This window comes from Schistocerca nitens, chromosome 9 (assembly GCF_023898315.1).
Source record: "Schistocerca nitens isolate TAMUIC-IGC-003100 chromosome 9, iqSchNite1.1, whole genome shotgun sequence".
NCBI classification, from domain to species: Eukaryota; Metazoa; Arthropoda; class Insecta; order Orthoptera; family Acrididae; genus Schistocerca; species Schistocerca nitens.
In genome coordinates, this window is record NC_064622.1 from 122,784,430 (window position 1) to 122,856,518 (window position 72,089).

The 72,089-nt window shown below is 43.6% G+C and overlaps 1 protein-coding gene across 1 annotated transcript; it reads right to left on the reverse strand.

The window, feature by feature from the left end:
- Nucleotides 1-3,972: 3,972 nt before the first annotated feature.
- LOC126204048 (odorant receptor 43a-like) lies at nucleotides 3,973-47,611 on the reverse strand. The gene is made up of 5 exons (XM_049938472.1): nucleotides 46,701-47,611; nucleotides 41,233-41,332; nucleotides 27,156-27,257; nucleotides 8,461-8,616; nucleotides 3,973-4,029 (listed from the first exon to the last, which is right to left on the reverse strand). Exons 1-5 carry the CDS (start codon nucleotides 47,609-47,611, stop codon nucleotides 3,973-3,975), a joined length of 1,326 nt encoding a protein of 441 aa, XP_049794429.1.
- Between the last annotated feature and the right edge of the window lie 24,478 nt (nucleotides 47,612-72,089).

Below are 72,089 nucleotides of genomic sequence, written 5' to 3' on the forward strand. Positions count from 1 at the left end.
ACAATTTTCTGAAGAATGTTTCACACTACGGCAAATTTCTTTATCTAGAGGCTGAATCAAAATATTAGTTCTGAGAAGCAAACAAATTGTTTTAACGGTCTTCTCATCGCCCTCCTAAGGAGAGAGGTGTCGCTATGTCCAGGTGGAGAGTCCAGCAAAAGCAATGAACTATTTTCTGAAAATTGTAAGACAACGCTTCAGAAGTCACGTTGAAAATTATTCTCTCTCATTTTGCCAGATTGTCTTACATCGATTACAAGGATTTTACAACCAAACAGTTTTTTTTTTTAATTTTCTGTCCTGTTTTGCTCTGAGGCTCCTGAAGAAAGATATAAAGCTCTGGAAGAACTAATCTAATGGTAGCTATTACTGACATTGTTGTATACCAATGTGTCGTAGCATTTATCGACTAAAGAGCTCTTACTCTGTCTTATTCGCTCGAAATGATAAAGTGTGGTATACACGCAATTCGTGCACGAAACATGATCGACTGGCTATTTACACAGTATTTTAGGGGGTAACAAGAAGCTTCGTCTCCACATCAGCTACGAATTTCTCTGTAGTATTGCCTGTTAATGACACCTCCTCTACACGTTTTCTTTTCCGTATAATTTCCTGAATCTGTTTAACCAGATCCACAAAGACGGCAGATCAGTAAGGTTCATCTCCCTTGCCACTGAGAGCACCCAGTCTCGTAGATATCCCTCGGTAATGCTGCACTGGCTCTCACGAACAGTTCTAAATTTTTCTTTCACAGTTTTGCGAGTTTCATGTTCGCACATATTTCGTAAAATGCGTTAATCTTTTTTTCCGTTTACATAATTCATCCTCAGATTTTACAAAACGTTAGCGGCTTTGCACTCTGCTTCTGTGGAACCTTTTTCTCCCTCCATCAATTAACTACAAATTTATAGCCTATTCTTTCCCACTGAAAGCTGTTACTGTACATGTTTTCTTTGGTCTTGCAGTGAACTCTACCTTTGTTCTGGACTTATATTAGCACAACGAACATCGTTCGAACCAAAGCTCACGTAATTGACTGCGTTATATTTCAGTTTCACTAACGTTTCCTTAATTTGTAACGAAATGTCGATATCATTCGGATAAACGTCCTAGAAGTTAACTAATAAATAACACATTTGTAGATCTTTAGCAGAAGTAGGTGATTTCGATTGCATAGCACGTTCTTCATATTTCGTCTTTGCAAGGTTCAAAAGATTAATTGGATTCCACATTAACGTGAAACTCTGGAACCTGTACAATGGCAGAAACTGTTACCAAAAATATACGAAGAATTCACAAAGAAAATTAATTTAGTTTTTTTATCTTTATTGTTAGCATCTGGCGATACATCAAAGGCAACTGTTAATTTTTAGGGATATTAAATGAGTCTCTAATTCCAAGGAATAGTAACTGTGAACAACTTTGTCAGAGAAACTGTCAAGGGGAAATGAAATTCGCTTTACAAATTTCGATCGATTGTGCGACGGTATCCGTTTATCGAAGTTTCGTCAACATAGGATGTGTGCACACCATCTTGTGCATGCGCTGGCTGCTGCAGCTATGGTTGGGATATACATTTCTCCAGCCACCTGGCGAGATACGAATCTGGCAAATTTCAACATGTTTTTAAGAAATACTGGCAAACCATCTTAGCACCTAAATTTTTGACTTAGTCTTTCTTTTGGTGTATTCTACCTGTGTAAAATAATTTCAGGGCATGATTGGACAGTTAGTTTAGTTTTGCTCGTATATGAGTTAACTGTAAACACTAGAGGAATGAATTTTTATTGGTGGTAAATATTAATCACTTATAATTTACGACATAGCACATTATAAGTATTCAGAAGTGAATAAGCAGAGACCATATGTTTATATGTCCGTCTGCCTCTCCCACAACTCTACCCAAACAAGACTCGAAAGCAGCTGTACATTTGTTAATACCCTCCCTTGCCCCTCTTTACACATTCCCCAGATAGCATTATTAGCGGATTGGTGAAGTGCCGCGATGTCACTTTGTGTACTATTCAATCATCTTCTGTAATAGCCCACACATATTTAATAATCTTTCCACGCGGTCAGTGCGGTTAGTAACAACAACGATGATCATCAGAAATCTCGTACGACCACGTGTCACCTAACCTTGAACGTTTCAATTCTCGCAATTAAAGGTTGTCAAGTAATTTTTTACCCATTGATGTGTTTCTTCTGAACAAATCTGTTACGTACATTCGAAAAAGACGTAGTCCTGGGTAGTCAGGGACATAACTTGTTAGGATGTTGCAAGGTAAGATGTGCTGAGAAATATCTGACAAGAAAAAAAAATTAGATCTGTCGTGTCGTTTCCGGTTTAATTAGCAGTGAAGTTAGCTGAACAGTGGCGCTCGAAAATTCAAGTGGCCTGTCAGAAACAGTGTCACCAATCGTGTTCTTTGTGTGTTTTCCTCGAACCGAGCCGAAGTAGCTTTTTCCCGCCCACCTTAAATTTGTTACGTCTGAGAAAAGCTTATTGCAACAGTTAAACATGATCTGTATGAGTGCTAACTCACGGATCCTTGATTGTCTCTGTATTACCACATTTAAGCGCGTACAAGTACTTCAATTTGCACGCATTAAGATCTGAATGGCTAAAGTTAGTTCTAATTAAATCGGAAACGGCGCAACGTACATTTTTTTTTAGCTGTTGTTTCTCAGTACAACCTTGCAACACACCTACAAGCTCTACGGTCTGTTTCTGAACAACGTGTATAAAATTTAGGTCTTTAACAAGGCAGTTCATTCATATACCAGTCTACTTTTATTCATACCATGGGAAAAGCACATCACACACACACACACACACACACACACACACATATATATATATATATATATATATATATATATATATATATATATATATATATATACACTCTGAATAAAATAACCAATTAATGTAGTATTTTAAGCAAAACAGTTGAACCGTTCTTTGGAAATTTTGCTTCTGCGTGCACGTATTTTGAATAATAATTTTACGGGCGGCAGGATAACACGACCATAAATTCATTGCAATTTAGCCGTTAGACGCGCCCGTGTGCTTTATTTCATGGCCGAAACTTTTTGAGCATTGTCAACCCAGCCATCGGCGTATTTTGTGTTATGGGCTATGTGGTAACGGCTGACATTTGTCAGTTTGTACAGCCTCTGCTCTCTGAACGTCACATCAAAAGAACAGGCGCTTTGGTAGATGTAAAAGCAGCTCAGTCATTCAATTTTGTATATGGCTGATATAATCAATTTATAGCTTTTGGTGCAATTATACGGACGCTTTTACGAAACTTTGTTTCCAGAGGGCTACGCTGCATTACGTTCATTACTTTTCAACATAGTACTCATTTAACGACGCGTTTCGTTCGGCATGCATTGTGATCATCAGGAGTAAATGCTGGATCCCTTAAAGGAAATGCGAATAAATATGTAACAATGGCTCGTCAACGTACATTTCGGTGTATAAAGAGGCCTACAGAGAATAACTAACTTGTGTATCAGATGACGTTACTAAAGATCGGATGTCCAAGAGATTGTTTTACAAAGATGCACATACGTTGTAGTTTTCCGTCAAAGACTGTTGGTACAAGGTAACCTGTGAATCTACGTATATTGTATTTATTTGTCTTTTGGCGTTACAACATCATTCAGAGTTGACGTTAAGTTTCACATATAAACCGGAACAATATTAAGAGGATAAAACAGTCATAGTTCTATAGCACTGCACGCCTCTACATAGGCCTGCACTTTCATTACTGTGTAAGTTAGAGTAATTAAGACTTCGAAGCTTTTCTTATGCAGTGAGTTTTTAAAAGAACTACCTGATCTGAGGGATATATTTGTTAAACACATACAAATAAATGATCTTCTCGCACTAAGATAATACATTTAATAGTTACTGTTCTTTTGAGAGCATGGATCGTGGCGATGAACATCTATTTAGAATTATCGATTGTTGATCCTGCCGAGTAGCGTGTAGTATGAGTAAGACGCCTTCAGTAACTGTAACAGAACAAACACTAGACATTAATGTTTCTTCCTCACTACCGAAAAACTAAATTTAACATTGCAGTTTCCATTTTGAAGCACGTGCACAAACTCTGTTCTGTTTTTCTATACCTATTCTTCTACATTTAAGCATATTTTACCATTCTTTTAAGTTTCGCATGATGTGTAAGTGAAAAAATTACAAAACTTAAAACGTAGGATGTAAATAAGTAAATTGAACTTTCTTCAAGTTTTGTACATATTACTTTAACTAATATAGCAGAAATTATTTAACTTTTTATAACGTTTTAGAATCTAAATTTCACTCCTGCAACACATCAGACGAAAATAATAAAGTAGTAGCTTGATGTATAATTTTACCTTTGGTAATCGAAACAGTTCGACATTGACGATATGTGACTCAGTGAAATAATTATTTTTATTGAAAACGTAATGATACAACAACCATTTACCAGCTGCCTCTGAGGTCCAACTGTGGTTCAATGGTTAATGGTACTGATTATTTTCTAGGATGTCGTGGGTTCACTTTCCGGTAACCGTCACTGAATTTTGAGGCTAATTCTGCCTGGAACCATGTTCACCTTTCCTCAAGAAAGACAACGAAAATCTGCTTCTGTACATAAGCAGTGCATTTAACACCCAAATCTCCGATATAGACTTAAATGGAATAGCTTCCACCTGATACATGTCACGTGTTTTAATTAACTGTTCGCCATCGCGTAATAATTTAGTAGTAATTAGTACTTCATACCGTGCTCTACCGCATGGTTAGATTCAAGAAACTTTTTACTGAGATTCTGACAAACTGAAAACGTAGTACACTCTATTAAAGGAATGACAAACGTTTGAATGTCAGTGTCAACAATTTAGTTATCAACCGACGTAATATCAGTGAGCGAATTGTGAGGCAGGGAATAGCCATTAAGCACGTACTTCATGTGTCAGACGAGGTACGTTCAAAAGTTATCCACGCTTTAAAAAAGAAGAGACTGAATAAGTGCATTTTTTCATTTCTTGTATTTAGTCCTTCAGTCCACAAGGTTGCGTATTCGCTCCTAAAATAACGTTATGTACCATTTAAAATCAGTCTCATACAATATCTCCAAGAGGTCAAAAGACGCAATAGCCGATGGTGAAGAGTTTATTGTGAATGTTGGACGGTAGTCGAGGATGTGGTCGCAGTTTCCAACTAATGAGCAGCCAGTCTAATGCTCGGACCAGCACTTCCGCGCACAGGGACTCTCTGGTGATGTCCATGACTGGACCTTCTTATATCTGTGCTTCTAAGCACAAACGGTGGTAGTGTACTTTTGGTTACTAAGACATGTGGTTGCTGACACCACGAATTCTTTAATAATCACACACCGTATGGCAAAAATTTGCTGTGACTGTCGTTTTCAGAACTCAGTGGATGGTACTATGCCTCCATTGTCCCGCCTGGACAGTGCCATTTGCAGACATTTCCGACGCTGCCGCCACTGCTTCACACCTTCACCAAGGAGATGCAGCCATGCACATCCTTGCTCGTGGTTGTGGCGTGGCACTTCGTGCTCTCCACCTGTCTGGGCGCTATGTGGCAATGTGCTGGCTTCCTCATTCCCTCTGGTGTCCCCATCTCTTATGATCCTATATTTTCTCATCTGTGATTTGGATAGTGCTACTCCTCATAAATATTATTACAGGCCCAACGCTTCCTGCCTCTGCCTTCACACCGCACTTCGCTAGATCTGCCCTTGCACCACTCCTTGCTGGCTCTACCCCAGCGTCTAATCTCGTGCTCCACGCAGATCAGTCCCATTCCTTCTACCAATCCTTTGTATTATCGTGCTCCAGCGTACGTCACACGCTCCTTAACGTGCTTATTCGCACATGACGGAATGTCACTCACAACACCGTGGTCTTCCGATCGGCCTTCTGAGCTTAGTGCGGAATCTGGTCATATAGTTTCGTGCCACGGCTTCTGACTGCAAGGCAGCAATCCGAAGACACTATTAGCTGAAGGTGAATATTTTTTTTCTGCCAGCAGGTAGATGCAATCCCTGCCACAGTAGCTCTGCATGCACTCGATGGCACATGGCAGTCGAGAAGCAGCTGTGGTTCGTAGCTTCCACACCATTGGCCAACGATGAGAACGATTCCAGGACACTACCCTCAATGGTCGCTGTAGATTCATTGAATTCCAAGCCGTTGAAATGGTGGCCCGTTTGTTCCTCACTAACAGACGGCGTTTTCATCACCAGTGGGAGGCGCGACATTCACAGCACTTCTCGCGTCCACCAGATACTATTGCCATTCCTCCGCCACAACAAATGAGTTCGGCCCCAGCCACTAAACAAATTTGGTCTTCACTACCAAACAAGTCGAGAAGCAGCTGTTCCTTTCCAGCCAAAGAGCATGTTCGGTCCCAGCAAATGAGCCTGATTCTACAGCAAGCCAGTTCGGTGCCAATCACCAAGTCTGTCAGACTGAGCAACCAAACCAAAACGCAGACCAGCTGCTGATCCAGGACGACTTTGTCTGCGTCGTCCTCAGGAACAGCCAGCTGGTTTGCAACGAGCCTTCACGTCGTCGACCAATGGTCCTTGAAGACTCCAGCCTTGAACTCGTTCTCCGTCTTCACCAGCCCCGTCCGTCTGAGATGCCATTTCGCCAACGACGTGCCTTTGCCTCACTCGCCATGGTCTCTGAGAACTCCGAACTTTACACTTGGTATCTAATTATGATAGGCTTGATTATTGTGAATTATTTACAGCAGCTAAGCTTGTAGCCTATCTGCACATAGATCACAGTTACTGTGCTTCATTACGGACACCTAATCAAAAAGTGTCTTCGAGTAACAAAACTGTCAGACAGCAGCACATACTACGTTCAGAAGATCTTTTTGTATGTTAAATGGCAAATTCTACGGCTTTTCCGTTGTCTTTATTGACGCTACTCGTACTAAAATGTATATTGTTACTTGTCATTTTGGGAACCTTTTCTTTCTATGTTCACCGTGCCTCGGCCACAACATTATCGGCAATTATTTATTTTGTATAAAATTCTGTCAGAGAATTAGTAACAAATATTACTATGAGAATGGAATAAAATACAGTAATGTTTTAGAGTTCTTAAGTATTGCGACTGATGAGTCAGCTTTAACCAGAATAAGGTTTCACGAGGGGTATTATCGTTTCGAAGAAAGCCGTAGAAACAGTAAGGATAACGAGCGTCACGGATGCCACAGTACTTGATCAATTGATGCAAAAAAATTGCTGAAAAAATAATTATGAACGACAGCAGGGTTACAATAGGAGGAATACCATCATACGGTGGCAAATGAAGTGATTCATGCTATTACTTCTTTCTTTTTATTTTTGGTATGAAACGTGTGAACACAAATTTCGTTCCACAGGTGATGAATTAAAAACAAAACAGTGAGGTGCGAGTTACTCAGGAGTTGATACATGAAAATTGGTTCAAATGGCTCTGAGCACTATGGGGCTTAACTGCTGTGGTCATCAGTCCCCTAGAACTTAGAACTACTTACACCTAACTAACCTAAGGACATCACAAACACCCATGCCCGAGACAGGATTCGAACCTGCGACCGCAGCGGTCGCGCGGTTCCAGACTGTAGCGCCTAGAACCGCTCGGCCACTCCGGCCGGCGTTGATAGATGAACTCAACAGCAATGCAGATCCACTGAAAGGCGTCTTAACAGGTGACTAGACATGAGGGTACGGATGTGACGGCGACACTATTGCTCTATCTTCCCACTGGAAGCAATCTAGACATCTATGACCGAATAGAGCTCGACAAGTGGGGTCGAATGCCTACTGTGCTCTTGTGGTCTTCATTTACTACGGGATACTGCACCAGGAGTTTCTGCGACAATGTGGAACGTTCTAAGGCCGACATTTTACAACTAAAGAACACATTAAAAACTCATCGTCAACGGAGCGAAAAACTATCCCTGAGATCGTGTTCCAGAGGAGGAGTTTCTGCGACAAGGTGGGACGTTCTGAGCCGACATTTTACAACTAAAGATGACATTAAAAACTCATCGTCAACGGAGCGAAAAACTATCCCTGAGATCGTGTTCCAGAGGAGGAGTTTCTGCGACAAGGTGGGACGTTCTGAGCCGACATTTTACAACTAAAGATGACATTAAAAACTCATCGTCAACGGAGCCAAAAACTATCCCTGAGATCGTGTTCCAGAGGTGTCTAGGACACAGGAAAGAGCGCTGGCTCAAATGGATAATATCTAATAGGAGTCTGTTGAAGAGGATAACATTAATGTAGAAGAATTAATCAAATTCTGTACAACAAACTAAAACTTTTCGCTATTTTTTGAACACATCTCACACATTTTTTTTACTGTTAATGTCTCTGATATTAATATAGAGAAACTTTAAATACATAGTGTTGTCGCAGTACTGACCGAGATGAAGGTGGGCCGGTTAATCTGGAGCAGGCCGCCTGCTGTAAGCACCAGCGACCTCTGCGCACGACACATGAGGAGGGAGAGCGCGCGTTTGAAACGCCCACTAGCGTCCACCCAGGCGCAGCTGTACGCCGCCTCCGCCACAGCCTCGCTCTGTCAGTCAGAATAACTGAGCTACACTCCGTACACAACATTCACGAAAAAGTACGCGAACTGGGCCATTTGAGTAGAACATACACTAATTTATTTACAAAACATGTAAACATTACTTTATTTTGTGCATTAACATGCATTCTAGCAGTGTTCTAGCAGTAGTGGACACCAGATGATCCTGAGGAAGATCCGGGCAGAGGGTTCGAAATGTCGGTCATATTAGTAGAAATATGACGCTGCCTAATAACCCAGGAGATTTTAACTTCAGTGACAACGGCAACGAAAGCCTGCAGTATTACATAACATGTATTCAGTTCGCTGATACATTCCTTGTAATCGACATTAAATTTTATGAATGATTGGTACGTGTTCTTTCGGACATGACCACGTGGGATCCTCGGCTGTGATACATAAACGTAAATTGAAGGTGGAGGGGGAGGGGGGGGGGGGGAGACCGGAAAGGGAACTGATTACTGATGTCGGCCGCAATTGGACATTACGCGGAATGGGCGGCGACGAGTGAACATGTGTACCGAACCGTGATTTGAACGCAGGATCTCCTGCTTTCTGGGCAGATGCCTGGACACAGTGTCATCGCAACTACACGGACTACCTCGGCACGCGTCACGTCCGGACCACACTCCCACCGAGCTCCACCTATCAGCAGTCCCCGTCCAGCTTTGTTACTTATATGTAAACTGCAGGTGGACAGGAAGAGAAAGGGAATGAAAGGAAGGGATTACTGAATTCGTGTAATGTCTCTATGCGGCTGACATCAGTAACCCCTTTCCTTTCCTTCTTCTCTCTCTTCCCCACTTCCCCACCCCCCACCCCCGCCCCAAACCATCAATATAGATGTATGTATGACAGCTGCGGATTGCACGTGATGTCTGTTCATTCAGACATGTCCAAAAGAGCAGATACCACGCATTCACATAACTGATTTGCCTGGACGCACAATAGGCCCACCTTCTTCAGTGCGGATGTACAAGTACGTCCGCCCCTTTGCGGGAATGTCAGAGTAGCTAGCATACAGGACATGAGCAGGGACTGCAGATAGGTGGTGTTCGGTGGGAATGTGGATTGGTCGTAAGGAGTCACGACATAGTGCGTGCAGCTACGATAACACTTCGTAATGGATTTCGCAGTAGTTAATGCACCTGACAAGTAAGCAGAATCTCGTTGGTTCGAATCCCGGTCCTGCACACATTTTCATGCGTCGCCGCTCATTTCGCGTGACGGCCCTATGCAGCTGATTTCAGTAACCCCTTCCTTTTCCTTTCATTTCTACCACCCCCCTCCCACTACCAACTTCAGTTTACAATATTAAATCGCCATGCATTTATATCCAACATTACTACCATGTTCAAATACTAGAAAATATCGAGAAAAACAGAAATTCACCACGAAACATGTATAATATTCCCAAAGCTTAAACAGACGAATACAAGATGCCTGTCTTCTGTAAAATAAACACTTTTAGCTTAAATCCAAAGTTGTTACAAAGAATTTGTCCATAGAACTACAGAAATGAAAGTATGTAAAGCATAAAAAATGCAGCAGATCCATCGTACGACTAAAACGAAACTAAACGCCTCCCGAACAGGCCATTAAGACCCAACGGTACCGACCGGCCGCCGTGTCATCCTCAGCCCATAGGCAGCACTCGATGCGAATATTGAGGGTCTTGTGGTCAGCACACCGCTCTCCAGGCCGTATTTCAGTTCCCGAGACATGTCAGTTCTCAATCAAGTAGCTTCTCAGTTTGCCTCACAAGGGCTAAGTGCACCCTGATTGCCAACAGCGCTCGGCAGACCGGATGGTCACCCACCCAAATGCTAGCCCAGCCGTACATCGTTTAACTTTGGTGATCTGACGGGGACCGGTGTTGGTGTTACCATTGCGTCAAGGCCGTTGGCCGCCATACGACTACCTCATTTTAAATATTCACCATTGTGTGCCACGATCGACATATAAGTTTCTAAAAGGCTTATGTGTTTCGATGAAATATCAATTTCGTGATCTGAGTAAATCTGCAATTCTTCTCATTACACAGCATATTAAATGTCGTCACCCCAGAACTTTGACTTTTAGGACTACTTGAAACATGGCCATATACACTCATATTAATTTCCCCATACATGAAATTTTATAACCTTTGTCCCACCATGAACCATGTGTGGCGTGAATTGTATGACTCTATCATACAGGTAGCTGTACCGCAGGTGCAACCACCAGAGAGGGATCTGTTCAGAAGCCAGTCACACGTGTGATTTCTATCAGCATTTTCAGTTGTTGCAGGGGCAACAGTCTGGATAATTTGACTGATCCGGCCTGATAACACCAACCAAAACAGCCTTGCTGTGCTGATACTGCGATGGGCAAAGGAAAACTACAGCCATAATTCTTCCGGGGGGCATGCAGATGTACTGTAAGACTAAAAATTGAGTAAAATTTATTGGGTGTAAAATAGTCCTCCTTTCGGATCTTCGGGCGGGGACTACTGGGGAAGATGTGCTCATCAGGAGAAACTCTGGCATTCTACGGACTAAAGCGTGGAATGTCAGATCCCTTAATCGGGCAGATTGGTTAGAAAAAGAAAAAAAAAAGAAAATGACGTACTGAAGTTACTCGTATATAATGGGAATTAGTGAAGCTTCGTGGCAGGAGAAACAACTTTTATGGTCAAGTGAACAAAGGGCTATAAATACAAAATCAAATAGCAGTAATGCTGGAGTATGTTTAATAATGAAGAAAAAAATAGGAATGCGGTTAAGGTGCTATGAACAGCACAGCGAACGCATTATCGCAGACAAGACACACAAAGCCCACAACCGCCGCGGCAGTACAAGGCTATATGCCAACTACCTATGCAGATGATGTAGAGATTGAAGAAACGTATGATGAGAGAAAAGAAATTACTCACATAGTCAAGGGGGATGAAAATTTAACTGCGATGGGCGGATGAAATTAGATAGTAGGAAAAAGAGAACAAGGAAAAATAGTACATGAATATGGACTGGAGTAAAGGAATGATAGAGGCAGCTGCCTGGCAGAATATTGCACAGAGCATAATTTAATCATCAGTATCACTTGCTTTCAAAATCATGAAAGAAGCTTCTACACATGGAAAAGACCTGCATACTCTGGTAAGTATCGCTGATTATACAACGGCAAGAGAGAGATTTCGGAACCAGACTCTAAATTGTAAGACATTTATAGGGGCAGATGAGAACTCTGACCACAATTTATTGATTATTAACTATAGATTAAATGTGAGTAAACTGCAAAAAGGGAAGAAACTAAGGAGGTGTGACTTGAATAAGTTGAAAGAACGAGAGGTCTTTAAGAATTTCAGAGAGAGCATTTGGCAACAACTCATTAGAACGTGCGAAAGAAATACAGAAGAAAATTGTTATATCCTAGCCAGTAATGCCAACCGAGCCCGCTGCCAAAAAGGTTGGCAGCACCAAAGTCCGGACGCCGTCCGCATAAGCAGCGCCAGCGATACAGGAAATCGCCGCAACTCTGCGCGCGCCACCGCTGGCTTCTGGCTTCTTAAGCGCTGGAGTCGCGAGCGCTAGGACAGTTCTGGATTCGCCGCTCAGTTGCATACTCGCCACCGAATTGTGTACCTCGCAGCAGAGTTGTTGTTTGTCGTCAGCCGACGCTGACCAAGCCGCTCCGACTCGAACTAGACAGATTTCTGTAGACCATGTTCACCACTGTGTTCTGTATCGTCGTTAATAAAGATAAGTACCGACTTTCATTTAATCCGAGTGTTTGGGTTTTCATCTTTCTATTCACTGTTCCAGCGGACCGGTCGGCCCGCTATTAAAAGTGTGGCGGTGACTTCGTAGGCCGTTTCTACAGCGAAGTGTTGTCGCTACGAAGGCCGTCACAAAAAAAATAAATAGGTATCTTTCAGGGATGAATTAGTAATGGCCCGCATCTCGTGGTCGTGCGGTAGCGTTCTCGCTTCCCACGCCCGGGTTCCCGGGTTCGATTCCCGGCGGGGTCAGGGATTTTCTCTGCCTCGTGATGGCTGGGTGTTGTGTGCTGTCCTTAGGTTAGTTAGGTTTAAGTAGTTCTAAGTTCTAGGGGACTTATGACCACAGTAGTTGAGTCCCATAGTGCTCAGAGCCATTTGAACCATTTGAATTAGTAATGGAAGCAGAGGAACAACTAGGTAAAAAAACAAAGCCTGTAAGAAACCCTTGAATAGGAAGGAGAAAATTTAAAAACACAGCAAATGAAGTGCCGCAAGGGAATAAAAACTTCTAAAAAATGAGACTGACGAGAAGGGCAAAATGGCTACGTAGGAACGGCTAGAGGAGAAATGTAAATATTTAAAACGTAATAACTTGAGGGGAAATAGATACTACCTACGAGAACATTAAAGAGCCATTGAAGAAATAGGAGTAGCTGTATAAATATCAAGAGTTTAGATGGAAAACCAGTACTAAACAAAGAAGGGAAAGATGAAAGATGGAATAAATATACAGAGATTTGTACAAGGGAGAGGGCTTAGACGAAGATGAGATGGGAGAATGATACTGCGAGAAAAATTTGACGGAGTACTGAAAGACCTAAGCTGAAACAAAGCTCATGGTATGGACGACATGCCGTCGCTACTGATAGCCTTTCGAGCACCAGTCATAATAGAATTCTTCCATCTGATGTGCCAGACAAATTTGACAGCCGAAATACCCTCAACATTAAAGAAATGTAATATTTCCAACCCCAAAGGATGCAGGTGCCGACAGTTGTGAATATTAGCTAACTAAAAGTTTAATAAGTCGTGCATGCAAAATACTAACCCAAATTCGTTGGAAGAGAATAAAAAAAGCTAGTAGAACCAAACCATAGGGAAGAACAGATTAGTTACCGGAGAGATGTTGAAATACGCGAGGAAATACTGACCGTAAGACTTCTCTTAGAAGATAGTTTAAGGAAAGGAAATCTATGTTTATACACTGAAGCGTCAAAAGAACTGTTATGGGCATGCGTATACAAATATAGAGCTACATAAACACGTAGCATACGGCGTTGCGGTCGGCAGTACCTATACAAGACAAAAAGTGTCAGGTGCAGTTGTTAGAACGGTTAGTGGTGATACAATGACAGCGTATCAAGATTTATGTGAGATTGGAAGTGGTGTTAAAGTAGGCGCACGAGCGATGGGACACAGCATCTCCGAGGCAGCGATGAAGTGGGGATTTCCCGTACGACCATTTCACGAGTGTATCATGAATATCAAGAATCCGCTAAAACATTAAATCTCCAACATAGCTGCGGCCGGAAAAAAATCCTGCAAGTACAGAACCAATGACGTCTAAACAGAATCGTTCAACGTGACAGAAGTACAATCCTTCCGAAAACTGTTGCAGATCTCAGTGCTGGGTCATCAACAAATGTCAGCTTGCAAACCATTAATCTAAACATCATAGAATGGGCTTTCGGAGCCGAAGGCGCACATCTGTACCCTTGATGACTACACGACACAAAGCCTTACGCCTCGCCTGGACCCGTCAACACCGACATTGGACTGTTGATGACTGGAAACATGTTGCCTGGTCGGGCGAGTCTCGTTTCAAATTATATCGTGCGGATGGATGTGTATGGATATGGAGACAACCTCATGAATCTATGGACCCTACTAGTCAGCAGCGGACTGTTCAAGCTGGTGGAGGCTCTATAATGGTGTAGGTCGCGTGCAGTTGGAGTGATATGGGACCCCTGCTACGTCTAGATACGTCTCTGACGTAAGCATCTTGCCTAATCAACTGCATCCATTCATGTCCATTGTGCATTCCGACGAACTTGGGAAATTACAGCAGAACAATGCGACACCCCACACAATGCTACAGAGTGGCTCCAGGAACTCTCTTCTGAGTTTAAACACTTCCGCTGGCCACCAAACTCGACATGAACATTATTGAGCACATCTGGGACGCCTTACAACGAGCTGTGTAGAAGAAATCTCCACCCTTCCTAACCTTATAGAATTATGAACAGGTCTGCAGGATTCATGGTGTCAGTTCCTTCCAGCACTACTTCAGACACTAGTCGAGTCAATGCCACGTCGTGTCGCAGCACTTTGCGTGCTCGCTGGGGCCCAACACGATATTAGGCAGTTGTAGTTGTTTTCATGGCCTCTCAGTGTAACATTTGTAGAGAACGAGACGGCAGTTATAAGGGCATGAAAAGGAAGCAGTGGTGGACAAGCGAGTAAGGCAGGGTTTTAGCTTATCCACGATAGTATTTTCTCCGAACATTAAAAAAGCAGTAAAGGAATCCAAAGAAGAATTTGGAGTAGTAAATAAAGATCAAGAAAAAGAAATAAAATCGTTAAGGTTTGCTGATGACATACTAATTCCATTTGGGGGGGGGGGGGGAAGTTGAACGGAATCGACAGTGTCTCGAAAGGAGGACGTAAGATGAACATGAAAAAGAGAAAGCAAGCGTGATTGAATGTAGTCGAATGAAACTAGGTGACGCTCACGGAATTATATTAGAAAACGAGACACTGAAATTGTTAGATAATTTTGGTATTTTGGCTGTGATGAGTCCCAGCCAGGGAGGGCATAAAATGTAGATTGGCAATAGCTAGAAAAAAGTTTCTGAAGAAGAGAACTTTGTTAGCATGGAATAGGGATTTAAGTATTGGAAAGTCTTTTCTGAAAGTATTTGTCTGAAGTATACCCATGTATGGAAGTGAAAGATGGATAGTAAAAAGTATAGGAAAGAAGATAACAGGAGCATTTGTTATTTGGTGTTACAGGAAAATGCAGAAGATTAAGTGCGTAGATTGTATAACTAATGAGGAGGCACTGTATGGAATTGGGGAGACGAAATTTGTAGCACATCTTCACTAAAAGAAGAGACTGGTTGACAAGACAGATTCTCAGACTTCAAGGAATAGCCAGTTTAATATTGCAGGGAATTGGGCGGGGAAAAAATCGTAAAGGGAGCCCAAGAGATGAATACAGTAAGCAGATTAAGAAGGATGCAGGTTGCAGTAGGTATTCTGAGACGTAGAGGCTTTCACAGAATAGAGTAGCATGGAGACGTGCAACAAACCGGTCTTCGGACTGAAGGCTATAACAACTGCTACGATATCAATTAATTTTTGTAATACTGCAGTTTTTATGTTTGACGAGGCACTTGGAACATGAAATATTAACTCTCAGAGCCCGCGTATAGGACAACATTGTGACATGAGAACTCTGACAGGGGAAGTATAGTTAAATTAATGTTTCAGAAATAAAGAGTGGCTTAGTGTTTCTTTATGTCACACACTTATGTGGTCTTACAGATTTTCCCAGTTTTATCAGTTTTGTTTTATCGATACACACAGAAGCTTTTTTCACAATGTTCGCTACTTTGATGTCATTTCTATTCTAATACTTAAAATTCAAGTAATGATAGATCAACCCTCATAGAAAAAAGAATTAAAAAACTAAACTGCATTGATAAGGGAGATAGAAAAACGTTTACGCTCTTGTTTACGCATCTGTTCTGTGGAACCGTATGAAAAAGGGAAGGTCACAATACTTACGTTGAACACATCACCGAAGCAAAATAGTTATTTAAGATTGTTATACGCTTATTTACAAATTCAGTGCTATGAGAGACAGTTTTTGCTACATTTAGAGACAAGGTTATATCGCAAAATACACTCCTGGAAATTGAAATAAGAACACCGTGAATTCATTGTCCCAGGAAGGGGAAACTTTATTGACACATTCCTGGGGTCAGATACATCACATGATCACACTGACAGAACCACAGGCACATAGACACAGGCAACAGAGCATGCACAATGTCGGCACTAGTACAGTGTATATCCACCTTTCGCAGCAATGCAGGCTGCTATTCTCCCATGGAGACGATCGTAGAGATGCTGGATGTAGTCCTGTGGAACGGCTTGCCATGCCATTTCCACCTGGCGCCTCAGTTGGACCAGCGTTCGTGCTGGACGTGCAGACCGCGTGAGACGACGCTTCATCCAGTCCCAAACATGCTCAATGGGGGACAGATCCGGAGATCTTGCTGGCCAGGGTAGTTGACTTACACCTTCTAGAGCACGTTGGTTGGCACGGGATACATGCGGACGTGCATTGTCCTGTTGGAACAGCAAGTTCCCTTGCCGGTCTAGGAATGGTAGAACGATGGGTTCGATGGCGGTTTGGATGTACCGTGCACTATTCAGTGTCCCCTCGACGATCACCAGTGGTGTACGGCCAGTGTAGGAGATCGCTCCCCACACCATGATGCCGGGTGTTGGCCCTGTGTGCCTCGGTCGTATGCAGTCCTGATTGTGGCGCTCACCTGCACGGCGCCAAACACGCATACGACCATCATTGGCACCAAGGCAGAAGCGACTCTCATCGCTGAAGACGACACGTCTCCATTCGTCCCTCCATTCACGCCCGTCGCGACACCACTGGAGGCGGGCTGCACGATGTTGGGGCGTGAGCGGAAGACGGCCTAACGGTGTGCGGGACCGTAGCCCAGCTTCATGGAGACGGTTGCGAATGGTGCTCGCCGATACCCCAGGAGCAACAGTGTCCCTAATTTGCTGGGAAGTGGCGGTGCGGTCCCCTACGGCACTGCGTAGGATCCTACGGTCTTGGCGTGCATCCGTGCGTCGCTGCGGTCCGGTCCCAGGTCGACGGGCACGTGCACCTTCCGCCGACCACTGGCGACAACATCGATGTACTGTGGAGACCTCACGCCCCACGTGTTGAGCAATTCGGCGGTACGTCCACCTGGCCTCCCGCATGCCCACTATACGCCCTCGCTCAAAGTCCGTCAACTGCACATACGGTTCACGTCCACGCTGTCGCGGCATGCTACCAGTGTTAAAGACTGCGATGGAGCTCCGTATGCCACGGCAAACTGGCTGACACTGACGGCGGTGGTGCACAAATGCTGCGCAGCTAGCGCCATTCGACGGCCAACACCGCGGTACCTGGTGTGTCCGCTGTGCCGTGCGTGTGATCATTGCTTGTACAGCCCTCTCGCAGTGTCCGGAGCAAGTATGGTGGGTCTGACACACCGGTGTCAATGTGTTCTTTTTTCCATTTCCAGGAGTGTATAACCTCGCCTTTTTTCCTACACCAGTCATTTCATTAACGTGACCTGTTTTCAACATTTTCAATAAGTACATTTGTATATTCAAGTATGTGTGCTGTCACGAGGTTACTCCCATAATAACATTTCCGCTTTCTAATGGCTAAAGAAATATTTTGTAAATTTTAACTCATATAGAATAATCTACACAAATAAGTTATTTCCATCCCGCTACCTTCAGATCGATCGTGAAAGATATTGGCAGCAATAGAAAATTTCCAAGAAATCTAGAAACATGTTATTCCCCCTGCATACAAAATACCTTTGTTATCATCTCAAGTGCAATTCATTTGCTTCCATCACTAATGGCAGCGCTATGAAAGAAGACACTGCAAACCGAGTTATATACACTGCCCGAAAAAATTAGTACAGTTGGAAAGACTACGCTGATTTTGATCCGATGACGGCATGTGTTACCTGGGAGACAGTAGATGTGCCGATAATTGTTTCAACGTCGTCCTTCAACAGATGGCGCAGTGGCGTAGCTACCAGAGCGCCATCTGTGTCTTCCTTTTAATAATGAATGCTCACAGCCAGAAGACTCAGTGTGCTACAAACGTGTGGAGCAGGCAGGTAACTAGGTGACAGAGGCACACTCGTACTTCATACAGCGAACTGGGGTAGTTTGAAAGGGGTCATATTATGGCCTTACGAGTGGCGCGATGGTCCTTACGGAGATCTGCCATACAAATGGGAACTGCTGCGTCAGTTCTGCAACGATGCTTGTGTAAGTGGTCACGTCACCATTCACACACGCGTAAACAAGGTTCTGCACGTCCACGCAGCAAGGAAGCCCGCCGGAGTCATCGTATATTCATGGGCAGCAGAGGCAGATCGTACAGATACCACACGACAGATAAGAGGGACTGAGAGCACATACGTTTCAACACGAACCGTTGCCAACCGGTTATAAACAATGGAACTACGGGCACGCACACCTGCAGCTCGTTTTCCAATCAGGCCACAGCTTCGACGTGCACTGTTCGACTGCTGCTGCCAGAGGATCGCTGGGAGGATAGAATCGCGTGCAGTGGTCTTCAGCGATTAAAACAGATTCTGCCTCCATGCGGCAGAAGTAAAGCTGTGAGGACAGGGCGTGATACGTGCTTGAGTAGCTTAGTTGGTAGAGCACTTGCCCGCGAAAAGCGAAGGTCCCAAGTTCGAGTCTCGGTCCGGCACACAGCTTTAATCTGCCAGGAAGTTTCATACCAGCGCACACTCCACCGCAGAGTGAAAAGCTGGAAACATCCCCCACGCTGTGGCTAAGCCATGTCTCCGCAATATCCTTTCTTTCGGATGTGCTAGTTCTGCAAGGTTCGCAGGAGAGCTTGTGTAAAGTGTGGAAGGAAGGAGACGAGATACTGGCAGATGTAAAGCTGTGAGAACGGGGCGTGAGCCGTGCTTGGGTAGCTCAGTTGGTAGAGCACTTGGCCGCTAAAGGCAAAGGTCCCGAGTTCGAGTCTCGGTCTGGCACACAGTTTTAATCTGCCAGGAAGTTACCTAACAGATATTTGCCCATCCACTCATTACTCGCGCACACTAAGGTGACGATTCCCGAAGGAGTTCGGGCAACCTGTGCGCATTCACACACACGAAGGTCATGGCTGGGTAGCCTTTAACTACATATATGAAGATAGTAACTGTTCTCGAAAGAACAGACACCATTGATGACCGTGGAGTATCACAATGCATGGGCCTGCTATAAACACCAAGTATTCATATGACCAGCTGGCATGCTGCTGACTTTGGAGTACACTTGCTGCACCTGGAAAACTACGATTAAAACACACTGCCCAATGTATGTGACACTCCGCCATTTACAATGGCCTCATAGACAGCTAAGGCTTGCCCTGGTTGAGGTGCAATGAGAATGCAGCCTAGGTAAAAAGCGTTGTTCAGATTTATTGAAAAGTGCGTAAACAGAAACACTCCTCCCTTGGAGGATAGTTAGCCACTACAGTCTTTTGGAACAGTTCTTGATTAGCACTGAATTTACACAAGTCCGAACACAGTGGTGAAACAGTCAAGTTTTAATATTCACTCAAAAGTAGTGCAAAATAACGATGTGGAAGTCGACGGTCCAAATCTCCAATTCAAAAGACCAGTCCGGGCGATGAGGTTGACGGACATCATTTTGAGCATTTACAGGTAATCACGCTGTAATAGCATGCGTTCTCAGAAATGAGAAGTTCGCAAAGGTACATGTATCACATTGGAACAATCGAAACAAAATGTTCAAACATACCTACGTTCTGTATTTTAATTTAAAAAACCTACCTGTTACCAACTGTTCGTCTCAAATTGTGAGCCGTATGTTTGTGACTATTACAGTGCCATCTATCACAAAGCGAAAAAGGTGGTCCAAATAAAACATTCATATTTCTTTACGTATTGCACGAATATGTAAAAAAAATGGGGGTTCCTATTTTTAAAAAACGCAGTAGATATCCGTTTGACCTGTGGCAGCGCCATCTAGTGGACTAACCATAGCGCTATCTGGTTTCCCACTTCAAGCTAGACGAGTTTCGTTCTTTGTAGTTTTTTCGTTTGATGCTTATTTCGTGAGATATTTGGCCCGGTCACTATCAATGGAGCACCCTGTATAAACGAAAATACTCCTCATTTGAAGAAAAGTTAGTCACTACAACCGTTTGCGAAAGATCGCAATTAGCACTGATTTTACACAAGTCCAATCTTAGGCTGAATGTCCTAGTGATCAAACAGTCAGAGTTTAATATTCTCTCCGAAGGAGAACAAAATAACGCAGCGAGGGTCAACCGCCAGTACCAAGTTCCTGGTCATCTCCGATGCAGCGACCAACCCCTGATAATGTGCTGTCACCTACTGCCAGGTACTCCATATCAGACCCTCAGTAGTCATTAGACATCGTGAGAGAGCGGAGTGGGTTGCTCGCGCAGCTCACGGAGTTCGAACGTGGTCAGGTGATTGTCATTTCTGTGATATGTCTGTACGCGAGATTTCCACACTCCTAAACATCCCTAGGTCCACTGTTTCCAATATGATAGTGAAGTGGAAACGTGAAGGGACACGCACAGCAGAAAAGCGTACAAGCCGACCTTGTCTGTTGACTGACAGAGACCTCCGAAAGCTGAAGATGAGTAATAGGCAGACATCTATCCAGACCATCACACAGGAATTCTAAACTGCATCAGGATCCACTGCAAGTACTATTACAGTTAGGCGGGAGGTGAGAAAACTTGGATTTCATGGTCAAATGGCTGCTCATGAGCAACACATCACGCCGGTAAATGCCAAACGACGCCTCGCTTGGTGTAAGGAGCGTAAAAATTGGACGATTGCACAATGGAAAAACGTTGTGTCTAGTGACGAATCACGGTGCGCTTTGCGGCGATCCAATGGCAAGGTGTGGGTAAGGCGAATGCCCGGTGTACGTCATCTGCCAGCGTGTGTAGTGCCAACAGTAAAATTCAGATGAGGTGGTGTTAAGGCATGGTCGTGTTTTTCATGGAGGGGGCTTGCTCCCCTTGTTGTTTTGCGTAGTACTAACATAGCACAAGCATTCACTGTTGTTCCAAGCAGCTTCTTGTTTCCCACTGTTGAAGAGCAATTCGGAGATGGCAACTGCATCTTTCAACACGATCGATCACCTGTTCATAATGCACGGCCTGTGGCGGAGTGGTTACACGACAATAACTTCCCCGCAATGGGCGGGCCTGCACAGAAACCTGACCTAAATCCTACAGAGCACCTTTCGGATGTTTTGGAAGGCCGGCTTCGTGCCAGGCCTCACCGACTGTCATCGATACCTCTCCTAAGTGCAGCACTCCGTGAAGAATGGGCTGCCATTCCCAGGAAACCTTCCATCACCTGATTGAACGTATGCCTACGTGAGAGGAAGCTGTCATCAAGGCTAAAGGTGGTCCAACACCATACTGAATTCCACTTTCCCGATGGAGAGCGCCACGAACTTGTAAGTCATTTTCAGCCAGGACTCCGGATTCTTTTAATGACAAAGTGTAGGTCAAACAGTGACTGCAGAATGAAAGGCATATGCTGCACGTTTGACTATAGCTACAGAAACTTCATCAATAACTGTCATGTGAATCGGCGGCCTCTCTCTGCCTGCTGCACCACCTAATTCACCTGTTTTTTCAGATTTCTTGACTTACTGTTTAGCACATTTATTGACATGGGGCTTCTTCGCAGCCGTTTCTGTTGGAAGTATTCCCGCCATACAGCGCTGCTGTTGCTGCCATTCTGATAAAATAACTTTACCAGTAGTACACTCTCTTTCTTCTCAATAGCCATTGAGTTTCGTATGGGTAACTTCAACCTTCTTAATTCTTGACATCCGCAGCTACTTCACAAAAGAAATCACCTTGCATTGCCTGGTGCCAAACAGCATACTGACATCAAATCAGGTAACGTATCACCTTCTGACTGCTTACGGAGTCATAATTTCACGTGATGGGAGAAAGAAGGATAATTTTTTTTTCGTCATACTCCGCGACCACAGCGATTAATGAACATACCTACGATGCTTTCAGTGTCCTTCGATATATATAGTCCACACTGAATCACCCGAATTACTCGGTATGTAGATGCAGATCTAAAAGGAAGTACGTGAGGCAGAGCTCCTAGAGCTGTAACTAACAGCACACGTAAAATTTTTGTAATCGTACAATGCCAGACGCTGTTTAACGGCTAGACCCGAGATAACAAGTAAGACTCCGTGCGAAACGTTACGTAAATATCAGCATTATTTTGATGGTAAAAGAATGAGAGGCGCTGACAAATATACGTTTCATAGGATCATCAAAATGAGCAGCAATGTTGAGTAATAGTCAACAGTTCTGCACGGAGTGGCATTTCGATGTTATGGCAGTCATGAATTAGGCAGTACCACTGACGGTATTCTAGAGGAATAGGCACCATGTTTTCTACTAGTCTTACTCTTCTCTCTCTCTCTCTCTCTCTCTCTCTCTCTCTCTCTCTATCTATCTATCTCTGTCTTTCTCTTTCTGTCTCTCTCCCCGCCGTCATCTTCATCGACAGGAGAAATACATCACCATATTCTGCGGACACACATCGTATCTTTCTACACCAAGGAAACTATAGTCATTGGGACTTCCCAAAAATCATGATCGACTGAAGAAATAAGCTGAAGTTGATCATCTCACCTGGTGCTGTCAATAGGAGAACGATGAGCACGGACAGAAGGCTACAACGAGAAGAAGAGGACAGAGGAAACGACACTATAAACAAACAAGTTCAGCAAGAAATCTAAGAAAAAAACCAATACCTAATGAAAGAAACGTAGCTGCTTTGCAGCCAGCGACAAGACTGCGAGACTAATACACTTCCAAATGCAGGACTGCGATGCGGCAAAACGAATAATACTGCCACGAACACTCATTGGTCAGCGAGACACTGGTGGAGCCGAAAGCAACGCTACCACATTGCGATGTGGACGCCCACGGAGGTAACTTCTCTGCCTAGCGGCCATGGTCGGGTTCCATGCTTGCTCGCGAGCCTTCTGAGACGTCGGCCAAGAGTAGCAAAGAGGCTCCCACTACGTGAAGTAAGATGGCTATGAAAGACAATAGTTTCACAGAGTTTCCAGACAGGCAACGGAAACGTTTCTTACCCGTTCAGTATCGATTGTATTTCTCTTATGGAGCTTCTGTGCTTTCCTATGCTTATAGTAATATCCGTGTAATAATGTTCTTTGATTCATCATACATGTAAATTATTGTCTTCAGTGCACTTATTCAACAAAAATTAGTTTGTGAATATAATTTTTAATACTTCGTTCTATAAGTGTGATTGTAAGTTAAACTGCTCTATTGGTTCATGTAGAGGGTGCGTAGGTTCATACAGCTGTAAAACCTGGAGGGGTGTCTTTCCATAATGAAACTCTGTATGTCTGAAGGTAAGTACTATAACAAGGCTTTGTGTGTGTGAGAGAGAGAAATGGCTCTGAGCACTATGGGACTTAACTGCTGAGGTCATCAGTCCCCTAGAACTTAGAAATACTTAAACCTAACTAACCTAAGGACATCACACACATCCATGCCCGAGGCAGGATTCGAACCAGCGACCGTAGCGGTCGCGCGGTTCCAGACTGAAGCGCCTAGAACCGCTCGGCCACTCCGGCCGGCTTGTGAGAGAGAGAGAGAGAGACAGTCCACGGCTAACTTGAAAACAGTTATCATCTTGCGGGCAACATGATACAAGGAAATCATCAAGATAGAATTACTTACGCCACGGCTGTACGCGGAATAGCCAAAGAAACTGGTACACCTGCCTAATATAGTGTGGCGCCCCCGCGAGCACGCGGAAGTGCCGCAACACGACATAGTATGGACTCGACTAATCTCTGAAGTAGTGCTCGAGGGAACTGATACCACGAATCCTGCCGGGCTGTCCATAAATCCGTAAGAGTGCGAGGGGAGGGAGACCTCTTCTGAACAGCACGTTGCAAGGCATCCTAGATATGCTCAATTATGCTCATATCTGGGGAGCTTGGTGGCCAGCGGAAGTGTTTAAACTCAGAAGAGTGTCCTTGCAGCCACTCTGTAGCAAATCCGGACGTGTGGTGTCCTGTTGGAATTGCCGTAGTCCGTCGGAATGCAATATGGACATAAATTGATGCAGATTATCTGGGAGGATGCTTCCGTACGTGTGGCCTGTCAGAGTAGGTATCTAGACATATCAGGGGTCCCATGTCACTGGAACTGCACATGCCCCACACCATTACAGAGCCTCCACCAGTTTGAACAGGTCTCTGCTGACTTGCAGAGTCCAAGGATTCATGAGGCTGTCTCCGTATCCGTACACGTCCATCCGCTCGATACAATTTGAAACGAGATTCGCCCGGCCAGGCAACATGTTTCCACTCATCAACATGTTTCCAGTCATGAACATGTTGAGGGGCCCAGGTGAGGCATAAAGCTTTGTGTCTTGCAGTCATCAGTGGTAAACTTGTCGGCCTTCGGTATCGATGAGGTTTCGTTGACTGGTTCGCACACCGACACTTGTTGATGGCCCAGCGTTGAAATCTGCAGCAGTTTGCGGAAGGGTTGCACATCTTCCACAATAAACGGTCCTCTTCAGTCGTCTTGGTCCCGTTCTTGCAAGATCTTTTTTCCGGCCGCAGCGATGTCGGAGATTCCATGTTTTACCGGATTCCCGATATTCACAGTACACTCGTCAAATTGTCGTACGGGAAAATCCTCAGTTCATTGCTGCCTCGGAGATGCTGTGTCCCATCGCTCTTACGGCGACTATAGAACCTCTTTCAAACTCACTTAAACCTTGACAACCTACCATTGTAGCAGGAGTAACCATTCTAACAACTGGGCTGGACATTGTAGTCTTGTATAGGCGTTGCCGACCGCAGCGCCGTATTCTGCCCGGTTACATAAGTCTGTTTTTGAATACGCATCCCTATACCAGTTTCTTTAGTGCTTCAGAGAAGGCGTACGTTGGTTACTAGATAGTGTCATTTATTGTTTTGCTCTGAAACGCAAAATTTCTGTGCCAATTATACGTAAAGAGCCATGACAATAGATGACGATTTGATATATGTGCCACAGAAGAGCACCACCTCCATCACATTTACTACAAGTAAAATTTAGTGTTGTATTTATTTGCATGGACCACTAAGTAACTTAAAATGTAAATAACTGTTGATATAATTATAACTTTTTATCCAGAAAGTTAATTGTTTCCAAGTCTCTTAAGTGGATAGGTTCCTATTCCGAGTGATGCAATAAATTTGAGTATCAAATTACTAATGAACTACAGAATCATCGCTGTGTTGACAGGATTTATTTACTTTTATGGAGCTAGAAATTTCTCGAGTGTTTCGTTAGTCTTCGGTACGAAATGCTTTAAATGCCCGATAAAAGAGAATAGCTACAGTATTCCAAAAGAACTAGTGAAGAAAAAAGGCCTAGTTAATTCTTTAATTTTCATTCCGGTCAAAACCTTTACTCAATATTAAAGTAACAGAAAAGCTTATATTTGTGGTTACAGGAAATATTTGCTGACCAATAGCGTTCAATGGCCTACTCATTTATTCTTCATTTTGCAGGTTTGTAATAGTGCTTTTATCCTTGCGTTCTCATTTGCCTATGTGTCTTTATTGTGGCTGCTTTGAAGTAAGAGTTCTGTACCCAATTAGTAGACAGAACCGTATGTGGGTCCCCCCCTCGTGACGTTAAACCAGTAGTTCTATAATTATCCCCGTGAAATTATTGATGAAGTGTAGTAATCTTTTTAAACACGTTTGTGTTCTTATGAAGATAGCTGCCAACGACTTAGGAAAACCGTAAGAGATTCAGGGCTCTCATGTTTTACTTAGCTCTACGTAACGCAATGAAGCATGTGACCCAAATGAAAGCATTTAGTAATCATATCAGTTAGCAGAAAAATTTAACAATCACTTCCATTTTACTGTATTTCTATAGTAAGGTGCTGAAGCAACCTCATGTTCAAATTACCTGTGCTTCTCCCTTATTAAGTGGTACTGTGTAGCGAACATTACATTTCTTACTTTAATACAGATAGTGTTCATTAGTGGGAGTCAGTTTGTGGCGAAAAGATTTAAAGCTTTTATTTGTGTTGCTCATGGATAGTTATCTTAGCAAGACGTACTAGAATGTGCTATTGTTTCTCATCCAATTTAGTAAACAGATTGTGTCCCAGGTGGAGTCACATGTAACAGTTAATTATCTTGATTAACAATATTATATTTACTCGGCATAACTTTTTCCGATTAGGCTGGCGATCGTCTTTCTTTTAATCTCTGATGATCCGTTTCATTTACATGAATACCATATTACTTTACGATTTTATTTACACTGATTCGATCACTTTTAAATGAACTACGTCCGTGGTCGTGCGGTAGCGTTCTCGCTTCCCACGCCCGGGTTCCCGGGTTCGATTCCCGGCGGGGTCAGGGATTTTCTCTGCCTCGTGATGGCTGGGTGTTGTGTGCTGTCCTTAGGTTAGTTAGGTTTAAGTAGTTCTAAGTTCTAGGGGACTTATGACCACAGCAGTTGAGTCCCGTAGTGCTCAGAGCCATTTTCAGCCTGAACTACGTCTCAGTATCAAAATAGAATTTTTCCGTTAACGAAACTTAATCCGATTCCTTTACATCACCACAGGTTGACGGTCAACTTTAATTACATTAATATGAGTAACATTATCGGGAGGTTCCTCACGCGAATATAATCGTTAGCGCTATACGTTGCACCATTTTCTGTCAATAAGCAGTTTCACACAATCATGCTTTATCAGAGTCAGAAATTAGATCCACCTACGTTTGCAAATGTTATGATCGGGACTAAACAGCTATCTAATATTCATAGAGAATTTTTTTTTACTACGCAGCACCTTGATCGAACATTTACCTGCTCCATGAGATCGTGAGCTCCCCAGCAGTACAAGAATACTTGAGCACCCGGTGTTGGCAGGAATGCCACACATCTGAAGGCAGCGTTGCTGTCTGCACTCTGCAAAACGACAAGAGTAGAGTGATTGAATGTGAAGGTGGCAGTGAGCAATATGATAGTTGTAAGAAAACATGGGACACGACGCGAACTATAACATCGTTTCAAACGATCTAAGAACCCTGACTTTCGGCGTGAATGCTCTTGCTGACTTAGCTATCAACGTAACTGTAATTCACTGTCCTTACAAAAATGGTTCAAATGGTTCTAAGTACTATGGAACTTAACATCTGAGGTCATCAGTCCCTTAGACTTAGAACTACTTAAACCCAACTAACCTGAGAACATCACACATCCATGCCCGAGGCAGGATTCGAACCTATGACAGTAACAGCAGCGCGGTTCCGGACCGAAGCGCCTAGAACCGCTCTGCCACAGCGGCTTGCTCTGTCCTTACAGTTTCAAATCTGATGTGACGTTACGAACGGCGAGGCTGCTAAGTATTGTATGCGTTTGCAAAGTGTTTGTGGCTGGCAAGCTGCGTAGTGTGGCCGGACAAGGTGAGTCAGATTGGAGGTTGGGAAGAGCTGCCTGACAGTCGTCGCACGGAGTGGCACAGGTCAGGTGCTGGGGCGCATGTAACAGTGAGTCGGCGATTTGGAAATCTTGAGGTTGCGGTAACTCAAGCGGCAAGCCCTCTGAGCGCATGAACTGGCCAAAAGACTGGCAATGGAAACATGACATAATCACTGGAAGCAGCAAAACTGCATTCAGCAATGCTACGTGAAATCTAAAGGCAGTGCGTCATTCGCTAGTGTGAGGCGAGCTCAATAAAGTTATTACTATGTTTATAAAATTATTATTAACAAAGTTGTTAACATCTGGAACAGCGTTCTTCCCATAGGCAGGTTTCCACATGGTAACTCTCCGTGCTCTCCTGCCTTCTGTCATCCTCTTCAGTCCCGTATAATTCCAGCTTCATTTGATGTCATCTGTCATCTTGTATGTCCTTCGTCCTCTAAATATCCTCCCACCACCTATACTTTCCAAACCATCTGTTAGCAAGCACTCCCGTCTCAACGAATGTCTGATCCAGTTCTTCTTCCTTTGCCTTATCACCTACAGCTATGTTTTCTCCTCTCAGGAACTACACTCCTGGATATGGAAAAAAGAACACATTGACACCGGTGTGTCAGACCCACCATACTTGCTCCGGACACTGCGAGAGGGCTGTACAAGCAATGATCACACGCACGGCACAGCGGACACACCAGGACCCGCGGTGTTGGCCGTCGAACGGCGCTAGCTGCGCAGCATTTGTGCACCGCCGCCGTCAGTGTCAGCCAGTTTGCCGTGGCATACGGAGCTCCATCGCAGTCTTTAACACTGGTAGCATGCCGCGACAGCGTGGACGTGAACCGTATGTGCAGTTGACGGACTTTGAGCGAGGGCGTATAGTGGGCATGCGGGAGGCCGGGTGGACGTACCGCCGAATTGCTCAACACGTGGGGCGTGAGGTCTCCACAGTACATCGATGTTGTCGCCAGTGGTCGGCGGAAGGTGCACGTGCCCGTCGACCTGGGAACGGACCGCAGCGACGCACGGATGCACGCCAAGACCGTAGGATCCTACGCAGTGCCGTAGGGGACCGCACCGCCACTTCCCAGCAAATTAGGGACACTGTTGCTCCTGGGGTATCGGCGAGGACCATTCGCAACCGTCTCCATGAAGCTGGGCTACGGTCCCGCACACCGTTAGGCCGTCTTCCGCTCACGACCCAACATCGTGCAGCCCGCCTCCAGTGGTGTCGCGACAGGCGTGAATGGAGGGACGAAAGGAGACGTGTCGTCTTCAGCGATGACAATCGCTGCTGCCTTGGTGCCAATGATGGTCGTATGCGTGTTTGGCGCCGTGCAGGTGAGCGCCACAATCAGGACTGCATACGACCGAGGCACACAGGGCCGACACCCGGCATCATGGTGTGGGGAGCGATCTCCTACACTGGCCGTACACCACTGGTGATCGTCGAGGGGACACTGAATAGTGCACGGTACATCCAAACCGTCATCGAACCCATCGTTCTACCATTCCTAGACCGGCAAGGGAACTTGCTGTTCCAACAGGACAATGCACGTCCGCATGTATCCCGTGCCACCCAACGTGCTCTAGAAGATGTAAGTCAACTACCCTGGCCAGCAAGATCTCCGGATCTGTCCCCCATTGAGCATGTTTGGGACTGGATGAAGCGTCGTCTCACGCGGTCTGCACGTCCAGCACGAACGCTGGTCCAACTGAGGTGCCAGGTGGAAATGGCATGGCAAGCCGTTGCACAGGACTACATCCAGCATCTCTACGATCGTCTCCATGGGAGAATAGCAGCCTGCATTGCTGCGAAAGGTGGATATACACTGTACTAGTGCCGACATTGTGCATGCTCTGTTGCCTGTGTCTATGTGCCTGTGGTTCTGTCAGTGTGATCATGTGATGTATCTGACCCCAGGAATGTGTCAATAAAGTTTCCCCTTCCTGGGACAATGAATTCACGGTGTTCTTATTTCAATTTCCAGGAGAGTATTTCCAACGTTCTTTCGCTAGTCGCTCTTTCCCTCCAGTTTATCCTCACCACACTCCTCCACGTGCCCACCTCCAATTTTTCGTTATTTTCACCCTCTCATCTCAGTGTCTACCTTTATGCCCCATGCAGGATCCCACACTCCAGGCAAAACACTTTCCAAGTCTTTTCCTCAGACCTTCATCTAGTTTTCCACATAATAATCATCTCTTTCTACTGAATGCCTCCTTCGCTATTAAAAAGACGAGTTTTCACTTCCTGATGTCATCTCAGGTCTTCAGTGATCGTACTTCGAAAATATTTAAATGCTCTAACTTAGTTAATACTAACTTGTGCTGTCTTAATATTTGTCACACTGTTTCCTTTGCCGGTCACCATACTCTTTGTTTTGGCTGTACTGATTTTCTTCCCTCGTCCAAGCAAGCTTCATTGAGATCTCCTAGTATTTTATTTAGAGTTCCTTAATTTTCTGCCACTAATACAGTATGATCAGCAAATCTAAGGCCTTTTATTCGCTTTCCACCAACGCACATTACTCTTTTTCCATCTAGCTTTTCGTAACCATCTCTTCCAGGTATGAGCTTAACAATAAAGGGGAGAAGCAACAACCTTCACTAACGTCCCTCCCAATCCTGCTTTCTTCCGTAATTTCAAATCCTTATTCTTGGTTTCCATCGTATATATAACCCGTCTTTTCTTCCAATCAACTCCTTTCCTTTTCAAAATATCCATCAGCTTATTCCACTGAACTCCGTCGATAACTTTTTCCAAACCAAAAAAACAGCATTAATTTCGCTATCTTTCTGAATACATCCTATTTAAAAATAAAACCGTTTATAAAAATTATAATTAATGATACAATTACGCAATGTATGCATGTGATTCGAAATTGTGAAACATAGAATAAACAAGTCTTTATTATTGTTGAACACATAAACAAGTAGTTATAAGCTATTTAGTCATAAGATGGCAAGAGGTGCGTTAAACAAGATTAATGACGTAACTTCCTGGCAGATTAAAACTGAATGCAGGGCCGAGACTCGAACTCGGGACCTTTGCCTTTAGCGGACAAATGCTGTACCAACTTTTTTTTTTTAATCTCATTTTGTTCGCTTTCGTTCGTTGCCTCTGCTCGGGGCGGACGTCGTAAGACATCCGTTTAAGTTCGTTGTTGATCGATTAACTCAGTTTTTTTTTTTTTTAGTACAGAGGGCAGCTAACCTTCTGACCGAACACGCTGAGCTACCGTGCCGGCACCAACTGAGCTACCAAAGCACGACTCACGCCCCGTCCTCACAGCTTTACTTCTGCCAGTACCTCGTCTCCTACCTTCCAAACTTTACAGAAGCTCTCCTGCGAACCTTGTAGAACTAGCACTCCTGAAAGAAAGTATATTGCGGAGACATGGCGTAGCCACAGCCTGGGGATGTTTCCAGAATGAGATTTTCACTCTGCGGCGGAGTGTACGCTGATATGAAACTTCCTGGCACATTAAAACTGTGTGCCGGGCCGAGACTCGAATACGGGACCTTTGCCTTTCGGGGGCAAGTGCTCTACCAACTGAGCTACCCAAGCACGACTCACTCCCGTCCCCACAGCTTTACTTCAACCAGTACTTCGTTTCCTACCTTACAAACTTTACAGTAGCTCTCCTGCGAAACTTGCAGAAATAGCACTCCTGAAAGAAAGGATATTGCAGAGACATGGCTTAGCCACAGTCTGGGGGATGTTTCCAGAATGAGATTTTCACTCTGCAGCGGAGTGTACGCTGATATGAAACTTCCTGGCAGACAAAAACTGTGTGCCGGGCTGAGACTCGAACTCGGGACCTTTGCCTTTCGCGGAGAACTGCTCTACCAATTGAGCTACCCAATAACGACTCACGCCCCGTCCTCACAGCTTTACTTCAGCCAGTTCCTCGTCTCCTACCTTCCAAACTTTACAGAAGCTCTCCTGCGAAGCTTGCAGAACTACCACTCCTGAAAGAAAGGATATTGCGGAGACGTGGCTTAGCCACAGCCTGGGGATGTTTCCAGAATGAGATTTTCACTCTGCAGCGGAGTGTACGCTGATATGAAACTTCCTGGTAGATGAAAAGTGTGTGCCGGACCGAGATTCGAACTCGGGACCTTAGCCTTTCGCGGGCAAGTGCTCTACCAACTGAGCTACCCAAGCACGACTCACGTCCCGTCCCCACAGCTTTACTTCCACCAGTACCTCGTCTCCTACCTTCCAAACTTTACAGAAGCTCTCCTGCGAACCTTGCAGAACTAGCACTCCTGGAATAAAGGATATTGCGGATACATGGCTTAGCCACAGCCTGGGGGATGTTTCCAGAAGTGCACTTGCCTGCGAAAGGCAAAGGTCCAGGTTCGAGTCTCTGCCCGGCACACAGTTTTCATCTGCCAGGATGTTTCATATCAGCGCACACTCGGCTGCAGAGTGAAAATCTCAATCTGGAAACATCCCCTGGCTGTGGCTAAGCCATGTCTCCGCAATATCCTTTCTTTCAGGAGTGCTACTTGTGCAAGGTTCGCTGCAGAGCTTTTGTAAAGTTTGGAAGGTAGGAGACGAGGTACTGGCTGAAGTAATGCTGTGAGGACGGGGCGTGCGTCGTGCTTAGTTAGCTCAGTTAGTAGAGCACTTGCACGCGAAAGGCAAAGGTCCCGAGATCGAGTCTCGACCCGGCACACAGTTTTCATCCGCCAGGAAGATTCATATCAGCGCCCAGTCCGCTGCAGAGTGAAAATCTCATTTAAGATTAATACTTATGTACACAACTGATTATCGTCAGCATGAGAGTCCCATGCTATTAAACCCTTCAATACAAATATTTGTTTCGTGACACTGTAATATATCGATAACTATATATATGCAATATTGTCATTTTACTAACGTAGGACTTTAACTCCAATGCTTTGGCTGTAGCTCCTGAAATGATGCCACCTATGTACTGAATAGGCAAGTGAGACAGAAATAGATGACTTTTGTAAATGCAGAGTTGGACTGGTAAACGTTTTTGACGATGTTGTGTGACCACAGAGCCGCTGGGACATATGTGTGCTACTTCGGACTTACTTCGGTGTCCACCTGTTCGTGACAGATTATATAGCGTTGAAGCAATACATCTTGACTACATGTTTAAGTAGCATGTGGTTCCATTTTTCAAACGCGGTACAACAGATATTTTTCTTGGCATGGATTCTACAAGTCCTTCGCAAGATTCTAGAAGTATGTGGCACCAGTTACCTGCTCACAGGTCAAGCAATCCACAAATTACGGGACAGTGGTTTACGGAGACCCAGCTGGTGCCCGATATTTGTTCCAGTGGGAGCAGATCAGGCACATTTTCTGGTCGAGATATTAGTGTGAGTTCACTGTAGTGCCCCAAAAACCACTGTAGCACGACTCCGACCTTGCAATAATGACAGTGATCCTGCTGGAAGATATCATCCTCGCAGGAGCAGACTTCAAGCATGAAGCGATGCATCTGATCCTCAGTAATGTTCACGTAGTTCACTGCTGTCATTCAATCACCAAAAATGATTCTATGGAAACCCAACTCGGTGTATGCCATAGATAATTCCGCCCTCACCAGATTGCATCAATGGCTCGGTGCATGTCTTACGCAGCCATTCTCCTGGAAGACGACGTTTAAGGACCAAACTATCAACCAGGTGTAACGATAAATGCGATTCACTCGACAGGCAGACACGTCTCTATTCAACCACGGCGAAAACTTATTGATGCTGCAATCATAACTGACGGTGTCGTTGGGCCGACATAGGAACACGTAGGGGTCATGTTCAACAATGTCCTTTGAACGGTGCACTCCGAAACACTTGTGCCTCCACCAGTACTCTGTTGTCAGACCTGCCACAGATCTCTACCTACCCTGGACTCAAGATTGGGGGATCCTCTGGTATTTACATTTTGCGATGAGACGTGGTCGTCCAATACTATACGTCCTACTCGTTACTTCACCATCCTTCAACCAATTTCCATTGATGCTCATGACAGTAGTAAGCCAACAGGCGGCCAGCTTCGTCGTTTCTGAGATTCTTGTATTCAGCCACAGGGCCATAACAGTGTGTCCTTTGTCAAAACCGCTTACATCAGTGGATTTCCGTATTTGCCGCCCGTATCTTCGCTGTAATGATTTCCCATTCGTCTCGCTTCCTCTTACGTTCTTTCCTTACAGCGTCAAGAGGCCGCAACACCACCAGTAGCCGTTCAGCCTTGCGGTGGGCAGTGATCATAATGTAATAATTGGGAACTGAGAATGTTATCAGAGATATTTCCCAACTTCAGGAGATCTTATACCGTTTAAAGACATGTACGCAGCTGTTGAACTGTGGAATTTTACTGCTGGTTTTAGTGATTCTTTTTTCTCGGCTCCAAGCATTTAGACTGCAATTGCTGCTAACTGCGATTGCTTTGCTTGCCTTAAAAATCAGTAATTCTGTTCTACCTTAAATAAATGTTGTGTTGTATTAACAATCGACGTGAGGCCACCGTTAGAATTTAGTTGCGTGCTTTTATTTAAATAAACCTATAATCAAATATTAAACTAACCGTTGTAGGTTACATTACAATCCCAGAGGATTATTTAATACATTGGACTTTAATGGTCATTATGTCTTTATTATTTATTTAAATGTTCCCTATCATCTACGTTAGTATATGTGCTTCATAAGTGATCCACTTTCTCTATTCTGGTTGGATAGCAGCTGATTGGTATTAATTAGGGACTAATCACATTTACACCGAAGTTACAAAAGTCATGGAATATCATCATTATATTGTGTCCGACCTCCTTTCACCCGCGTAGTGCAGCAACTTGAAGCGGCAAGGACTCACCAAGTCCTTGTATGCCCCTGCAGAATTGGTTCAAATGGTTCAAATGGCTCTGAGCACTATGGGACTTAACATTCGAGGTGATCAGCCCCCTAGAACTTAGAACTACTTAAACCTAACTTACCTAAGGACATCACACACCTCCATGCCCGGGACAGGATTCGAACCTGCGACCGTAGCAGCAGCGCGGTTCCGGACTGAAGCACATAGAACCGCTCGGCCACCGCGGCCGGCCTGCAGAATTGCTGAGGTCTGCTGCGTCTATAGCTGTCCGTAATTGTGAAAGTGTTGCCGGTGCTGAATTTTTGCGCGAGCTAACCACCACATTGTGTGCCATAAATGTTCGGCGGAATTCATGTCGGGCGATCTGGGTAGTCGAATCATGTGCCGAAACTGTCCGGAATGTACTTCAAACAAACGGCGAACATGTGACCGATGACATGGCGCATTATTATCTGTAAAAATTTCATCGTTGTTTGGGGACAGGAAGTACATGAATGGCTGCAGATGGTCTACAGGTAGCCGAACATAGATGTTTAGTCAGTGAACAGTTCAATTGGTCCACAGAACCCACTGCATTCCATGTAAATACAACCAGCATTATGGAGCCACCACTAGCTCGCACTGTGCCTTATTGACAACTTGCGTCCATGGCTTCGTGGGGTCTGCACCAGACTCGAATCCTTGCATCAGCTCTTACCAACTGAAATCGGGACTCATCCGACCAGACCACGATCTTTCCGGTGCCTAGGTTCCAACCGACATTATCACGAGCCCAGGAGAGGCGCTGCAAGCAATATCGTGCTGTTAGTAAACGCACACGCGTCGGTCGTTGCTGCCATAGCGCATTAATGTCAAATTTTGCTGCATTCAACTAATGGATACGTTCGTGATACCTCCCACAATGACTTTTGCGGTTGTTTCGAGCAGTGTTGATTGTCTGTTAGAACTGACATCACTGAGCAAACGCCGTTGCTCTCGGTCGTTAAGTGAAGGCCGTCGGTCACTGGCTCGTCCGTGGGGAGAGGGTGAGAGGTAATGCCTGAAATTTGGTATTCTCGGAACATTCTCGACATAGTGCCTATCGGAATATTGAATTCGCTACCTATTCCCGAATTGAAATACCCCATGCGTATCGCTCTAACTACCACTGCACATGCAGTCGCACAACCATAACCACACCGGAAGGCTTTTCACATGATTCACATGAGTACAAATGACACCTCCGCCAATGCACTTCCCTTTTATAGAATATGCGCTCCATGCTTCTGCCAACTGTATATGTACATAGCGTTCTCTCATGATATTCGTCACCTCAGTGTGTTGAATGCTGGACTACACTTGAAAGTGACACAAATTCACGACCATTTTTCGTCATAGCTATTCACCATGTCTCTGTAAACAATGGTTGGAACTTACTACCAGTCGTTCAGTTCCTCTACTTTTAAAACACTTTCCTCGATCACGGAGCCATTTGAGAACCACTGTGTGAAAATACTTGTCATTAGAAAATCTCCTTTCACCAAAACGTTGTTTCATCTTGGCGAGACGACAGAAATTGCGTGTTGCGATATCTCCACTGTATAGCATCACCCACGTCTGTGAGTCTTTAATGACACTGTTGGCAACATGTCACAACGGTTGGACGCCACACTGCATTTGTTCCATGTACGGCTGGTACATTACTGTAAATCTGTGTGAAATTTAGACATTTTACTCACAATAATCATCCTGCCCTGCGTACTTTATCTCTTTATTATGTCTCCAGTTGTTGCACCATGTTTCAGACACGCTGCGGTGCACCTGTTAACCGTACAGCTGGGGAATGATATCTGTAGGACACCAGAAACATGTGCTGTCTTCTGACAACGCGCCACTATTGTTAGCGTGTAACGACACGTGTAACGTACTTTATTAAAACCCTACAAAAATATTTGGGTTTGACATCTATTCCCTCATGTGTATTCCATAGTCTGTTCGGTGACGGGACCTGACTGTTTAATAATCTTCTTGTAAGGGATTTCCAGAAAAACTAAATTTTCTGAAGACGTATCTTTCGTCCCCAAAATCTTAATAAAGCCACTGTTTACGAAGACTGGTCTCTACTGGTCCGTTTGCTCGCCGTTTTTCACGAGCACGTGCCACAGCATACCGCCTGGAGATTCCGTCGTCTTCTGTACGACAGTTTTAATACAAAAACACAGATGGTTCCGATAGTAAGCTACGTATGTCACAACACTGGTCATCGGCATCTTTTTCTGTTACCTTGAAATGTTTAACATAGCTATTCGCGAAATGTTGTACCGATTTTGTGTAATTACACTCCTGGAAATTGAAATAAGAACACCGTGAATTCATTGCCCAGAAAGGGGAAACTTTATTGACACATTCCTGTGGTCAGATACATCACATGATCACACTGATAGAACCACAGGCACATAGACACAGGCAACAGAGCATGCACAATGTCGGCACTAGTACAGTGTATATCCACCTTTCGCAGCAATGCAGGCTGCTATTCTCCCATGGAGACGATCGTAGAGATGCTGGCTGTAGTCCTGTGGAACGGCTTGCCATGCCATTTCCACCTTGCGCCTCAGTTGGACCAGCGTTCGTGCTGGACGTGCAGACCGCGTGAGACGACGCTTCATCCAGTCCCAAACATGCTCAATGGGGGACAGATCCGGAGATCTTGCTGGCCAGGGTAGTTGACGTACACCTTCTAGAGCACGTTGGGTGGCACGGGATACATGCGGACGTGCATTGTCCTGTTGGAACAGCAAGTTCCCTTGCCGGTCTGGGAATGGTAGAACGATGGGTTCGATGACGGTTTGGATGTACCGTGCACTATTCAGTGTCCCCTCGACGATCACCAGTGGTGTACGGCCAGTGTAGGAGATCGCTCCCCACACCATGATGCCGGGTGTTGCCTCGGTCGTATGCAGTCCTGATTGTGGCGCTCACCTGCACGGCGCCAAACACGCATACGACGATCATTGGCACCAAGGCAGAAGCGACTCTCATCGCTGAAGACGACACGTCTCCATTCGTCCCTCCATTCACGCCTGTCGCGACACCACTGGAGGCGGGCTGCACGATGTTGGGGCGTGAGCGGAAGACGGCCTAACGGTGTGCAGGACCGTAGCCCAGCTTCATGGAGACGGTTGCGAATGGTCCTCGCCGATACCCCAGGAGCAACAGTGTCCCTAATTTGCTGGGAAGTGGCGGTGCGGTCCCCCACGGCACTGCGTAGGATCCTACGGTCTTGGCTTGCATCCGTGCGTCGTTGCGGTCCGGTCCCAGGTCGACGGGCACGTACACCTTCCGCCGACCACTGGCGACAACATCGATGTACTGTGGAGACCTCACGCCCCACGTGTTGAGCAATTCGGCGGTACGTCCACCCGGCCTCCCGCATGCCCACTATACGCCCTCGCTCAAAGTCCGTCAACTGCACATACGGTTCACGTCCACGCTGTCGCGGCTTGCTACCAGTGTTAAAGACTGCGATGGAGCTCCGTATGCCACGGCAAACTGGCTGACACTGACGGCGGCGGTGCACAAATGCTGCGCAGCTAGCGCCATTCGACGGCCAACACCGCGGTTCCTGGTGTGTCCGCTGTGCCGTGCGTGTGATCATTGCTTGTACAGCCCTCTCGCAGTGTCCGGAGCAAGTATGGTGGGTCTGACACACCGGTGTCAATGTGTTCTTTTTTCCATTTCCAGGAGTGTATTAGTAGCTGCCAAATTAACCTTCGTTAGTGTCTTGTCAGGAAAGCAATAACGTGGCGGGAAACGAATTTAGCCTCAGGTCCTTGACCAGCGTCTAAATGCTGCTGTCACCAAATCGCTTTAAAACATTCTTTATCCACACCAATGTAGTGACGCTAAGGTGGAAACTTTCTATTGTAAAGCGATATTATCTTATAACAGAAGTAACAACGCCTACATCAAAGCACAAGAATAGCAGATATTTTCTACGACGACAAAATAGGCTTTACGAATCAAAAGTCAATTGTTATAAAACACGAGAAGTAGTAAGTGCAGAGTATGGAAATGAGTCTTGGAAACAGTAAATATAGGAATAACATTAGATGCCCTCTGTAGAAGTAAGACATTTAAGGAGTTGTAAAAGACTTCTAAAATAACGTGAAATTGGAAATGAATTCACTGCCAAAATCTAAATTTCTTTGACATCAGTGATTAAAACATGAATTTCCTAGATGAAAGGAAAAATTTACGTCATCGCATGCGGCGCCGTTAAGGGCCAAAGGCAATTTAAGTGCACAATATACACTGAAGAAGCAAAGAAACTTGTTCGCCTGCCAAATATCGTGTAGGGGCCCCCGCGAGCACGCAGAAGTGCCGCAACACGACGTATAACGGACTCGACTAACGTCTGAAGTAGTGCTGAAGGGAATCGACACCATGAATCCTGCAGGGCTATCCACAAATCCGTAAGAGTACGACGGGGTGGAGAGCTCTTCTGAACAGCACGTCGCAAGGCATCGCCAATGTGCTAAATAATGTGCACGTCTGGGAAGCTTGGTGGACTGCGGAAGTGTTTGAATTCAGAAGAGTGTTCCTCGAACCAGTCGGTAGCAATTCTGGACGTGTGGGGTGTCGTTTTGTACTGCTGACATTGCACAAATCCGTCGAAATGCACAGTGCACATGAATGGATGCTGATGATCAGACAGGATGCTTACGTACGTGTCACCTGTCACAGTATCAGGGGTCCCTTATTATTCCAACTGTACACGGCCAACACCATTACAAAATTCATGAGGTTAGCTCCATGTGCTTTGTGTGTAGTCATCAAGGTCCAAGAGCGGGCCTTGTGGAACCAACAAACTTTTGGTATAGGTATATGAAAGAGAAAATGGAAATTATTTCAGACCCTTTTACAAAATTACCACATCCTTTTTTGAACCTCTATTTTAAAATGAAACGCAAGAATGTTGTTACTCTAATCCTTGGTCTTCATTCATCGCAGAAACAAAATTTCAGTTCATATTTAAAGTTTCACCTAGGGATTTATAACTCTGATATTTCTGCTAACGTCTTAGAATTTGCATATCTGTATGAAGTACATTGGGCTCGTACTTTTAGCTTTACCAAAAATTCGGTGTTGATACTTGTCGGTTTCTTCCACCTACGACAGAAATCAGTAAGAAATATTTCGTTAGAAATCGAATAATTACACACTCTCACAGGCATGAATGTGTACATTATGTCTGGAGAATAGTAAAACTAGGATTAGCATAGACGAGGACATGTAAGTATTTAACAATGAATGAAATGAGCAACAAACCTAGCAACTAATAAATACAAAATGTATGCAGAGTTTTTATGAGACTTAGTGAGAGTTATTTGGTGACTGTCGCGCTGTGCTTGCTATCTTTGTTGTTGAACAGTTGCTTAAGGTTTCTTGTAACATTTCACTAAAACAACTGGCGGAAACTGTGGCAGATTCATCTTCTAATTCTGTTCGTGCAATCTGAATGACTTAACCAAGTTATGGTGTGTATTATAACTTGTTCTACAACGTATAAATAACTTTTTAAAGTAGAATGAAAGAACGGAGCCACAAATGACGATAACGATGATTACTCCATGGTAAAAATCTAGTATTGATGACCAATTTGGTTCTAGACCTGAATAAACTTAGTCCCAATGAGGATGTGACTGTGGGAACGTATAACGAGATGAATTTGTCTTGTTGCAGATGATACTGTTTGCTGCATGCTGACTCAAAGCTATAGAAGCTGAATTACCTATTTTAAAACATAGTTCCCATCTTTGACATCCTGAAGGCTTTACTGTCAGGTCGAAAATGAAACGTTAAAATAAAACATTATTTTATCCATGATGATTTTTCTTGGATATAACGGCCGTTCATTCAGTTAGCTGTAGAAATACTGAAAGCGTTCCCTAAATTCATTTACTATGACATGTGGCTACAGTTACAAATGTTATTCCGCTAGAAATGTTACCTTGGGAGAGCTGCGTAATACAATGTTTGTTTCTGCCACACATAATTAAACTGAGAAAAACTTAGCACAGATGTATATGATATTTAGGTTTGTGCAACAGTAAAACAATCAACGAACACCTGAAGTTTCAAATTACGGGTATATAAGTGGAAAATTGGTGAAATACACAAATGCTTGTCTCCTTCCCATTCTGATACTACCATCCGTTTATCGATAGTTGTTAATGCCGGAAAAGCTTTTAATGGACTACAGTATTTGTTTTTAAAACAGAAGAACAATCCATGATTGTCGTGACTACTGCTTGAATGCCATCAGTTACAGAATATTTTCGCAAGGCCACCAGAAGGTTAACTTCATATCATCCTCTGCAGCTATGTCACACTTCGATATCCAGTTAAATCAACATTGGTTGCTAATGTAACTAATAAAAGCAATATTTTGCTTCTTTCGTTTTACTAATTGCCATTAGTAATTCCAGCAAGTGACATGGGCGTTCATCAATTAATCCTCCTTAAGATTATTGTGACCGGGGAATTATTGTTTTATCTGTGACTGTCTTGAAAGAATGATAGTTTGCATATACATTGGACACAGGTGGAAAACAGGGCTCTTACATATGTGGCCTGGAACAGTGTGACGCAAGCGATCAGGACACTGAAGACAACCTGCGTCATGGCTATTGGATCCATCGCCTTCCCGACGAACTTGAGGTACCTGCAAACAGAATTCCTATATTCATAACATATAGTTATACTCGTTCACTGAATCGAATACATGGTTGCATAGAAATAGGGAAAATAGCTCCGATGGAAGAAGTACCACAATAATTTCATTAGGATAAATAATACTGTCGGACAGAAATCGTAAATTACAACATTAAACATCAACGTGGTCTGAATGATATAAACGGAAAGATAGAACATTAGAAAATAACATACTGAGATGCTAATGAAAGACATGCATTACCAGTATAATACGAACATATAAAAATGGCCGGACAAAACAATAAAATTCAACTGTTATAAAGCTTTACTCAGAGGATAAAATGCAGTCTGTATGTAATGTGGGTAAATATGGGAATTAAACTCACACGCAAGTAAGACACGGTCTTTCAGCATCCTAACAAATGTGAACTGTTGAAATCTAATTCAAATTGTGTAGTGAAAGGCTGCTCAAGATATGTTAAACATTAATCTTCCTTTTTTTTCCCTTTCATTAATTCCACGATACGACATTTAGAGGCTCTGACCGAAGCAAGTGGTTGCTTTACACCGTTCCGAATTTTCACAGGCACGGATCATATACATTACACGAAAGGTAATCTCTAATAAGCTGTAATACATATTATCGTTAGTATAAAGATCACTTAAGTCAGATTTTTCTCTCTTGCTGCTACAATAATGATAAAAGTTTCTCAGATGAAGATCTTTCCTGTGTTACATTTCCCTGCATTCATCACAGTATTCATGAAAGAGCTGTGCATCATCTAATCTTTAATGCAGCACTCATATTAAGCACATTTCGAATTTCACGCACCACTGTATTTCATACGGAAGTTAAATGATTTTTAAATATGGCGGAAGCTTATTCTGTCGCCATTCGCAATGGCACTCTGTTCTCGTCAGTTAATGCAGCATCAATAGAGCCGGATCGGCGCATCTTTTTCTGGACTATAGACCTGTTACTCGTTTCTTTGGTTTAGCTAGTGCGCACCATTTTAAATTTAGACGCACTTGAATATCATAAAGAGTCACCAAATCCAATTTCTTGAGACTCTTGCGCGGCAAATAATCTTGGGCGACTGAAAAAGAGCACATCTCATTTATGTTTCCAAAAAAGGAGAAGAACCGGTGCACAGAATTACAGTTTGATATCCACAACGTTCGTCTGTCTCTAAATCGTAGAGTATGTATTAAGCTCGAATATTAAGAGTATGATGTTCCGTTCAAAGAATCATCACGGGTTCAGAAAACGTGTTGCATCTGCAATACATCATACTTCACTAACATAGTGTAGTATCTTGCAAACATTAGATGCAGGTGCACAGCCAGGTCCTGGGTCCATGAGTTCCAAAAGTTGCTCGATACTACACCACAATGTACGCTAACAACCAGGACACAAACATATCGAATGTTATCACGCATGTTTTAGTGGCTCGACTTTCACTGACGGACCGAGAGGATTACACTAAACGGTAAATTTGCAACAGGAACGAAAGAAAGCTTGGCTGTGGTCCAAGAAAGTGTTATAGAACCACTAATGTTTTGCATGCACGTAAACAATTTTCCAAATTTTTTTTTCATGATTTGGTATTGCTGCTCTTGTAGTGCTCGTGTTTGCAGATAAAATTACTAGATATAATGTTCACCTGTTGTAGGACGCAGAATAGAGAAAAAGTTCGGATACGGTTCATCTGCAGACAAATTCAGCAAGACAAGCATATATGCTTTTACATCCCACACTTGATAGTCAGTGTACGTAGGGCAATAATGCAGGAACTTTAAAACGAGATACTCAGGAAACCTCAGAGCTGAGAAGTAACAGCTCCCATAGCACATTTTCTGACCACCAAACAGCTCACAAACATCACCCAACTAAAATATCAGGGGCAATCAAAATGTTTCCAATCGAAGGCCGTAAGTCGAGAATCAGTAGGCCACACAGGAAAAATCGCCGTGAGCGTTTAGGCAATCATGCCATCGACGCCACAGGTTGAAGACAGCCATTTAGTAAAACAATGTGTGCTGCTGCATGAAGAAGTCCGTAATTGCCTGCTGTATGTCTTCGTGCGACATGAATCGTCGACACTTCAAGCTCTTTTCTAAGCTGCTGACAAGTAGGGTCCATGGATTCATGAGGTGGTCTCCATACCCGTACATGTTCATCCTCTCGATATAATTTGAAACAAGACTTGTTTGACCAGGCAACATGCTTCCGGTCATCAATTGTCCAATGTCGGTGTTGACAGGCTCATGCGAGGCGTAAAGCTTTGTGTCCCGCAGTCATCAAGGGTACACGAGTGTGGCTTCGGCTCCGAAACCCCATATCGATGATGTTTCGTTGAATGGTTCGCATGCTGACACTTGTTGATGGCCCAGCACTGAAATCTGCAGCAGTTTGCGGAGGGGTTGCACTTCTGTCACGTTGAATGATTCTCTTTTGTCGTCCTTGCTGTCGTTGTTGCAGGATCTTTTTCCGGTCATAGCGATGCCGAAGGTTTTGATGTATGCTATTCACGGTACACTCCTGAAATGCTCGTACGGGAAAATCCACATTTCATCGTTACCTCAGAGAAGTTGTGTCACATCCCTCGCACGCAGACTGTAACACCACGTTCAAACTCACTTAATTCTTGAATGAGATTTTCACTCTGCAGCGAAGTGTGCGCTGATATGAAACTTCCTGGCAGATACCCTTTCTTTCAGGAGTGCTAGTTCCGCAAGTTTCGCAGGAGAGCTTCTGTAAAGTTTAGAAGGTAGGAGACGAGGTACTGGCCGATGTAAAGCTGTGAGGACGGGGCGTGAGTCATGCTTGGGTAGCTCAGTTGGTAGAGCACTTCCCCGCGAATGGCAACGGTCCCGAGTTCGAGTCTCGGTCCGGCACACAGTTTTAATCTGCCAGAAAGTTCCACTTAATTCTTGATAACCTACTATTGTAGCAGCAATAACCGATCTAACAACTGCGACAGACGCTTGTTGTCTTACATAGGCGTTTCCGACCGCAGCGCCATATTCTGCCTGTTTGCATATGTCTGTATTTGAATACGCATGGCTACACCAGTTTTTCTGGCGCTTCGGTGTATAATGCACTTCGTCAAGTAAAGCAGCAACATAGATGACGCCATGCCGTATAACATGACACGTGCCATCATGTCATCCAACATGGCATGCAATGTCGTGAAATATGACAAAAAAAAGTCTAGGAAACTTATATGTCCACTCTGGACTCTTATTATAGATTCTCTTATTATAGATTCACCCCGACTGTCGGATTCTTCCTATTATAGAGGGATTCCACTCTCTAGAAGCACGTACATGGAACTGGGGACGGGCCGAAGAGAGATCACTGCGCTCGAGATGTAGGGTTAACTCATAAAAAAGCACTAATATGGCTAGATGTTTTGATTTAAACGTCTTTGAAGCTGCTAGATAAATCAGGAAGTTAGTTCCATCCTTTTTTCACCCGGAACCTATTCGCCTTTTTTTTTCCTACGATAGGAGCATTTTTCCTTCTGTTTCCCAACTTTTACTCTGCCATAATATTGACATTAGCTTCGCAACCGATGTAGATTTTTGTTGGTTCGGGCAACGACTGATCGGGTATAGGTTTTTCTGTTACTGTCTCTCGAGCCATATTGCTTTTATCATGGCAAAGGATCAAGCTTCCATCTAAAAACAGGACGACCATCAATTACATGTATTTGTCTACAGTGTTAAAAAAATTAAACCGATACGCACCAGTTTGATACATAGAAGTGGCGCACATAAAAGATACTCATTGAAAACGTGTTTTTTGCACATAAAATTTGAATGAAGGTAGATTTTTGAAAGAGAGTTTTCAATTTTATCGTAAGAATGCATGTTTTATTTATTTAATTTAATCTAAACCGTTCCACGTGTCCAGTTCACGTGAAATAGAGTTTTACACGTTACATTTAGCTTTAATTTAAACCATCGTTAATTCGACAAATGATTACATTTTATTGGAAATTTGTGGTAAGGATTAGGGGGCCTAAATGCAGAGGTCATCGGTCCCTAGGCTTACGCACTACTTAAACTAACGTAGACTAACTTATGGTGAGGACAACACACACACCCATGTCCAAGGGAGGACTCGAAACTTCGACGGGGTAAGCCGAGTGAACCGTGACAAGACGCCCTAGACTGCACAGCTACCCCGCGTGGCAACGGATAAAAATTATTGCATGAAGGGAATTGCGTTTCGACTTGATCCATATATCTACCTTCGTGCAAAGTTTGAGTCGATTCGTTCAAGGTGAAGTTTAGAATGGCGCACATCAGCACCTCCCTGAGAAACGTATATTTTGTACGTAGGATCAAAACGAAACAAGATGTTTTCAGACGGTTAAAATTTGCCTTAAATCAAGGACCGATACACCGGTGGATCAAGTCTGAATCATCAGTCTCGGCGGCCGAGCGGCTCTAGGCGCTTCAGTCTGGAACCGCGCGACCGCTACGGTGGCAGGATCGAATCCTGCCTCGGGCCTGGATGTGTGTTACGTCCTTAGGTTAGTTAGGTTTAAGTACTTCTGTGTTTTAGGGGACTGATAACCTCAGATGTTAAGTCCCATAGTGCTCAGAGCCATTTTTTGAACCATCAGTCTCGCTCCATTCCGGAATTATTTGAGAATGACATTTTTGCACACAAAATCTGAACGGTGGACATACAAACAGTGTTCTGGACTGAGAATTATTTTCACCACAGTTAAAATCTTTCCAAAAGCAAAATCGATTCGCACCATTTTCCTGGATGCCAGTTCCGGTTCGTCGTTCATTCTTTGCTTAATATGCTTTAACATAGGTACGTATTTTCAAATGACTATACAAATGGCCGCTGGTCCGGGCTAAACCAAAAACATTTCACCCCATGTTCCTAGCTCAAAAAGGAACCGAGCACCAAACCACCACCAGCATCAAAGCGACATTCTAATGCGCTTATCTGTTTGAGTCAGAAACCTCCATAATTGACTGTCGTGGATTAAATGATTTCATTTCTGCTCTCAAACTCTGTCTGACAATAAACTCGACCATGACAGGACGTATTCTAGCCTCACACGTTTAGAGCAACTGTTTTACAAACGTAATCGTAATTGAGAAATCTGTTCTAAATGCGGACAATCTCGAGTCGACTACGTCACCCTACTCCCTATGATAGAATAGTAAACCGATACTACGACTCATCACTGCCGTCAATTTCATTAACATATCACCCAAATGGGGAAAAGAAAAGTCAGTTACAGATATGGGTACGGCAATGAAATTCTGCAGGCGACGTAAACAGCAGAGCACCAGAGACATACCTGTCGTGTACAGGTAGTACCCATGTTTGTAATCCGACGTACCTTACAAGTTGTTGATGGATTTGGATGCAGGTGCATAGTTCTTCATACATTCTCTCGTGGTTCTTACGTTCTGTAAACTCAGAGCAGAAAGAACCAGTTGATTTGACAGCATCGCGTCCTCCAATTCGTAGGTCTCTAATCCGATGGAACAGAAGCCTTAGCTGAGTGGCTGCGTTGATCATGAGACACGCGAAGAAGACGTCTACTCCAAAACCAATGTTGAAGAAAAGTACTGATGGGACGCTCTGCATGACGTACAGTAGTGCGTACGTGGAGGAGCTTACTTCGTTCACCATCGGGAGCTGCACGAAAGGCAGTCTGCGTTCGTTGCTGTAAGCTATGAGGGGCATGGGTACCCAGACGATGGACAGTGTCGCTATGTAAGCTGGCACGAAGAGGGTCAGACGGGCCACTAGTCTCTGCGAAATCGTAAGGATAGATTTGAGAGCAGGATCAAGCTCGCAGTACGAGCGCTGCCTGGCAGTAACCTCATCAGTCATCAAGACCAGCCGACGATACATACTTCGATATTTGAGAAAGAAGACCAGCTTAGTAACGCCACCGCAGACTATGAACAGGTTGGCCAGCATCAGAGTCAGCTCCTCGATATTATCTCTGGAGAGGTAGGAACCGAAGATGGCCACCCCGATGTGGATCAGCCCTAACAGGAAAGCCGTGCCGCTGAAGAGGTGGTAAAGTTGCGAGTGTGTGAGGGACCACACCCCCAGGAGGCAGAGGTAGCGCACGTTGTATTTGAATACGGACTGCGACGTGTCCTTCCACGTTTGGATTGACCCCTGAAACTCAGTGGACTGTGCGCAATGGTCATCCTTATTCTTTGATACACCATCTCCTGAACGGAAATTAACAGTTACACCTCCTGAATTGGAGACAGAATCCTTAGGCTGCATTCCTGCAGTGGCAGCTCGAATACCACCTGAAGGTAGTCCGCTCCAAAGACCTGTTGTTCACCAAGTGAACGGTACTGGTCTAGTTCGTCCGTCATTACGTAAGCAACACTCAGCCGTATCATTACTGTTAATGTACCATTTCGCCTAGTCTGGAGGAAGATAGAATAAAGGGAATTGTAGATCAGCACGAAATAGGAAAGTAAGTAACTGAACAGGTGTTCAAGTTACCGGTACATGCTTCATTTCAGATTTATAAATTTGAATATTATATTGAGTTTGACTCGGATGTAATAGAAAACGCCTTGGGATAGGTTCCCATTACTACCCAAAATTCTGACGCTGCATTTCGCTTTGTTCCACCTAATTACAAATTCATTACGTCAACTCGAATGGTACCCGATGACGTAATCTTTAGAATCTGTCACACAAAATGTTCAAACGGAGAAACGAATGGACAACACAGCTCCATAACTAAACAAACATACAGATTAAGACAGATTTCCACTGCGTTGAAAAATTTTATAGTCAGAATAACTGGACTATCTGTTATAAGCAGATACTTATTTTTAAATAAATGTATAAAAATAATTGTCGATACATTGGGATACTGCCAAATAATGTTCTGTCCCCTTTATCATCACCAAAATGCACTTAATGTGTTTACGACCCAAGGCCGTGAGTAAGTTTATTGTCTATGAGAATAAGTGCAGTCTTCAAAGAATACACAAGCTATCCGTAACTTTAAAATTTAGATAAAGGTACAACAGGCTTCTTATCTCTGTACTGTTGTTGAATTCGACGTCTCTTGTTTGCACGGCGTGCAAAGCTGTAGCATATTTCATCACATGCGAACGGAAAACGGAGAAACTTATTTTTATATTGTACTGCTACAGGTGGTAGAACTTCACCGCACTTCTTAAAAGAAAGTCAGTCAGTTACATGCTGCAACATACATTCATCGTCACAGAAAAAGGTATTCATAACCTTTATTTCTCGCCAAAGAATCATTACAACCACCCATTATATAGTACCGGAAAGAAACACTTTTTGTCGCAGTTTGCTCTTGCTATCGTGTTACCAACATTAACTTCTACAGTGGGCCTTAGGCAAAAATGAGCAGCGTTATCATAAAAATGGTTTACCGTGCGACTTCACACGTCCGTTCACGCAGAGGAAATGTAGAATTCGGGTGGGACGGATTGGTTAAGTCATCGTTAAGTCCACATGATACAGTACGTAATTGCACTTGTTTCCAAAGCTGAAGGAGTAATTTGAATAGGAACAGTTTTACAGAGGACGAGAAGTGTAAGGAGGCAGTCGCAAAGTAATACAGAGAACTGGGGGAATGTTTCTGTGAATTTCAAAACCTCTCTCATGAAATGCAGTTCAGTGTAAGGAAAAGTAATTATTACAATGTTCTACACGAGAGCCAAATAAATTTGAATACAAATGCCTAAAAATTATTGGCTGATCTTTGCGTCATTATTTCACATAACAGTAGTAAATACTTAACATGAGGAACAAAGGATAACCTACTACTAGAGGCAGCTCGAAGTATGAATAACATCATCGTTGGCTGTTGTACCCAATTTACATCCAGTAAGAGAAGATGTACGCTTATTGTTCGATGTTTGTTATTCTCTTTGTATAGAATGAATGTACTGTGAAATAGGATTAATTACTACAACTGTCTCGATAGTATATTCGGTGACAGTACAAGGAATGTGTCACATCCAGTAATAAGGACTGCTTTCAAAATGGTTTGATTATTTCTTATTGTCTCGTTCACTGAAGTTACATTTACACGCATATCCTCAGAGCAATGATTTCATCACTCATTTAAAAAAAGTATGAAAACGTGTACTGTGTAATTAAATTTTAAGCCTAGTGATGCTACTGGTGCTGTTTTTCAAAAACGATAAGAAAGGTACACTGCATTTATTTTCTTTCAGACCAGAATACCGGAGAAAGAACCTAATCACCCGAAATTCATTTATATAGCAATCAAAGTAATCTGACGCCTATTGTACTGGTATTTTTGACTCTTTACTCTTTCGGATTGGTAATACCGTATTTATTATTTTCGTTCATCATCATCATCATCGTAATTACAACCATGACTGCCACCATCACCACACCTCTTGACAATGTCGTGAAGGCAGCTGTTGTAGTATTACGAGCCACTCACTGCAGACACATCGTTCTCTAATGTATACCACTTTGAACCAATAAGGGTTTCTGAACTTCGATGATATCTTCAGTTTTACTCCACAGGTAAATATGTTTTATTTCTTTTGCTTCTACGAAACAGGAAATTTTACTAATCTTCGCTGTAACAATATTGCGTATGATTAAGAATGTCAGGGAAACTTACGTAATTACTTTGTATTATATCGCCAAATTAATGAATTAGCTTCGACGATCTAAGAAAAATCTGTTACATTGACAGAATAATATACTAGTATTGCAAACCTTGAAATTAATTATAGCGTTTTTTATGAGAGCTAATTCTTCAATACAATCAGTATTTTGTGATTTTCCGCAATATTTATTCAACATTAAACGTTAGGGTTACTCTATTCCAGTACAAATAGGATGTGTACAATTATTTGTCCTCCATGTGTACACTGAAATGGATTCTGCTCTGTTCTCACTTATAAATTATTTTAGTTCTGAACTGTGCTGCTGTTACTAGGTATTAAATAGAGTAAAAATATGTTCTAGCATCTAATCCGATACATTTTATTTTATTTTGAGACCATAGTTGGCGGCATTTGACATTAAAGTAATCAATTTACCACCATATTCCTGTGAAAATTCAACAATTTCTCTGAAAGCATCCTACTAGTTGGGTAGAAGTTAGTTGTAGCCTTGTTTAGCGTATTTTATTAGGATATCCTACCATTACACCAAAATTAACGAGACTGCTAACAACACAGTAACTATTAACTACGCACACATCTGTAACTGAAGAATCTACTGACGACAGCAGATCTGGTAAGGTTCATAGTTAACACATCTGAATTTTCTAAACACCTGAGGCTAAAAATCTTTGAATCACGGAGTAACTGATTGATTGGAACACCGAGTAAAAACAAACGGAGCTTATGTAAAATTTAAACATCATTGGAAATTAGAGTACAAGATGATTCAGTGCTGGAGATGCCTAAATGAGCACTTGCTTTTGTTAACACTGTGAGTAGAAATATACACAATGCAGAATATTTCTATCTCCTTCCTACGGAGTCAACAAAAGTAATGAATGCTCATATAGATTTCCTAATACCAAACTCAACTTCCACTCTATTACAAATTTCGATTCCCTTTATTTTTTATCGGGTTTCGAAAGACTCGAACGTGCTAATAACTGACATGTGGTTTTCTGTTTGCGGAACGTGAATACCAAGAAATTCTTCCACCTGTCCCCAGACATTTTTTTTACGGAATCTGTTATTTAAAATCCGACTGACATATTAACAATGAAATAAGAACTAGCTTCATCGTATTTAAAATACACATTTCATCATACAATAACAGGCACATCTTCTTACTGATAGGATCATCTGTAAGAAAGCGTTATAAGCCCATCCGTTGGGTCTGAGTGGAAAAATGTTAGTTGGGTAAAGTGAAATCCAATTCAGAAATGAAGCGTTTCCTTATAACTGTACATTTAACGTATCTTCTCTTACTGCATGTTGGGAAGGTGTTCTGAATGTTAAATGATCTTTTACAGGTTTTTATATTACTTTAGATGCAAACCAAAGACAAACGTATGGACAGAATAAATTTCCATGCACTAAATAGATGGACTGAGGAGGAGAGCTACCATCTAATTTCAAACAGCTTTTAGAAACAGTCGAATGTCGAATAAATATGTGAAAATCACATTGTGTGTGTGCAATGTCTTATTTCGTCTCTGTAATCTGTTTACTTCCATTAATATTATAGCATATTCGTAGTAATGCTGCTTAAATATTTGCAGCTGGTTTACCGACTATGTAAGCACATAATTTATCGCATTTGAATTACGTGTATGGTGTCGCACTAACCCTATGACTTCTTACCTCAGGGCCTGAAACGATTTCCTTTGCTGTGGAACACCCACTCTTCACGCCATCCATAAGGAAAACACCTCTCTATACCTTTTCCTGCTAGGAGGTAGGCAAATACTTGCAGTAAGAATGAAGGACCCTTAGCAGTTATTGCCTCAAGCCTAACAGCAGAATAACTATGTCCAACATACCACAAAACACATACTGCAACGCTTTTTCGTAGCTGCTTCAAACTATTGTGTTGCTGATTAGATGGCCAAATATGAACCAGGTACGCTTTTTATGTCACTAAATTCATAATTTCATCGTACGAATGCAGTACATTGCGTAATATTGAATATTACACTGCACTGTATGATTTTAAACTCAAGTGCATTTACCAAATGTTTTAAGATACGGTGATTACCTAATAAGAATTGTGAAGAATCCATACAACGGCTACCAGTTAACTGAATATTCACTCTGGAGAATTTGGTGCACTGAAGGAATGGCAAACGAGCGAGGAATAATTAATGAGTCGCCTGATTGCCAGGAGCGGAATGAGTCTTCCGTGAAGTGACTCATTTAGCTGCCGTGGGTTTCAGCTTTCTACGCCTAATATTGATCTGCGGTAATGACGTAACAGACGCAATTTAACAGAAGTCAATTACCGAATGAAATGAGCGGCGGAGTAAGAACGTCAAAGAGCTAATCAGTCCTCTAAGTTAACACAAACATTTACTTAACTGAAATTCTGCGTAAAAGATTGCTGCGAAGTAGTGCTGCACACACTTGTTCCCTCGTGTATGGCCGTCGGACTGTACGTGTATTTGTGTCTTTGTCTCTTGTTGACCCAGACCCATCCCTTTCGATACAGTATCGGAGCAACTATGCTTCTACTGAACATTGCTTTACGTTTGTGCCGTAGCAGCATTTCAACTTCATTTTCCTTCAAAAGTCTCTGATAGCACTGTTTCTAATTAAGAGGAAATTTTCCTGAGTGTTGCATGCTTAACTAATAAAACAGTTTCTAATATCATGCTTAAATTTCGAATGTATGTTAATGAACAGGGTCTCGTGGTAATTATTCGTTTGTTTATGCAAGATTTTCTGCAAGAGATAAAACACTTCGGCTGCAGCTACCTTGAAATCTAAGTTACACGTATTTTGGAAAATAGGCAACGCAGCCTGCATGAAAACATGTGTCATGAATTTTTGGATTTATTCTTCATGTTCAAAAATTGTAAGAATTTCGTATGACCATTATGTCCGAAAATCCTTCGTTACGGAGGTTTCAAAGAAATTTCTTGTACTGTCTCCTGGTTACATAATTTACCTTAAATGTGTATTTCTATTAACTGTTTTGTTTATAATTGTTCATAGTATTTACCTTGTTTTGTCTGAATGTCGTTTGTCCTGTCGTAGCCTACCATCCATTACAATACATCACGGTCGGCCTCAGTGGCCGAGCGGTTTTAGGCACTACAGTCTGAAACCGTGCGACCGCTACAGTCACAGGTTCGAATGCTGCCTCGGGCATGGATATGTGTGGTGTCCTTAGGTTAGTTCGGTTTAAGTAGTTCTAGGTTCTAGGGGATTGATGACCTCTGAAGTTAAGTCCCATAGTGCTCAGAGCAATTTTTGAACAACACATCACAACAGTGTATTCATCTACATCTACATTTATACTCCGCAAGCACACCCAACGGTGTGTGGCGGAGGGCACTTTACGTGCCACTGCATTACCTCCCTTTCCTGTTCCAGTCGCGCATGGTTCGCGGGAAGAACGACTGCCGGAAAGCCTCCGTGCGCGCTCGAATCTCTCTAATTTTACATTCGTGATCTCATCGGGAGGTATAAGTAGGCCGAAGCAATATATTCGATACCTCATCCTGAAACGCACCCTCTCGAAACATGGACAGCAAGCTAAACCGCGATGCAGAGCGCCTCTCTTGCAGAGTCTGCCACTTACGTTTGCTGTACGTGTCCGTAACGCTATCACGCTTACCAAACAACCCTGTGACGAAACGCGCCGCTCTTCTTTGGATCTTCTCTATTTTCTCCGTCAATCCGACCTGGTACGGATCCCACACTGATGAGCAATACTCAAGTATAGGTCGACCGAGTGTTTTCTAGGCCACCTCCTTTGTTGATGGACTACATTTTCTAAGGACTCTCCCAATGAATCTCAACCTGGCACGCGCCTTACCAACAATTAATTTTATATGATCATTCCACTTAAAATCTTTCCGTACGCATACTCCCAGATATTTTACAGAAGTACCTACTACCAGTGTTTGTTCCGCTATCATATAATCATACAATAATGGATCCTTCAGTGTCTGAAATGATGGTTATGTACCCCATGTACGGCCTAGAAAATGGAAATGCCGACGTTGAGCGTCAAAATAATGCTGAAAGTTAATCTAGGAGTTGTGGAAAAAATGTTTGTAAGAATGCAGCAAAGCTTGAGAGAGACAGGCTCTTTTCAGAAACAAGTCGCTGAAGGTTGGAGACCATGTGATGTGTCAAAACCTAAGCTTCAGGACTGGATATTTCATGCTGTGAATAAAGCTCCATCAGCTAGTGCAGGGAGGATTGCATGAAGGGAAGGCGTTAATCATATGGCAATCTGGATCATTCTGCACGATATCTTCTGTACCTGAATCACATTAATCGGATGCACGGGCTAAATAAGACAGACTTTCGGCAGCGTACAGTGTATCCGCTGCTCTTAGCGTGCATCTTATTCGTTTAAGAGGCTGGTTTCTTGTTCGCTGCGATCTTCCATTAACATAAAAATCACTTCTGAACTTACGAAAACCCTCACGAAATGCAACAAGACAGACATAAACAGAGGTTCAGCCTTAGCTATTAGTGTGCAATCATTAATGCGTCTTACTGGACGAACGTTCAAAATGGCTCCAAGCACTAAGGGACTTAACATCTGAGGTCATCAGTCCCCTAGACTTAGAACTACATAAACCTAACTAACCTAAAGACATCCCACACATCCTTGCCCGAGGCAGGATTCGAATCTGCGACCGTAGCAGCAGCGCCGTTTGGAACTGGACGGTTTCTCAGACATGAGTCATCCAATGAATGTTGTTACGCACTATAGTGTTCCACCTCTAGTTTTCGAACAGGTACATTGGTCGATGGTGATCCATTGCATAGCCTGCCCGACTGTCAGATTGTAATCCAATGGGTTTTTTGCTTTCGGGGCATTTAAAATCCTCGGTGTACTTAACTCCCATATCTAATGTCGATGTATTGAGAAAACGTATGAAGATGGATTTTACCAAATACAGAGTACGCCAAGAGTTTCCCCAACGACCGGCAAAGTGTGGAATGCCGGTTCAAGGGACACATGGAAGAAAGAGGTGTTCACTTCGAGCAAGTTTTGTAGATAGTAAATGTTCCATTCTTGTACGACGAATAATAAACCCTTCCATATCTCCTAATTAAGGATTTTTGGACCCATGTTCATATGAACTTTTTGTAATGTTTTAATGTCAAGAAAAAACCCCCGAGGCTTTTGACATTTTTACACCCCATTTACAATAGTGAATAGTTGTATAACAGATCTCGCCTGTTTCTAATCAAGAAGTCTTTGGCGGTGCCTGTATTAACACGGTCACCAATTTAATTTGTTAATAATTTTCTCTGACTGAATGGTTTACAAAACTAATATTATTATGTAAAGATCATCATTATGGAACTACTGAAGTAACAGACTTACAATGATCAACCAGAAGATTATGACCAGCCGGTATGTCGACCTTTGGCACGGATAACAGCGGCGACGCGTCGTTGCATGGAAGCAGTCAGGCCTTGGTAGGTCGCTGAAGGGAGTTGGCTCCACATCTGCACACACAAGTCACCTAATTCCCGTAAATTCCGGGGAGGGGGACGATAAGCTCTATGTCACATTCAATCACATCGTACATGTGTTTGGTTAGGTGAAGATCTGGCGAGTAGAGGGCCAGCACATCAACTGGAATTCACCACTGTGTCTCTCGAACCACTCTATCAGACTACTGGTCTAGTGACATAGCCCATTATCTTGTTGAAGATGGCCACTGCTGCCGGGAAACATGATTCTCATGAAGGGGTGGGTGTACGTGACCTGCAAACAGTGTAAGATACCCCTTGGCCGTCATGGTGCGTTATACGACTGGGCTCATGTATGCCCACGTACATGTTCCCCAGAGCGTGATGAAGCCACCGCCAGCTGGCCTCCCTCCTGTGGTAGAGGTGTCAAGGAGCTGTTCTCGTAGAGGACGGTGCATTCGCGCCCTCCCACGGGCATGATGAGGAAGGTGTCGGGTTTCGTCAGACCTTGCAACGCTCTGCCACTGCCCCAAAGTCCAGTTCCGATGTTCACGTGCCCATTTCAGTCGTATTTGCCGATGACGTGGTGTTAACATTGACACATGTATGGGTCACTGGTTGCGGAGGCCCATTGTTAGGAGTCTTCGAGGCACTGTGTGTTCAGACGCACTTGTACTCTGCCCTGCATTAAGGTTTGATGTTAGTTTCGCCACATTTAACTGCCTGTCGTGTTTTGACAGTCTGACATCTGTAAAGAGGGGTGGCAGACGTCTGGATGTCGTTTCAGCACTCCTCGAAAACCCAACAAACGATACAGTTTCTAAAACGCCCGTACCGAGCCTCCGGTCCATCGTAGGCCGCTGTGGCCGAGCGGTTCTAGGGGCTTCAGTCTGGAGCCGCAAGACCGCTACGGTCGCACGTTCGAATCCTGCCTCAGGCATGGATGTGTGTCATGTTCTTAGGTTAGTTAGGTTTAAGTAGTTCTAAGTTCTAGGAGACTGATGACCTGAGATGTTAAGTCCCATAGTGGTCAGAGCCATTGGAACCATCTTGGCTGTCACAATCTGCCCACGGTCAAACTCAGATAAATCGCTCACCTTCCCCATTCTACACACGGACTGCACGCTCATTGATACCACATGCTCCATGCGTGTGTTTGGCTAGCATTGGATCCTCGCCAGGTGACGCTGCTATCGCCTGGAAGGGTTAATTTCGATGGTAGGCTGGTGGTCAGAATGTTGTGACTAACCAGTGTAAAAGCGGATAACTGATTTAGTAAGAGCTGTTACGCACCAAAAGAACAAATCAGTATCAATCACATTTTAAATAATTTGTTGCAAGTGTCCCATTATAAGCTGTGGCTCTGTCCAGCTCGGACAGGCTACCACATTCACACACACACACACACACACACACACACACACACACACACACACACACACTAGAATTTAGTTAACAAACATAATATATGCACGTCAAATATTTACAACTTTTTCTACGAATGGTTTCATTCAGGACATTCATTTAGTGGCAATTTAAAAAGGACGCTGAGTGACATGTATTTCTGATTTTTATTGACAGTCTACACCTAATGGCCGGCCGCAGTGGCCAAGCGGTTCTAGGCGCTACAGTCTGGAACCGCGTGACCGCTACGGTCGCAGTTTCGAATCCTGCCTCGGGCATGGATGTGTGTGATTTCCTTAGGTTAGTTAGGTTTAAGTAGTTCTACGTTCTAGGGGAGTGATGACCTCAGATGTTAAGTCCCATAGTGCTCAGAGCCATTTGAACCATTACACCTAATGTGTACATACCCCTTTCAGAGTAATTATATCCTAAATTTGTTGAAATGTACCTTATCTTGAGATGGTTATGCATTAGCGAAGTAAACACCTTGTAGAAAACACTATTTTAGACCACACTGAGGTGACAAACGTCATTAGGTAGCGATACGCACATATACAAATGACGGTAGTATCGCATACACAATGTATAAAAGCACCGTGAATTGGCAGATAAGCCACGTGTGAACAGATGATTCATGAAAAATGTTTCCGACGTGATCATGGCCGCACGACGGCAATTAGCTAACTTTGACCGCGGAATGGTAGTTGGAGCTAGACGCATGAGAAACTCCATTTCGGAAGTCGTTAGGGAATTCAGTATTCCAAGATACACAGTGTCAAGAGTGTGCATAAAATACCAAATTTTAGCCATTATCCCTCAGCACAGAAAACACAATGTGCGACAGCCTTCATTTAACTACCGAGAGCCGCGGCGTTTGCGTACAGTTGTCAGTGCTAACATTCAAGCAACACTGCGTGAAATAACCGCAACATCAATGCTGAGATTACGACGTTTGCATGTGTTGGACTGTGCGCCTAAATTTTGCGTTAGTGGTCTATGACAGCAGGCGACCGATGCGAGAGCCTTTGCTAACAGGAGGACATCGTTTGGACCTTAGACGAATGGAAAACCATGGTCTGGTCAGATGACAGCCGACATCAGTTGGTAAGAGCCGAAGGTAGGGTTAGAGTTCGGTCAGACCCCACGAAGCCGCGGACCGAAGGTGTCAACAAGGCAACGTGCAAGCTGGTGGTGGCTTCATAATGGTGTGGGCTGTATTTACGTGCATTGACCTGTGTCCGCTGGTCCAACTCAACCGGTCGCTGACAGGAAGAGGCTATATTCGGCTACTTGGGGAACGTTTGCAACCATTCATGGTATTCATGTTTTCAAACGATGAACGCTTATACAGGGTGTTTCAAAAATGACCGGTATATTTGAAACGGCAATAAAAACTAAACGAGCAGCGATAGAAATACACCGTTTGTTGCAATATGCTTGGGACAACAGTACATTTTCAGGCAGACAAACTTTCGAAATTACAGTAGTTACAATTTTCAACAACAGATGGCGCTGCGGTCTGGGAAACTCTATAGTACGATATTCTCCACATATCCACCATGCGTAGCAATAATATGGCGTAGTCTCTGAATGAAAGTACCCGAAACCTTTGACAACGTGTCTGGCGGAATGGCTTCACATGCAGATGAGCTGTACTGCTTCTGCTGTTCAATTGTTTCTGGATTCTGGCGGTACACCTGGTCTTTCAAGTGTCCCCACAGAAAGAAGTCACAGGGGTTCATGTCTGGCGAATAGGGAGGCCAATCCACGCCGCCTCCTGTATGTTTCGGACAGCCCAAAGCAGTCACACGATCATCGAAATATTCATTCAGGAAATTAAAGACGTCGGCCGTGCGATGTGGCCGGGCACCATCTTGCATAAACCACGAGGTGTTCGCAGTGTCGTCTAAGGCAGTTTGTACCGCCACAAATTCACGAAGAATGTCCAGATAGCGTGATGCAGTAATCGTTTCGGATCTGAAAAATGAGCCAATGATTCCTTTGGAAGAAATGGTGGCCCAGACCAGTCAGTACTTTTTGAGGATGCAGGGACGATGGGACTGCAACATGGGGCTTTTCGGTTCCCCATATGCGCCAGTTCTGTTTATTGACGAAGCCGTCCAGGTAAAAATAAGCTTCGTCAGTAAACCAAATGCTGCCCACATGCATATCGCCGTCATCAATCCTGTGCACTATATCGTTAGCGAATGTCTCTCGTGCAGCAATGGTAGCGGCGCTGAGGGGATGCCGCGTTTGAATTTTGTATGGATAGAGGTGTAAACTCTGGCGCATGAGACGATACGTGGACGTTGGCGTCATTTGGACCGCAGCTGCAACACGGCGAACGGAAACCCGAGGCCGCTGTTGGATCACCTGCTGCACTAGCTGCGCGTTGCCCCCTGTGGTTGCCGTACGCGGTCGCCCTACCTTTCCAGCACGTTCGTCCGTCACGTTCCCAGTCCGTTGAAATTTTTCAAACAGATCCTTTATTGTATCGCTTTTCGGTCCTTTGGTTACATTAAACCTCCGTTGAAAACTTCGTCGTGTTGCAACAACACTGTGTTCTAGGCGGTGGAATTCCAACACCAGAAAAATCCTCTGTTCTAAGGAATTAACCATGTTGTCTACAGCACACTTGCACGTTGTGAACAGCACACGCTTACAGCAGAAAGACGACGTACAGAATGGCGCACCCACAGACTGCGTTGTCTTCTATATCTTTCACATCACTTGCAGCGCCATCTGTTGTTGAAAATTGTAACTACTATAATTTCGAAAGTTTGTCCGCCTGAAAATGTACTGTTGTCCCAAGCATATTGCAACAAACGGTGTATTTCTATCGCTGCTCGTTTAGTTTTTATTGGCGTTTCAAATATACCGGTCATTTTTGAAACACCCTGTAGATGACAATGTACCACGGTACGGGGCCACAATAATTCGCGTTTGAAGAACATGTGGATAATTCGAGCGAATGATTTGGCCATACTGGTCATCCGGCATGATTCCCACCAAACATTTACGGGACATAATGGAGAGGAAAGTTCGTGCATAAAATCCAGCACCGGCAACACTTTTGCAATTATGGACGGCCGTAGTGGCACCATGGCGCAGTATTTCTGCAGGGGACTTCCAACGATTTGTTGACTCCATACCACGTCGAGCTGCTGCACTAGACTGGGGAAAGGAGGTCCCACACGATATTATGAGGTATCCCATGTCTTCTGTCACCTCAGTGTATCCTGTGAAGCTGCGAAATTTATTTTGGTATATAAAGAGTAGCGAAATATAAGTTATGCCACATATAAACACTCTACTACTGGGACGGCATTTGAGTTCTTCCGCCGGCCGAAGTGGCCGTGCGGTTAAAGGCGCTGCAGTCTGGAACCGCAAGACCGCTACGGTCGCAGGTTCGAATCCTGCCTCGGGCATGGATGTTTGTGATGTCCTTAGGTTAGTTCGGTTTAACTAGTTCTAAGTTCTAGGGGACTAATGACCTCAGCAGTTGAGTCCCATAGTGCTCAGAGCCATTTGAACCATTTTTTTGAGTTCTTCCTGCTTACTGGCTTGTGAGCGGCAGTATAAATATGAACTACGTAAACTTTAGCCCTATTCGATTACACTTTTTACACAAAATGGTGTTGGCCTACATGCTTTCTGTCTTGCCAGCGTGGTGTCCACCTTTGCTGCCATTCTGAACACGCACATGAGTGTAGACTTTGTCTGAACACTATAGGTGAATTAATGGTGGTGATGATGATGATGATGATGATGATGATGAGGGCCCATACTCCAAGGAGCGTAGGGGACGATGCGGGAGACCCGCACCGCTGTACTAGGAAGGTCCTACGGAGGTTGTTTGCCATTGCGTTCCTCCGACCGTAATGAGGATGAATGATGATTAGGAAGACGACACAGAAACACTCAGTCATCTCGAGGCAGGAAAAATCCCGACCCCGACGGGAATCAAACCCGGAACCCTGTGCGCGGAAAGCGATAACACTACCCCAAGACCACGAGCTACGGACGAATTAATGGTATTATGTTAATTTGTGTAATTTTTTGAAATCAATACTCCTAACAATGCGAGGAAAGCATACGCACAATAAACGTTACACACAAATCTGTAGTTTTCGACAGTATAACTTAACGTGCAGTTGTGACTTATTACTTGACGCCGAAAACTGTATTCCATACATTTTTTTCAGTGATCACTCTTCTGACTGCCTTCATGCGGCCCGCCACGATTCCTCTACGGCGCCAACCTCTTCATTTCAGAATAGCACTTCCAACGTACGTCCTTAATTACTAGTTGCATGTATTCATATCTTTCTTCCCATACAGTTTCTACACTCCATAGCTCCCTATATTAATGTACAAGTTATTCGCTGATATCGTAGCACATTTTCTATCGTCCTGCCCCTTCTTCTTGTCAGTGTCTTCCTTATATTCCTTTCTTCGCTGATTCTGCGGAGGAACTCATCATTCTTTATCTTATCATTCCAGCTAATTTTCAACATTTTTCGTGGACTGAGGGCGTCACTACGATAAAAATTTCGCTGCTATTGAAAAGATTACTAAAGGTGTCCTGCTAGAACAGATATGTGTTCAAGGACGGAATACTCACACACAATCAAAGTAAAATAGAATATTGAATAGAAAAATATATTACCCATCTTTGGTAACGGTGGAATTGTAGAATGCAGGTTAGCCTATCTGCCCTACGTTGAAAACGGGTCCTTGAATACCAACTAAATAATGTTCTCTGAATTAAAATCGGAAGAAAAATAATCTTCTGTCTCGATGTGCTGTTCGAAGAACAGCTCCAAACTAACATTACTGAGTTAAATCTCTAGGCCAGCTGTCTCTGTCCATACACGATAATTCTATACTCTATTCTGTTTCTACTGAAGACTAACCACTGTCCATCTATCTGCCACTGTTTCTTTCTCACTCGAGCCGGCCGTAGTGGCCGAGCGGTTCTAGGCGCTACAGTCTGGAAACGCGCGACCGCTACGGTCGCAGGTTCGAATCCTGCCTCGGGCATGGATGTGTGTGATGTCCTTAGGTTAGTTAGGTTTAAGTAGTTCTCTAAGTTCTAGGGGACTGATGACCACAGCAGTTAAGTCCCATAGTGCTCAGAGCCATTTGAACCTTTTGTCTCACTCGACTACTTGAAGATAAGACGAACATTCTGCAGGAACTCCCTAGCAAGACTCGGACTGACTTATAAATTGCAACCCACAAACTCTGCTCGTGGACGGGTACTTGCGAGTGCTCCTCTCTTCTTGGTGGTACTGCGGCTACAAGGGCCGTGAATCTCGCGGGCAGTATGAGTGGTCTGCGTGCAGCGACGTTCCTGCTGCGGATGGACGTCCACGGTACTTCTGGTACTACATGTCGCAACTTTTGTTGCGTGGTATCCGCACACCACACATTCTTCTGTAACACCACATCCAAAATTCTTCGAGTCTTTTCTTTTCCGATTTCGCAACAGTCTATGATTCACTACCATACAATTCAGTGCTCCAAACGTACATTCTCAGAAGTGTCTTTCTTAAGTTAAGACCTTTGTCTGCAACCAGTGGACTTCTCTTGACGGTGCCTGTGCCTGTTGTAGCCTGCTTTTTATTACTCTCTCTTTTTTATTCTCAGTCCATGTCTTTGCTCATTATACTGTTCATTCCCTCCAACACATGCTGTAATTCTTCTTCTCGCTCACTCAAGATGGCAATGTCATCAGCGAATCTTATACTTTGATCCTTAATCTTAACCCCACTAGTGGATCTTCCTTTTATTTCCATCATTACTTCTTTGATGTACTGATTGAACACTGCGGTGCGGGGGGTGGGGGGGGGGGGAGGAGGGAAAGCTGCAAGCTGCATCCGTTTCTTACACCATTTTTAATTGGAACATTTCCTTGTTGATGTTCAAGTCTTATTGTTTCCTCTTGGCTTATACAACTTGATAATATGGCCAGCTCTAGCCGTTGGAATTCGTGGTGTATTGAACCGGAATAGAACTCAAATAGCTGTTAACCTGAATAAAACCGCAAATAGCTGTTAATTCATGATTTATTCACGGCCTGTTTCGGTGCTTTAAATTAGCACACGGAGACACATCCAATAGTCGTAGTCAGCGAATTCAGCCCCATGAAGAAGGGAAGTAGTCAACAAACAGTAACTGGAAAAGTTCGTGGAGGTCTGTTCCGCCCATTCAGCTAACTGAAGGTAGCTTGTTTATTGCCATACGCGTTTCGTTTGTTTTATCTGTGAAGCATCATCAGTGGCCTGTAAGACATATTTATTTTTATACATATAATAAAAGTATTAGAGGTACTTACAATATGTTTCTATGCTACATTTTGTTGTATTATTTCTTTTTTTTTGTTTTTTTGTTTTTTAAGTGAGAATTTTTGTTGCACAAATTTCGTGACGTGAAATTATCGTTCGGTGATGTTACTTACGATTTCCAAAGCTGTTAGCTCGTGTTTGTGGTCCTGGAGATGTGTTCATCAGTGTCCATGCTCCAGTTGGCCGATTCCCAGTGTTCTTTCACCCGTATTTGATGCAACACGTTGCATACATCACTTAAAATTTGTATTTTATGTTCATCATGTGTGTGTGTGTTTTTTTGTGTGTGTGGTGTTGCGAATTGTCGCTGTGTGTTTATCTTTCACCTGTTAGTGTTATGTGTGTGTGTGTGTGTGTTCAAAAATGGCTCTGAGCACTATGGGACTCAACTGCTGAGGTCATTAGTCCCCTAGAACTTAGAACTAGTTAAACCAAACTAACCTAAGGACATCACAAACACCCATGCCCGAGGCAGGATTCGAACCTGCGACCGTAGCGGTCTTGCGGTTCCAGGCTGCAGCGCCTTTAACCGCACGGCCACTTCGGCCGGCCGTGTGTGTGTGTGTATGTGTGTGTGTGTGTGTTTGTTTGTGGGTGCGTGAATGTGAGTGAAAGAGAGAAAGAAGCGGACAAAGGAAGATTCATTTATTATTTATTCTGGTTACGTTTCGAATCTCTGTTTGTTATTGTTTTGGTGGCTAGTACGATCAGAGAGTCGTTGCCTACACGGATTTGGTCACGGCGTACTTTCTTTTCCATTGTAAAGGCTCTTTGTATGTGAAAGTATAAGCAAGGTGTTTCCACGGCTAACTGTGAGGTTTGCTTTAGATCTCTACAGGTGGCGTACCGCCAAAACTTCGCATCCTTCCTCACAGTACTGCTGCAAAAGATATAGATACAGGCAAGGGCGTCCATACCTGGTGGCAAGGTATGTTTTCAGGGAAAGAGAAAGAATATACTGCAATAAGGTGTATTTCTTTCAAGAAAATAATTTCAATGTCGTTATGACGCAGGTTTTAACTGGGTCGTAACTGGGAACTTTTATGGCTACTTGAAATTTCGTCTTTCAAAATATTAAAAATACGCCTGTCTAGTACCCCACCCTTACAAACCATCGTACGCGCACTTAGCAAATTATAATTCATCGTGGGAAATCCTTCCTCCGTAAGTTTTTATTACATTATTAATTAATGTGAAAAGTGAGCTATTATAAACACATGTTTTAACTGTTCATATAATTTCACCTACCAAAACATATTAAATGTGGCTCACATTTATTACTTAAGAACTTTCATGGCGAGTAATCAGCTTGAGGTACTTAACCTAAATTTTTGCACTCTGTTACGCCGCTGCTTGGTCCACAGAGGCGAAGCTGACGTATTTTACCCTATAAAAGCCCGGCTGTTGACGGCCGTTTACTCGTTTAAACCTAGTTTCCATGACGACGGAGGGGGAATTTCAAGGCGTGGCCCGAAACTGATTAAGTTAGGAACTTGGCAACGGTCTCCAGGCTAAGACGTCGATGTGTCAAGAGGATGGGGAGGAATGGAGGTGGGAATCTAATATACGTAACAGTGTGCACGTCGGTGAAGTTTTGACAAGCAATGGGGCGGCCGCCCTTCTGTCGGAGTTGGAAGGGCTCCTGGGGACTCGCCGGCACTGCTTCCCGACTTTGTCGGTCCTTTGTACAGCGGCGAAGAAAAGTGCTCCGAATGCGTTACGACTGTCGTTATGAATAGGAAATCCCATACACTGACGCAATCCACGTCGTTATAAAACTCTCATTCTGGCCCTCCGCATCCTTTTCGGAACTTCTTTGTAAGGATATTTTTTATTTGTATGGTGCTTGTTGTACGAAAGAAAGTAATAAAGTTTTAAATATCACATCGAAAATATAGAACTCCGACCATGAAAATTATTGATGGTGTTAGGTTTCCTCTACATAATCACCCTTCAGTGCGATTCATTTTCCCCAACGATGGTAAACCTTAAGGAGACTATGGTTGTACCGGATGGTTAAAATTAAAGAACAGCAACTCACAGAGATCCACCGTGGGCTTTAATTATCGTATGGCATGGATATTTCATAGGCATTCTAGTGAGTTAAAGTGATGCCAACTTACGCTGGAAAAAAAACTTGGTTCCAATTTTGGGAACCAGAAGCAAATATGACGTTTCAAATGCAACGAAGACGTAAAAAGAGTTTCCATTTGTAATAGATTAGTGACGTGGATGCAAAAGGTCAAACACTTAAGAAAGGCATTATATTGATTTTACACTGAAGAGCCGAAGAAAATGGTACACCTGCCTAGTATCGTGTAGGGCCACCGAGAGCACGCAGAAGTGCCACAACACGGTATGGCATGTAGAGGACTGATGTCTGAAGCAGTGCTGGAGGAAACTGATGCCATGAATCCTGCAGGACTGTCCATAAATCCGCAAGAGTACGAGTGACTGGAGATCTCTTCTGAACAGCACGTTGAAAGGCATCCCAGATATGCTAAATAATATTCATGTCTTGGGAGTTTGGTGACTAGAGGAAGTGTTTAAACTCAGAAGAGAGTTCCTGGAAACTCTCTGTAGCAATTCAGGGCGTGTGAGGTGTCGCATTGTCCTGCTGGAATTTCCCAAGTCCGTCGAAATGCTCAATGGACATGAATGGATCCAGATGATCAGAGAGGGTGCTTACGTACATGTAACCTGTCTGAGTTGTATCTAGACGTATCAGCGGTTCCATATCACTCCCACAGCACACGCCCCACACCATTACACAGCCGCTACCCGCTTGAGCAGGCCCTAGGATTCTTGACGTTGTCTCCATACCCGTACACGTCCATCCGATCGAGACAATTTGAAACGAGACTCGTCCGAGCAGGCAACATGTTTCCATTCATCAAGAGTACAATGCCGACGGGCCCAGACTGGCGTAACGCTCTGTGCAATCATCAACGCTACATGAGTGGACCTTCGATTATGTTTCGTTGAATGATTCGCATGTTGACACTTGTTGATGGCATTGAAATCTGCAGCAGTTTTCGGAAGGATCGCACTTCTGTCACGTTGAACGATTCTCTTCAATCGTCGTTGGCCCCGTTCTTGCAGGATCTTTTTCCAACCGCAGCAATGTCGGAGATCTGATGTTTTACCGGATTCCTGATATTTATGGTATACTCGTCAAATGGTCGCTACCACAGAGAAGCTGTGTCCCATCGCTCGTGTGCCGACTATAACATCACGTTCAAAATCACTTCAGTCTTGACAACCTGCCATTGTAGCAGCATTAACCGAACTAACAACAGCGCCACACACTTGTTGTCTTACATAGGTGTTGCTGTCCGCATCGCCATATTCTGCCTGTCTACATATCTCAATATTCGAACATGCATCCCTATACCAGTCTCTTTGGCGCTTCAGTGTATTGTAAGCCGACGCTTACACAATTTGTTGAGCTCCAGAGACGTCAACGAGTCCTGCACAGTGCCAGAATGGCATTCGGTGATCAAAATTGAAAATAATTTTTTCCATCGTAAAGTCTGCCCCCGGTAGCTGAGTGGTCAGCGTGACAGAATGTCAATCCTAAGGGTCCGGGTTCGATTCCCAGCTGGGTCGAAGATTTTCTCCGCTCTGGGACTGGGCGTTGTGTTGTCCTAATCATCATCATTTCATCCCCATCGATGCGCAAGTCGCCGAAGTGGCGTCAAATCGAAAGACTTGCACCAGGCGAAAGGTCTACCCGACGGGAGGCCCTAGTCACACGACATTATTATTATTACTCCATCGTAAATTGGTGACGCATTGACGCTTTATGCAGTGTGTATCAAAAAGAATCATCTGATGTTAAAAAATCATAACTATTATGTTATTAGAGATATTTGAGTGAACAACGGACTGTTGGGAAGAGCAAACTTGTTGAGGTTCACATGGTTCCAGCTTGGTAGCGGTATTTTAGCCCACTTCAGTTCCAGTAAAAATGGTGTCGGCACAACAGAAAGCGTTTTGCGTTCTACGTTTTACGCAGTGCGGGTCAGTAATAACTGTTAAGCGTGAGTTTTATACTAGATATGGTGCGGACTCTCATACAGCTCAGAGCATTAGACGATAGCATGAACAATTCCGGGAAACAGATTGTTTGTGTAAAGGCAAATCGCCGGGCCGTTTCCGAGTGTCTGACACAGACATGGAACGCATCCGCCGTAGTTTCACAAGGAGTCCGCAGAAATGCATTCGCTGTGCAGCTCGACAAGTCGACATGCCCCCGATGTCCGTCTGGCGCGTGTTGCGTCGGCGTTTACACATGAAACAATACAATATTCAACTACTGCAAGCTCTTCCTGAAAGTGACAAACAACAACGTGTGAAGTTCCGTTATTTCGTTCCTGGCAACATGGAGGGTGACAGTTTTCTTCCACGCTTAGTGTTTGGTGACAAGGCAACTCTCCATATAACTGGAAAGGTGAACCGTCATAATGTGAGAATATGGGGTTCGGAACAACCACATGAAGTTATATAACATGAGAGGGACTATCGATTTTTTTTTCTTCCGAGAACACACTTACTGGAAGCACATACCTCCCCACAGTTGGGGACTGATTATTGTTGTTGTTGTTGTGGTCTTCAGTCCTGAGACTGGTTTGATGCAGCTCTCCATGCTACTCTATCCTGTGCAAGCTTCTTCATCTCCCAGTACCTATTGCAACCTACATCCTTCTGAATCTGCTTAGTGTATTCATCTCTTGGTCTCCCTCTACGATTTTTACCCTCCACGCCGCCCTCCAATGCTAAATTTGTGATCCCTTGATGCCTCAGAACATGTCCTACCAACCGATCCCTTCTTCTGGTCAAGCTGTGCCACAAACTTCTCTTCCCCCAATCCTATTCAATACTTCCTCATTAGTTATGTGATCTACCCATCTAATCTTCAGCATTCTTCTGTAGCACCACATTTCGAAAGCTTCTATTCTCTTCTTGTCCAAACTATTTATCGTCCATGTTTCACTTCCATACATGGCTACACTCCATACAAATACTTTCAGAAATGACTTCCTGACACTTAAATCTATACTCGATGTTAACAAATTTCTCTTCTTCAGAAACGCTTTCCTTGCCATTGCCAGTCTACATTTTATATCCTCTCTACTTCGACCATCATCGGTTACTTTGCTCCCCAAATAGCGAAACTCCTGTACTACTTTAAGTGTCTCATTTCCTAATCTAATTCCCTCAGCATCACCCGACTTAATTCAACTACATTCCATTATCCTCGTTTTGCTTTTGTTGATGTCCATCTTATATCCTCCTTTCAAGACGCTATCCATTCCATTCAACTGCTCTTCCAAGTCCTTTGCTGTCTCTGACGATTATTAGGATTATAACGACTTCATTTATGAAGGGGCTGGGGCACCCCCACTCTGGCACCTGGAAGTGTGGGAATTTTTAAGTCAAAGGATTATTGAACGATGGGTCGGTCACATTGGACCAAATGATTCAGTCTTCTATTACTGGCCTCCAAGGTCACTGGACCTGTCTTTATGGGATTATTTCTTGTGTGCACTGCACTAGACTATGTTCGGTGATCATGGATCCAGAATTCATAAACTGTCAGCAACAGATGCAAAATCAAATGTAGCAGCACGTACACCCAGGACGACAAAAGCAGTAGCTGTAACTTCACTTGCAACAACAGGCACAACGTGGAAAACTACAAAACCAAGCGTTGGAACGACAATTAAGACTAGAGGAACAACAACAAAGGCAGCAACTGTAAACTGTGGATCGGCAGCATCATCCGCGAAATTTTATACTGAAGATAAAATGTGGGACCCACTGTGTAGTCGTCAGCAGCTCCACTCCCAAGCGAGTAACATTGATAAACAGAGTGCTTTTCCTTTATTTACCGAGCTCCAAGCAACGTGTCTTCCATCAAAGATACTTCCTCACTTTAAAGCTGAGAGTTTGGAATTTTCAAATAGCTGCAGATCGCTATCTAAGTGTTACGAGCAGCAAAATGCATGTCTTGGTAGCTAGGCTTGCATTCCTTCTTTGTCCCAAGAAATCGTTTTAATCATATAGTCTACTGCTTCGTCATTAGATTACAACGGTCTGACCCAAAGATATAGAATTTTTGTTCAAATAAAAGCTGTAAACAATCTTGTGCTGAATCGCTAGTGCGCGATGTAACAATGATGTACCGATCTGATCCCGAAATGTGTGCATAGGCACTGAAGTTAAGAAATCCCACACTGAAGGAACTGTTGGCAATAGCAGAAATCTTTCACTTTCATGCTGCTCCAGAGCAATATTTTGACGAAAATGTGACATTACTGTTATTTATCGCTATACAATATTGTTTCATTTTATTGCCACTATTTAAAGGTTATTTTAATATGAGTGTAGGACATATTTGCTAGGGAGCAAATATCTGCGTTTTCTTTACTGTGAAGATAGCCTTCCAGTGTAGTCGCAGGTTACTCTTTGTCACCAGAGCGTACTCAGTGAATCTTATTAGGAGTCGAGAGCCTCCCATGGGCAATTTTTCCAGAAATATTGCTGTGACCTGCTGCGAGCTTTCATTGGCAGCGCCGTCACCTGTTCCCACTGGGGGGAGGAGGACACTGTCTTTTCAGCACCATTGCACATTGCAAAGAATTGGGCATGAAACTGCCTTTCCTGCATGTACATCGAAGAACGAGAGGCCACGGCGTTGACCGACCAGCATGAGAATGCCGGTTGCCTTTGCTCCTAAATACGTATGTGGTGCATTCAATCGAATGTGTCACCCACGCCTTAGCGCGGGGCGTGAACAAGCTGACCAATCTGGGAGACACTGCTCCAAGCTGGTAGTAAACTTGTGCTTGTTAATGTGCTTCTTCTATGCCAACAGGCGAAAATTCCTGCTGCATTTCCCTTTTCTCTGGGAAATAAATCATATTCTTGTCTGTCACGCTGGCAACAGCGTCAATTCGTCCCTTCCATGTACACCTTTTCCGTGAAAGTAGGAGTTGAGGGGAGAGCTAACATTCATTGTTATTCGTCTCCCGGCTGCCATATAGTTCTGATGGGAGCACTCATTGCTTATTTTGGGGAATATCCATGGTAGTGCGATCCATATTCAGGGCAGCTCGCTACTTACTTCTTCTGGGACACAATTTGAGTTGCCGATTTGACTTCTCAGTTGTGATTTTATCTCATTAACTCTTAATCCACAATCCGCATAGATAAAGACAGCGTGTTGCGTTTAGTCCATATAGTCTTCCATGTAATTTGGTTCCTCCCCACAGTCATTTCATGAAAATTCAAACAATATTTAAAAGAACTTCGCTCTCGATCAACTTGTGAACTGTGTCCACCAATTAGGACAACTGTAACTGTGTTGTAAGCAGACTTTACTTAAATTTCAAGATTCTTTAACGGCCTCAGAACTTTTCCATGATTGGGTGACCCACTAATAGCATATGTAACATGCTATGGAACTACATTTTGTTGTACTCACTGTGACGATGTCATTATTATGCACAGTGGCCAAATCAATGAGCAATGACTTATTATCTAACGATGGAAAGGGTCACGGATTTGTTTATTGACTAGGGTGAGATGCGACGATTTTCCCTACCATTATAACTTTGCTGTACATTGTTTCATGATAATTTGACTAAACATTTTTATAGCAATGTCATATGACAATGCAGATCAAGGGCATACTGCTCTTCCTGTCAGGGACGACAAACACGAAACTTAACTGTCAGCTCTTAACCAGGATGTTATTTTTGATTTGTTCTGATATCCTGCAGTTACAACGGCACAATGAGACGCATCTTGAGGTGAAAAATTTGTACTGTCCTTTTTTACCCCATTTTTCATTTGCTTGCGTATTAATCTGCATCATATGCTAGCGTGGCTCATGTTCAGTGCGTGCTATTTATAATTAGTTTCTTTAGTAGGAGGAAGTATTTTGAAAAATTTGAATGGAAAAATTTATATTGCATTTGAAGATTCTTTTTTTTTTTTTTACTTGTGAACGTATTTTTGCTCTCAGTGTCATTCATTCATGTTAAATTTGTTGTGGCGATAGTTCCCCGATTAGGAGATTGGGATTAAATTTCCTTTACACATAGGCTAGTCGAGAGCGAAATGGAGGTGTCAGGAGGATTCAGTGGAGTCAGGAGAGGACATGCTGCAATTTTCTGTGGGAAAGACGTCAGCAGCAGTTGAGATGCCTGAAACCCAGTAAACCACGCCAAGACATAGTGAAACTATCGCGACTTGCGCAAAACAGAGTCGATTGTGGTGCACAGGAGGTCAAATTTCGGAATCGTGGGTGATATTCTATTCTGGATAAAAAAAACTGCTGGAAAAAGCCGAGACAGATAGGAAATAGGCAGATGCGGACATTAAAGGCGTGCGGGAGATAGACACGAAAGCAGAAGCAAATAGGAAACAAGAAGAGGAGAGAGGTAGTCAAGCGGTGGCAGAAAAGAGTAAAGCAGAGAAGAGAGGTAGCAAGACCAAAACTGACAGGAGAATAGGAAACTATTTAGGAAGGATGTGGCAGCGCTACATGATGAATTCAATGGCTGATTCAAATATATTGAGAAAAAGTTGGCCAAGATTTCAAAAAGCAGTTGAAAACAGCAGACCATGCTGACTTACGAACAGTCGAATTCGAGGAAAGTGGAGGGCACACACACTTCGATTCCTCATAGAATTCAGCTTCTGAGTCAGGACTGCACATAACTTTTAGTGTGGAAACCATATTTTGATATGCTTTGCTTTTTGATGAAGTAAATTAACGATAGAAATCGAGCTTTAGTCATTTTTTATTAAATTGTTCAAAGATACACATTCATTCGAATGTTCACTCTT

Excerpts from the sequence above, each read along its gene's own strand:
- LOC126204048 (XM_049938472.1), bottom strand. The coding sequence starts at position 47,611 with ATGCAGCCTAAGGATTCTGTCTCCAATTCAGGAGGTGTAACTGTTAAT. Across the intron at positions 27,258-41,232 it reads CACTGTTCCAGGCCACATAT|AGTGCAGACAGCAACGCTGC; the intron begins GTAAGAGCCCTG and ends GTCGTTTTGCAG. Across the intron at positions 8,617-27,155 it reads CTCACGATCTCATGGAGCAG|AGCGAGGCTGTGGCGGAGGC; the intron begins GTAAATGTTCGA and ends TCTGACTGACAG.